This window comes from Lactuca virosa, chromosome 5 (genome assembly GCF_052849685.1).
Source record: "Lactuca virosa cultivar CGN04683 chromosome 5, Lactuca_virosa_CGN04683_v6, whole genome shotgun sequence".
NCBI classification, from domain to species: Eukaryota; Viridiplantae; Streptophyta; class Magnoliopsida; order Asterales; family Asteraceae; genus Lactuca; species Lactuca virosa.
In genome coordinates, this window is record NC_136430.1 from 64,251,234 (window position 1) to 64,323,322 (window position 72,089).

The 72,089-nt window shown below is 37.5% G+C and overlaps 3 protein-coding genes and 2 long non-coding RNA genes across 6 annotated transcripts; 3 read left to right on the forward strand and 2 right to left on the reverse strand.

Annotated features, from left to right (window-relative positions):
• The first annotated feature begins 14,904 nt into the window (after positions 1 to 14,904).
• LOC145116629 (putative arabinosyltransferase ARAD1) lies at positions 14,905 to 17,106 on the forward strand. Its single transcript, XM_079052950.1, has 3 exons — positions 14,905 to 15,212; positions 15,403 to 16,475; positions 16,555 to 17,106. Exons 2-3 carry the CDS (start codon positions 15,606 to 15,608, stop codon positions 17,074 to 17,076), a joined length of 1,392 nt encoding a protein of 463 aa, XP_078909076.1. The 5' UTR covers positions 14,905 to 15,212; positions 15,403 to 15,605; the 3' UTR covers positions 17,077 to 17,106.
• Positions 17,107 to 18,538: 1,432 nt separating this feature from the next.
• Positions 18,539 to 20,397, reverse strand: LOC145117550 (uncharacterized). 2 transcript variants are annotated; one of them, XM_079053843.1, is made up of 7 exons: positions 20,175 to 20,397; positions 19,718 to 19,919; positions 19,516 to 19,649; positions 19,292 to 19,430; positions 19,115 to 19,210; positions 18,925 to 19,014; positions 18,539 to 18,808 (listed from the first exon to the last, which is right to left on the reverse strand). In XM_079053843.1, the coding sequence occupies exons 2-7, from the start codon at positions 19,904 to 19,906 to the stop codon at positions 18,674 to 18,676; spliced, it is 783 nt and encodes a 260-aa protein (XP_078909969.1). In that variant the 5' UTR covers positions 19,907 to 19,919; positions 20,175 to 20,397; the 3' UTR covers positions 18,539 to 18,673. The 2 variants fall into 2 exon arrangements, with proteins under 2 accessions (XP_078909969.1, XP_078909968.1); XM_079053842.1 differs by having other exon boundaries at positions 19,718 to 19,906; positions 20,175 to 20,391.
• Positions 20,398 to 34,472: 14,075 nt separating this feature from the next.
• On the forward strand, positions 34,473 to 35,524 carry LOC145116339 (uncharacterized). Its single transcript, XR_013712008.1, has 2 exons — positions 34,473 to 34,920; positions 35,012 to 35,524. It is a non-coding gene; the product is annotated as an uncharacterized LOC145116339 (long non-coding RNA).
• A 6,983-nt stretch (positions 35,525 to 42,507) lies between these two features.
• On the forward strand, positions 42,508 to 46,122 carry LOC145111332 (uncharacterized). Its single transcript, XM_079047621.1, has 11 exons — positions 42,508 to 42,631; positions 44,165 to 44,258; positions 44,353 to 44,480; positions 44,559 to 44,643; positions 44,721 to 44,808; positions 44,980 to 45,164; positions 45,259 to 45,361; positions 45,465 to 45,524; positions 45,575 to 45,646; positions 45,754 to 45,807; positions 45,895 to 46,122. Exons 1-11 carry the CDS (start codon positions 42,508 to 42,510, stop codon positions 46,120 to 46,122), a joined length of 1,221 nt encoding a protein of 406 aa, XP_078903747.1.
• Positions 46,123 to 47,015: 893 nt separating this feature from the next.
• Positions 47,016 to 59,105, reverse strand: LOC145117559 (uncharacterized). Its single transcript, XR_013712708.1, has 3 exons — positions 58,760 to 59,105; positions 51,808 to 52,036; positions 47,016 to 47,173 (listed from the first exon to the last, which is right to left on the reverse strand). It is a non-coding gene; the product is annotated as an uncharacterized LOC145117559 (long non-coding RNA).
• Positions 59,106 to 72,089: the final 12,984 nt, after the last annotated feature.

The window sequence follows — 72,089 nt, forward strand, 5'->3', positions numbered from 1 at the left end:
CATAACCACCACTCAACTCTTCACAATGTTCTATGATATGGGGTACACTGAGGTTCTCACCACTCTCACAAAGTTCAAGAAATCATGCCTTCCTCCTCAGTGGAATGGTCTTTTTAACCTCCTCTTTAAGGGTTTATCGGAGAGGGTTGCAGGTTCTGATGGAGCGAGCAAGGCATTCATGACCCTTCTCTACGGTTTGTACCATGGGGTCAACATGGACTTTAGGTCTATCTTATGGTCTCAACTGGTTCAAAGTCTTAGTTCTACTTCATGCTACTCTGAAATCTCTTGCGCTAGGTTTTGGACTCTTGTTACTCAGTGGGAGATGGAGAAGTTTCACGTTCCAACAATGGCGGACTCTCTAATGTCGTCTATTGCTACTTTCCACACGACGAAGATAATTGTCTCCGATACATCGAAATTTCTATTTATTGGTTCGGTTCCGGAATCCAATATACAGGTGTGTTTCCAGTGAAAGTAAAGTGATAGATGAGTACAAGAAGCTACCCCCTACAGGACCAAGGCAGCTTACACCCGAAATGCAAAGCTCGCTAGACGCAACAGATAAACCAGCAAAAAGAGGGAAGAAGCCTAAGAGAAAAGAGGAGAAGGAAGGTCAATCCTCTAAAGTTTCAACTCCCAAGAAGCGAAAGTCTGAACAAGCAGCCCCTACTGCTCCAAAGAAACGCAGGACCAAGAAGAAGGCACACAAGCCAAAGGATCCTTCTTCAAGTGATTCTGACTACGTTCCATCTGGCCAACAGCCCGAACCAGAGTCCAGTGATGATGACGTTTCTCTACACGAGAGTTCGCTTCGAGGTAATTCGCCTCCACAACTACTACTACTACAACCGAACCTAATGTTCGTGTCAACGTATCTGATACGGGAGCACCTACGTTCGAATCTGAACCCCCAATTACTTCAAAACCTCTATCCCCACCTCCCTCACACGAATTTGACCCTGTTCTTGGAGGAGCATAAATGGAATTTGATTCTGTCTATTTTAGCCCATATCGCGTACAGAGCGATGATGATGATGACGCTCCTGTCACGAAGAGGCAGATAAAGGATCTGAATAACAAGCTTGACTAATTGCTTTCTTCTTCCTCTTCCACTTCAAGTAATGCATACTCTGAAGCTGCAATCAAGGCTCTGTTGGCAACCTTTGTCAAGGAGCATGACACTTCCATTTCTAATGTTGTCAAAGCTATTGATGCTTCCACTTCCACATGCCAGAAAGCTTCTACTGCCGTTGAAGATTCCACCAAATATTGCAAGCAAGCGACCGCAAACGTCGAAAAAAATAATTTATGATGCTCAAAATTTTCTTGATTCTCTTCAGGCTGCAGCTCAGAAGAATGCTCAAATGGTGAATGATTCTATTGATAATCTTACCAGCTAGCTTTAAGCTAAAAATAAGCACTTTGAGGAAAAACGAAAAGCCATCCAGTCTGCCAACATCGATCTTCACACATCAGTTGATGCTCGTCTTACTCAACTTGAAGCCGAACTAGCTGTGGAAAGCAAGATAATGGATGAGCTGGATCGTCGAACTTCTCAGCTTAAAACTCATAACTTAAAGCTCAAGATGGCAATCAAGGAAATTGAAGAGCTTAAGTTTGAGCGAGTAGTCGTCAAAAGCTCTGTTGGTAATGTGCATTCTATTCTTTTACATCTTTTGGACGCACATGACTCGGTCCTTACAATCTCGGTTCGACGCCACTTGGCTGAGAAATTGAGACCTGCTCTAGACATTCTAAGTAGGATTGAAGGTGTTCCGGAGACCGTTGTCCCTCCGAAACAAGGGGGAGAAGAGATTAGCCAGGATCAATCACAATAACCTCCAAAAAGCAAACCCATCACCCAACCAAAATTCATTGCTGAACCGAAGGGTAATGAAGCTTCGGGCAGTATGAAGGACAAACGAAAGAAGAAAATTGGAGATGATGATGATGATGAAATCGAAGATGTGGCTGAAACAGAAGAAAAAGCTTCCAAAACCGAAAACCTTAAAATCAAGCGAACTGATCGAGAGCTTGAGGAAAAGGTTCGTAAAGCAAAGGAAGAAGTTGAAAGGGAGAGGAAACAAAAAGAAGCGAACGATGCTTTAGAACGAAGGAAATCTATGTTCCCTCTGTGGTCAATGGAAAAGCTTCTGAAGGAGGTAATTGAATCTCCAAGCACACATTGGCTCGAACCGGTCCTTTCATTCGATCTTGAGAATTCCAAGGATTCTCAATTTGATATGCCAATCACCCGAAAGGCTTTCATCTTTCATTGTTTTAAGTCAACAGTTGCCATCCCCTCTCCTGACCCGAAGGTTGATCGAGACCTAATCGAATACTATCTTACATTCTCTTAACCGCAATACCTGACTTGGAGTAAACAAAAGATCACAACAGTCAAGGTGTTGAAACCCACTTCAGCAGGGAAGTTTATCAATGTCAAATTCAAAGTGACCCGAGGCTCAGACAGTTCGGTTCACATGATCTCCCTAGCTGATCTGCCAAATTTGAATCCTCATGATTGGATTCTCCTGAACAATATTTTGTTGACTGATCAACAAGAGTATGAGCCTATCATTGATCACATTAAGCGAATGCTGGTGTGCTATATTCTTGAAGTCGCAAAAATGGATCAGGAAATCGCCTCTGCCTTAAGAAGGAAGCCCACTATCAAGCCAATAGGAAAGGCATGCGACATCAGCGTGATGATGAAGGGAAGAATCGACCCACAGTTTCATATAGTTATGTTCATCAGGGGCGAAGGTCAAAAACGCCTATTCGCTCTTGTTGACAAACACCTGTTCTCCACTTCCTGCTTGGAGCATATTCTCGATATCATACACAGGTGCAATCAGAACAGTGAATCTGATAAGAAGATGTTTTCAGATATGCTTCGGTGGTACATTAACTTTCGTCAAACTCTCATTGCCATCATACCAAAGCTGTTCAAGACTGTGAGGAAAGTCACCGTTACTCAACCGAAGTGATCTCTCGCCTTAATTGGCGCAAAGGGGGAGATTGTTGAGTCTATGGGTTGCGCCATTGGGCTTAGTTAGTTCGGTCCATATGTATTCACGGTTTGGGCCTGTCCAACCGTGTATTTGTTTTTAGGGTTTAGTATTTATGGTGCATGCATGCATCGTATTAGATACGCTTCTTGAATTTTTCTTTGACAAGTATTGTAACCCTAGCATGCCTCTAAAGTAGAAGTTCTTCATCGAGCTCTTCTGAGGTGTTGCTGTTTTAATCATTCGACACTCGTTTGATTCATAGTGGTGTTCATCGTTTTCTATTACTTGTTATTATCTTATTGATATCTGTTTGAATCTATCGATCTTAGAGAATATTATTCTCATCAATCTCTGAGATAGTTGAGTGTGGGCGAGGCTCGTATCTCTGAGATAGCTGGATGTGGGCAAGGCCCGTATCTCATAGTTAGCTGAGTGTGGGCGGGGACCCGTATCTCCTTGAGTGTGGGTGGGGACCCGTATCTCTTAGCTGCATGTTATATGATATGTGTATGGTATGTGGTAGTTTGTGGAGACTCACTAAGCTTCGTGCTTACAGTTTTTAGTTTTAGTTTCAGGTACTTCCGGTAGCAAGGGGAAGAGCTTGGGATGAATGCAGTGCACACACCATTATGTTTTAGCCTGGGATGTTTTACTCTGATATATAGACATGAGTTTTGATATGATACTCTAAATTGATACGATGACTTATGCTTTTGGATGAAATGATTTTGGTAACTATAGTTTATTTAATAGTTAAAAATAAAATTTTTGGTCATGATTTTTAGGATGTTACACCATGAGCTGCTCACGACGTAAGGACCAGCTGTTGGAGTTTGGACCGTTGACTTTTGGGCCTTGGGGTCTATTATTGTGTTATTGGGGCAAGTTGGTTATGCCCATTATGGGAAGGGCAAAATGGGTTTTATCTTAGGGGTTTGGATTTGGGATTTGGGCCCACAGTTATGGTTTATAACCTATTTCTGATTAGGATGATTTGTTTGTGTTCAGTGTGGGATCTTCCGGTTCGGTAGTCAAGCATTTAATTATTTATCAGCGGAATTAGGTGAGTTTTCTCACTGTATCAATGGGTCGAAGGCACCAAGGTCGGCCCATTATCTGTGATATAGGATGCTAGTTATATTTGTGATATGTGTATGAAAGACCAGGATTTGGCCCCTGGAAACTGTATGAAAGACCAGGTTATGGCCCATGGCATCTGTATGAAAGACCAGGATCTGGCCCCTGGCAACTATATGGAAGACCGGGATTTGGCCCTCGGCAGAAAATTACTTATAGGACTATGGTTTGGCCCATAGTACTAACTTATTTATGTTTGGTATGTGGTACTTTGCGGAAACTCACTAAGATTTTGCTTATAGTTTATATTTGTGGTTTCAGGTACTTCCGGTACTAAAGGGAAGGGACCAACGTGATGGCACAACATCTCTGCTCACTATTTTCTGCACCCTTTTGATATTGTACTCTGATGATTTGACATAGTTATTATGTGATGGTTTTGGAACAATGTGATGATTGTAACTCTTGTTTTTAAAATGAAAAATTTTATCCTGGTTTTTGGGCTGTTACAAACAAACTAAACAAGAGTTGAAGATCTCGTCAATACCTATCCATCAATATAAATACAGTCGAGGACGGATATCGTACGAGAAAATTATAATTCTTACACAGACTTTGGCAGTCTAAACCTATTAAAAATATAACTTTAAAAATAAATTAAGAATTAGCCAATGGAGCCTAAAGAAAAGTTGTAGTACTCGTCAATAGCTACGTGTGGATACAAAGAACGTCAAAAATGGAGCATGTATGAAGAATATATGGATTTTCTAAGAAAATAAAGTTTTCGCGCGTGCCGACTAAAGGCGTGACGTGCACCGACATAGCCAGGAATCCCCAGCCAAACTTCGCCATGTTTCAGGCCAGGAACCTGCCATGTCACCCTTCTCCGACATTATGTGCGGGGCGCTACAAGTTTTGGCCTATATATACCTTCGATTTTAGCCATATCTCTTCACACTTTCCGTCCAAATCTCTCTAGACCACTTTGAAAGGATAAAGTGTTAAGGTGAAGCGTAACCTCTAGTCACCTACTTTTGTCAGGTGAGTGTATAGTTACTTTCAAGAGCGTAATTTAATAAAAATATTTATTAAATGTTAATTTTATTAATTGTATTATGTGCTATCTGTATACTATAATAGTACTACTTATCAAGAACTGTGTTAGGATCAGATTGCCCTTAGTTATAGTCTGAGATAGTATAGACTTATAAAAGGAGCATAGCTCTAAATAAGTTGAATATCTGATAGGTCTCATCCTGGGGTAGAGTGTGAGATCCGAGTGGAGTGTAGTAATCGTCCTCTTTTTGGATGACTAAAAATGGTGGGTCCATATCAGACAACTGGCAAGTATGTCTGGGTCATCGACCAGAGTAGATGACAACACTTGACTATTCTAGGCAGTCTACTGAATTACGTTGCTAGTGTGGACTTATAACCCACATACGTAGATAAAATGTGATATCATATTTATTAAATACTTTGTATATTGGTTGCCTTTATATGACTTACACTGGTCAAGGACTCCTCTAGTTGTGTAGTCAAACAGCTGCTCAGACGATTCATCAGGTAAGGTGATTCTTCTAGATTATCATCGAATTAGGATTTGTGAGAATCGATTAGGCAGGGTAGGTGGTCTTACATCAGATTATATACACCTATAATGTTTTTTGTAGGAATGTTATTATTATTTATTATCATTAAAATATTATGGGCTTGAAAACCTTATGCATCTTACTAGGTTTCCCAAACCTAACTCACTCAATTTATATGCATCACAAGTAGCGGAACTAAGACTGATGGGTTCTAGTTAGGATGTCAAGTGAAATAACAGACGAGCCTATAATAGTATATCAAAACCTTTTTATTTTACGATGTAACCTATTTTTAGATATTAATGTTGACATCCATGGTATTTTAAATAAAATGAAATAACTTATGTTATCTCAATTGTTTTACATTGGGATTTTCCACAACACAATAACTAATAGTGTAAAGAAAAAGTTTTAATTGGTTCTTAAAAAAAGGGATGTCTGTAACGCCCGTGTTTCTGGGCTATGCATTAATGACGATATAATAGTCTAGGTCAACCATTGGAACTCTTTTTAAAGTACTAAGAATGAATAGTCTTAATAAAAGTTGTAGTATATGTTACAAGGATTCCGAATATATAAAGAATGCCGAAATCTGAGTTATAACGAAGAAGTTATGACCTGTCGAAGTTTCGCGACAGAACCGGCACAACATAGCGCGACGTAAATAGTGAATTTACGATAGAGCGATATTTGGCTTTAGCGATCTAAATGAAAGTCGTAGAATACGTTAAACCGAGAGCGTGCATAAAGAGAACGCCCAAATCTGACTTCGTATGAGGAAGTTATGATTTTTCTAAGTTTCAGCTTAGCAGTATGCAGCCCAAATCTCGAAATTGAGATCGAGTGATCTTTGGCCGAAACAATCTAAACGAGAATTGAAGGTCTCGTCGATAGTAGTTCAACGGTAAAAAGACAGACGAAAACGGATGTCAGATGAAGAAGTTATGAATTTCTAACGGAATTTTCTTGTCCCGACCTACTAAAAATAATATAATAAAAATAAAGTCAAAATTAGCCAATGAAGTCAAAACGAAAGTTGTAGAGCATAATCTCACCTACGCGTGGATATAAATAACGTCAAAAACGAAGCCCGTATGCGAGAGATATGAATTTTTGAAGTTCGGGGCACGAACTTCCACCACTGTCAGAGTTCACGACGTGAACAGGGTGTTCACGACGTGAACAGGTGATTGACACCTTCCAGATCAAGTGGACTGATGACGAACGCCATGACCTGAGCAGGACCAAACTCACGACGTGAACATTTGAGGTTCACAACGTGAATCCATAAATTTGGCCCTATAAATAGAAACCGAAGGTCAGCCGAATATGGTTGCTAATTCATCACTCCCTCACTCTCTATACCCTCTCTAAGCCATTTTGAAGCACCCCCGAAGTCCCGATATCATTCCGACATCCGAAGCGAGTCTCGAAGCTCTGAAGATCCCAAGAAAAAGTGTTTTCGAGCCGAAGCTCTGCCCGCGAGAAGCCCGGTTTTTGGAGAAAACATCCCGGTTTCATCGAAGAATATTGTTTTAAGGGACGAAGCGCTGTCCAATCGTCGTCTTATCAAGTGAGTGTATAGTCACTTTCATCTTACACATAGATATGAAGTATTTTATAAAATACGTGCTATGTGTATATATATTGTTTGTTTATTAAGATAGATCAGACATACCCGATCCGGGAATATGGATTAGGTAAGGAGGTAAATTTTAGATCTGGGAGTACGGATTATGTATTTTTGAACTATGTGTTCATCTGATAAGGTATCATGTGCATAGTCCCTTTCATGGACATGATTTTAATACAAGTATTGATTAAAGTATTAAATATATATGTATGTGAAATATTTGTTATTGCCCGAAATACGTGTTAGATATATATTTGATGATATACAACGTGCGAATCAGTTATGGTTCAATATGTGTTAAGATGTGTATATATGATACTATTACTTAAAACTCTGTGTTAAGTTACACTAGTTAGCGTTGCCTAAATGGAGATAGTATCGAAAATTGATTATAAGCATTGTAGGTTTTCCTAGTGATGGGTTAAGACTTAAAAAGGGATGTTTAGTTCAATTAAGTTTGGACATTGGGTAGCCTCTTATTAAGAGTATGTGTGTGGTGAGATCGATGATCGGTGGAGTACGTCCTACGTACAGAAGTACATTTTATGTACAAAGTCCTTTTCAAAGCCCTGTGTCTTAGGTGCTGCTTGTGCTGGGGTATTATTATGTTCTCGGGTATGAGTCTTACGCATACCAGAGTACTATAATGTGCCAGAAGTACTATCATGTACAAAGTCTTCTTTTTATGACACTATTGTGTGTCAGGTTACGGGAGCGTACGGGAGTACTTTATTAGTATTTCCCTATACTTTTTATTTTTGAGAGCTTTGGAGTCTTCGTTTCTTTTATGAAGTAATCGGACGAGCTTCATGTGTCAGCGTTTTCTTTCACGAAGTAATTGAGGGAACTTCGTAGACTGCCTAATAAAGTGTGTCTGTAATAGACCACTACTAGGTATGTCTGGTGTTATATTGCCGGATAAGGTGAGTCTGGGGGTAAAATACCTCACGATATTCAGACCATTGCTAGGCAAAGTTCGATGTTGGATAGGGTGAGTCTGGGGGTAAAATACCTCACGATATTCGGACCACGGCTAGGCATTGTTATCTAGATAACTACCCCTGACATAATTTTCTTGTGGTTCTTTCTTTTACGAACGAAGGTTCGTGGTGAAACTTATTTCATTCCCAGCATTTGATGTCTTTATTGATCCTCGTTTGCTGCCAGGGAATTTCCGAAGCAGCTTCGTCAGTTTGTTGTTCATATCGATTCCTTAGGCTAGATCTCGTAAGATCATTGTATAGGGTCAGTATGTGGGGATCGACGGGATGGGATAGATTGTTTTAGAATATGATATATATGTGTTAATAATAATAGTAGTCTTGCAGGATTCAGATATACACTATTATCACATTGTTTGAACTAGGTGTTCATTAAGTATTTTCAAACGGAGTGTTTACCAAGTATTTTGATTTAAGTGTTCACTAGTTGTAATCTAAATATCCTGGCAGCTGCGCCTAAAGGATTATATTGGCAGCTGTAGATTTAGTTCCTTATAGATGTACGTTGGAAGCTATGGACTTAGTGCCTTATATATGTACGTTGGTAGCTATGGATTTAGTACCATATAGATGAACATTGGTAGCTATGGACTTAGTACCTTGGCAGCTATGGATTTAGTGCTTGTTGTATAAACCTCGGGCAGCGATGGACTTCGTGCCTATTCCTTAGGTCAATCCTTAGGAATGAAGGATAGATGATTCTTAGGGTAGATCCTTAAGATTAAAGAAGATAATGGGGATGGGTAATTGGGTTGATTTTTGATGATTAAATATCTATATTATTATGGGTTGAAAACCCTATATGCTCACCAGGCTCCCAAGCCTGACCCACTCAGTTTTTCTGTATTACAGGTAGTGGAACAAGATCATAGTTGGACGTCTAACGCCCGGGTTTCGGGGCTAAGCATTAATATATGATGTAATAGTCTAGGTAAACTATTGTAACTCTTTTTGAAGTAATAAAAATGAATTATTTGAGTATTATGTGAATTATGTGAATTTATGTGCTTTATACTTAATTAGAAAGGTATAATTAATAAAGAATAAAAATAAGCGTCAAAATTAAAGTGTGAGATAAACCCGATATCTTTACATAAAGTGGTGGTGGTCGAAACAAGGATTCTGGGGATATAAAGAACGCCCAAATCTGACTTCGTATGAGGAAGTTATGATTTTTCTAAGATTTGGCATAGCAGTGCACGGCCCGAAACTCGAATTTTAGTTTGAGCAGTTTTTGGCTTACGCAGCCTAAATGAGAGTTGAAGATCTCATTAATAGGAACTCAACGACAAAAAGACAGACGAAAACGGAGTCTGTATGTAAAAGTTATGAATTTTACGCGGACATTTAACAGTGTAATCACCTCATACTGTTAAATTTAAGATCGGTCGAGAATTAGCCGACGGAGTAAAAAGGAAAGTTGCAGATTTTATTTTTACCAATGGGTGGATATAAATGACGTAAAAAACGGAGCTCGTATGCGAAAGTTATGGACGAAGCTTAGTCTCTACTTTTCGAGCGCGGCGAATTCGATACAGTTTTGTAAATCCGAGATAGAATGAGAATTAGCCAACGGGGTCTATATGAAAGTTGTAGTACTCGTAAATACGAACGCGTGGATATAAATAACGTCGGAAACGGAGCTCGTATGCGAAAGATATGGACGAAGCTTAGCCGCTACTCTTCGTGCGCGATAAATACGATACAGTTTTCGTAAATCTGAGATAGAAGGAGAATTAGCCGACGGGGTCTAAATGAAAGTTGTAGTACTCGTAAATACCAACGCGTGGATATAAAGAACGTAGAAAACGGAGCTCGTACGCGGAAGATACGGACGAAACTTAGGGGCTACTTTATTATAAAATCCCTATAAATAAAGGGTGAACTCTTCATATTTTCTTCACACCATAAGCCTTTCTTTCTCTCTCTAACTTCTCTCTAGCCTCCCTAAACCCCTCCCAAGTCTAGGGAACCTCCCTAGCACGAGAAGGAAGCCCCTGAGCGCCCGACGGCTCCGAGAAGAAAAGCTTTCGGCTCGGAAACACTGCTCCAGCGAAGCCCGATTTTTAATAAAAACCCGATGTTTTGTCGAGGAAAATTGTTTTAAGAGTAACAAAGCGATGTCCGAGTGTAGAGTCACCACCTTTTCAGGTGAGTGCATAGTCACTTTCATCTTACACATAGATATGAAGTATTTAATATAAATTACGTGCTATGTGTGCATATTGTCTGAATACTTGATGTCTATGCTGATGAAAGATTTTTATACATGTTTTAAATGATTTAAACTGTATATGTATTTTATATCTACAAAATGTTGGGGTAAAACATGGGTAGATGTAATAGACGATGTGTGATAAAATGATGTGAGGCCTCGATGTTGTTGTTGATTCTGTCATCTAGCGGAGTATGGATGACAACCACGGACTCTTCTAGACAGTCCAGTGGAACGCTAGCAGGCTCGCAACCTGTAGGTGTTTGTGAACGATGTGTTCACCGGTGTACTCCATCCCCCTCAATGTTGCCTTTAGGACATTTATTGCTGAGGAACCCTCTTAGCAGTAGTGTCCATCCCGATGATGATCATTAGGCTAGGTCCCTTATGATAGGTGTTTAGGGACGTAAAGTGAGGATAATGGGAACAGGTAATCGGGTTATTGTTGGTTGATGAAATTAATAAACTTATTTATTGTGGGTTGAAAACCATATGTGCTCACCAGGCTCCCAAGCCTGACCCACTCAGTTTCTTGTATTACAGGTAGTGGTGCACGAGCATAGATATGATGTTTGGGATGAGAGATTACGGATATAGGCATGTAGATATGAATAAATGTAGTAAGGATTATATTGTATTGTTTATGCTTTTGATCTGTATCGAACATGACATCCCGAGGTTTTTAATGAAATACATTTCTACGGAAATGCTTTGATAAATCTTTATCATATTTTATTTTGGGAACAAATTCCGCAACACTTTTATTTAAAATGTTACTCTGATTTTTAAACAAAGCATAAACAAAATCGGTCTTTTCTGGCCGTGAAAATGGGGATGTCACAGATAACGAGGGATTTTGGATTATAGGTTAGTAGATATAAATAAATGTTGTAAGACCTTTATGGTACTGTTATGCTTTTAGTCTGTATCGGAACATGACATCCCGAGGTTTTATAATATAATGAAAAATCATTTCTTTAAGAAATGATTTGATAAACTTTTATCATATTTTGTTTTGGGAACAAATTCCGCAAGTCTTTTAATCAAAGGATTACTCTGATTATATTTTAAAAGCATAAATTAAATCGGTCTTTTCTGACCGTGAAATTGGGGATATCACAATGTCACAATAGATTTTCGCATCTTCAGACGTGAACTTTCAGTTCCATTGTTGCTTAAAATATCGATTCTTCTTTTTATCACTTTCTCCGCAGATATCCCTGCCTTACTCAACAACTCATTTTCTAACGAAGATGTAGATGATAATGACATTTTAAGGGATTTGATAAGTATATGATTTGGACTTCGAAGCAACAAATGTGATCAACTTAGAAAAGCTTATAATAGTGATTAAATTTTCAGCAAAACATGTGTAGTCCTAAACAATATTAATCTGTCAATCCTCTCTTATTGTCATCCACTGCAAATATATACTCTAAAATACTAATTATACAAGATTATTTTTTCAATAACACAAAGTTGTATGTAGTTGATACGAAGATTTTCTCCAATGGTACTTGTTAAACAAAGCAAACTTGATGCTTAAGAAAACGGATGAACAGGGGGACTAACGTGAATAGGAGATAACAAACAAGGGAAAAAAATATATGGAGAGAAAAGATTTTACTAATAAGAAAAAAGAGTTTTTGCATACAATAAAGAAAAACGTAGCTCCTAATTTATACTAAAATTATTAAATACTTAGTGGAACTTAAAATCATTCACTGAATAAACTTAAAAACTAATAAAAAAGAAACTTTCCTATTTTTCCCCCTTGAACTAAAATTTTGTGTTTGGCTCAAACCGATTTTCTCAAATGCTCGTTCAAAACAATGTCGGTTCCTCTTGGATTAGATTTGTCTATTCTTTCTCCTATTTAGGACACTCGCTGCTATAGCGACCAAACTCACCACAGTTGTAACATTTAACGTGACTTTTATCCCGGACACGTTCATTACCATCTCGAGTTCTCCCGGACCCCTGACCTCTTCCCCGGCCACATCCAAAGTCATCCCGATTTGAACGTCCATTGGCACAATGCTTACAAACATGTGATTTTTCCTCACTAGCCAACAACAACCCACCTTGAGTGTCCTCCACTTTCTCGATTCCTTTTATATTCTCCTCGTATGCCTTCAATATTCCAACCGCTTCATCGAATAACATCAAATCCAACTCGAAACATTGCTCTATTGAAGCCATGATTTGGATAAACGACTTAGGCATTGAATCAAGTAACTTTTTCACCAAATCAGCTTCTTCAAGCTCATAACCAAGACTCCTTGGTTTTGAAGCTAAACCGGATAATTTTGTCACGAAATCATCGACCGTTTCACCCTCCTTCATGCGCAAACTTTCAAGCTCTCTCTTTAACGTTGCAAGCTGAGCCGTTCTCACCCGGTCTACTCCCAAATACCATGCTTTCAGCCCATCCCACACTTTCTTTGTGTCAGTGTACCTCGCCATTTGCAACACCATGTCTTCAGGTATCTCTTGAAACAAAAAGGCAATAGCTTGTTTTGACTTCTTTTGATTCGATGTTTCACCTAACGCCTTTGGTTCGACCGTCTCTCATATGCCGTGTGCATCCATAATCGACTTGACTTTGACTGCCCATACCGGATAATTCGTTGGAGTCAAAACGGGAACTTGATATGTCATCAAACCTCCTTCTTTACCCAACGACATCCTTTTCTCCTTAACCTCGACCTCTTTAATTAAGCTTGTTCCGAGAGCACTACTCTTCCACCGGACAACAAGACAAGGTCACAACCACCTTTACCGTCTTCCGTCACCCGCAAAACGAACCGAATCAAATCCACTTGCTTTGACATCTTCTCGTCCGTTTATTTCGCGCCTCCGATTAGTCTCTCACAAGCCCGATTAAGAATGACTAATCGGAGGCGCGGAATAAACGAACGGGAAGACGTCAAAGCGGGGGGCTTTGAATTGGTTCATTTTGCAGGTGACGAAAGACGGTAAAGATGGTCGTGACCTTGTCTTGTTGTCTGATGGAAGAGTGCTCTCGGAACAAGCTTGATTAAGAGAAACTGGGGTTGCTTGTAATCAACCTCGAATCATACCCCTTCAGCGAAACCGTTCTGATACCAAGTGTTAAACAAAGCAACCTTAATGCTTAAGAAAACGGATGAACAGGGGAAACTAACGTGAATAGGAGATAACAAACAAGGTACAAAAACTATATGGAGAGAAAAGCTTTTATTAATAAGAAAAAAGAGTTTGTGCATACAATAAAGAAAAACGTAACTCCTATATTTATACTAAAATTATTAGATACCTAATGGAACTCAAAATCATTCACGAAATAAACTTAAAAACTAATAAAAAAGAAACTTTCCTATTTTGCCCCTTGAACTAAAATTCATTGTTTGACTCAAACCGATTATCCCAACAATACTATTAGGGGTGACAAATTTGACACAAAGCGACAAAAATACACAACACGAAACGAAATTGAGATGAAATCGATTTTCAAATTCACTTTTATGTCGTGTATAAGAAACACTATGTTATGATGTCTCATGTTAATGTTCAAAATTCGATACGATAATAGCAAAAAACATCGTGTTCATGTTCAAAAAATATTTATATTTAGTAGTATTCTATATTGTTTTACGTTATTTTTTGCTGTGTTTTAATTAACTTTGTTACAAAAACTTATGTATGACATTATGCAAATGGTTTTTTTTGTTATTTTTGTAGTATCGTGTTTGTTGTGTTTTTATCAATGTTCTAAAAAGCTCGTCACGGCTCCGCTATGGCGCGTCATGGCTCCAAGGTTTATACTTGCCGTTAAGCTTTGACAAAATGGCGTCTTAAGTCACATACGTATATAAAAATGAATAATAGTAAAAAATACATATAAAATTATTAATTATATACAAAATTGTCGCCTTAAGTCACGATTTACAAACAATATGGCTCGCCACGACTCAAAAAAACTTGAGGTTTAACATTGCCGTCAAATCACGCCTTACGTTATTTAGAACCTTGGTTTTTATGTCGCATTTGTGTCAACGAAAAAAAATATATTTTTTCAGTCTGGAATATATAAGGTGTCAGAATGTCAGCCAGCCACCAACAACTCCAAAACGGACTATCTATTATTATTTTTTTTTTTTTTTTTTTTTTTTTTTTTTTTTTTTTTTTACATCAAGGACTTTCTAGTTTCTAGTTTCTACTGCTCGCGACCGAATGCAGTATTCCAATATGATGGATCGTTTTACAAATATAAGAAAATTGATCATTTTTATTAATATAGTTATTTATATGTGTCAGTTTAGTTTTCCTAATAAAATTCCATTAAATTTTTGTTAATTCCGTTTAAAAGTTCAAGACAAATGTGATTATTTATTTATTTTTCGTTTTTTAGTTAAGCTTTTACATTTGACATGTTTAACGTTTTATCATCGTTTTTTATGCATACATCGCACATTGAAATCACATTCCATGAGCGTCTTCTTCCTCGGTACAGAATACAGTCATCCCGTTTTGAAAACGTAGCTCGCACTTTCAGTAACAGAGATCAACACCCTTCAGAATTTCACTAGTTCGCGTTAGATAAAGAAGGAAAAACCCACGAAATTTCACGCTCTTTCGTTTCACCCAATTGAATCGATTTTATCCATATTTCGGGTCGATCGATTCCACTTTCAGGTAATACTTTTACTTGCACATTCATTTTCTCTTTGTCGATATTGATTCTAAATGATACCCTATCTTCAAACATGGATTTTGACAGTCGAATCTCTGGCTATCTCTATTGCATGAAACATTTATGTTTTATTAAGATTGTTTATACGAAATGTGAAGCTATTTTTAAAATTAGGGTTCCTTTGATTTTCAGGTTGTTTGTGTTCTTGAACGGCGACACCATCAACGACGGAGAACTTTTAACGATTTCTACTTGTCGATATTTGAATCGAGAATTTGAGCTTTAAAATTTTGTTCAATGCTCAATAAATATCATGCGAAACAACTAAACCTTTTTAGGGTTCCATCATTCGGTTTAGTTAATGGGCGTTTGTTCGTAAGCAATCGGCTGCTGCAATGCCTGAAAAGGATGTGTTCAAATCAAGGTTCCTCAAATCCCTATTCTTCATCACACTTTTCTTCCTGATCCTATCATTATCCCTCCTCTTTAGATTCAGCAACACATCTTGGATCAATACACCATCTTACAACCTAATTCTTCTCGACAACACTGAAAACACTGACCCAATTCAACTTAAATCAATCCCTTTTCCACCTTCACCAGATTCATGTAACCCAAATCAAGCACTACTAAAAGTTTTTATGTATGATTTACCTCCCGAATTCCACTTTGGACTACTAGGTTGGAAAGGAAAATCAAACCAAATTTGGCCTAATGTGAGTAATTTTATTGAAATCCCATCATACCCAGGTGGATTAAACTTGCAACATAGTGTAGAATATTGGCTAACACTTGATCTTTTATCATCATCATCAACAACTCCAAACATACATAGACCTTGCACTGCAATTCTTGTACAAAATTCAACCCTAGCAGATATAATTTTCGTCCCATTTTTTTCATCTTTGAGTTACAATCGACATGCAAGGATTTATGGAAAAGGGAAAAAAGACATGAACATGATTTTGCAAGAGAAATTGGTGAAATTTTTAAAAGGTAGAGACGAATGGAAACGATTTGGAGGGAAAGATCATCTTGTTATGGCTCATCATCCTAATAGTATGCTTTTAGCTAGAAAACACTTGAGTTCTTCAATGGTGGTGCTTTCTGATTTTGGAAGATATCCTGTTCAGATTGCTAATATTGATAAAGATTTAATTGCTCCTTATAAACATGTTGTTAGGAGCATCAATGCTAGCAATTCACTTGACTTTGAAGAGCGAACTACTTTAGTTTATTTTCGTGGAGCAATTTATAGAAAAGATGTAAGCTTTTTGTCCCTTTAATTATATAATCTCAAGTTTTTTCCAATCTTTTTTTTTTTTAATGTGATTATGAATATAGGGTGGAGTGATTCGTCAAGAACTATACTACATAATGAAAGATGAAAAAGATGTTTATTTCTCTTTTGGAAGTGCACAACAAGGTGGGATACGTACATCATCTGTAGGAATGGCAACTTCTAAATTTTGTCTGAATATTGCTGGGGACACACCTTCATCAAATCGTTTATTTGATGCAATTGCTACTCATTGTGTCCCTGTTATAATCAGTGATGAAATTGAATTACCATATGAAGATGTTCTTGACTACTCAAAATTCTCCATTTTTGTTCATTCTTCGGATGCTTGTAAAAAAGGTTACCTTTTGAAGCTTCTTAGGGGTATCAAGAAACAAAAATGGAGACAAATGTGGGAAAGATTGAAGCAAATTGCACCACATTTTGAATATCAGTATCCTTCAAGACATGGTGATGCTGTGGATATGATTTGGCAATCGGTTTCTCGAAAAGTATCATTTGTAAATAATCAAACTTATAGAAAAAACAGATACCGAATGTCACAAGAATTCTTGAAATCACGTTAATAGTATAATCGTAATATATGTGCTTTATAATGTTTGCTTCTATTGCTAGTATAAGCTTTTGTTTTAATTTGAAACTACAAACTATCGATCATACAAAAAACTATATAAATTAAATAGAGTCTACTACACACTTGTATTTAGCTTGGTTTTAGAATGAACAAGAGAGGGAGAAAGGAGCTTAAACAAAACTATGGAAATCAAACAAACCTATCGAACAACTTTGTCAACTTTGATCAAACTTTTTCATCTTGTGTTATGAATTGGGTCTGAACCTCTTCGAATTCTTCTTTTGTTTGATTGATTTGGATCAAACATCATTGCGGGTGTTGGTGCTATATTCAACTTTGTATCCATTTGTTCTTCAACTTTAAGAACACGCGAATTTCTTGAAAATAATCTTTCTTCTCCCCATTTTAGAGCAAGGTCGATGCTTTTAAGTGGAGTGATGCTTTCTGATTGTGTAGATAGAAACATGATACAAACAAGGATTATCATCACCTTGTAAGTGGTAATGGTAATCCCCATGGCTGGATAGAGAGAGAGAAAGAAAGAGAGAGAAAGAGAGAGAGAGATGGTGGTGTTGTGTTTGTTATGGAATGGAATATGACTGTTACATATAAGGTAGGGTTTGATCTTTTATGAGATTTGGATGTAAATAAAGATGGAAAAAGCAAAGAAGTAGATTCATTTCAATCATATGCATATCAAGGGGATGTTCTTTAGGAGTTTCTGACAGGTTTGAATGAAAAAGCAACTTGGGACATCAATCTTGGAATCTTTATAGAATTTGTTCCCTATTTTTACGTCATCGTCACTTCTTTGTAAAGTAAATGAAGGGTTAAGTAGACAAGTTATGTGTTCTCCATTATAGAATCCAATTTCAACTAACCTCGTTAGCAAGTAAGAATCCATAAGTGATGTGTTAGGTTCGGAATTGGTTGATGGGGACTAGTATGAAAATTATGAAATATAGTAAGTTTTTCTTTTGTTTGTTGTTAACAATTTAAATGGTTTATTTGGAATTTTTCAAAAAAAAAATGTGAAAATGTATCTTGGCTGCAAAAGCTATTGGAGATTGCTACAGATGCAAGAAAGCTAGATAAAGGAAAAGATGAGGGAATAGAAACATCTTCAAAAAAACAACAAGAGTTTGCTTTATGCTCTCTTAAACTTAACTTTAGAATTCCAAGCTCTTATATCCATGCATTCACAAACCAGTCTTTGTTTCTTGTGTCTTAATATCTTGCTTTATGCTTTTCTTTCTTTCCCTATAATATAACCATTTGTTTTTGCAAATTCATATATATATATATATATATATATATATATATATATATATATATATATATATATATATATATATATTTCTCTTATGGGTCCCCCATTTATTTTTATTTTTATTTTTATTTTGTGATTCTCATTTAATCAAATACAAGATTAAATAAATGGTCACACGTCACCACAACCAGAATTTACACACATATATATATATATATATATCTCAAATTTCATTTTTTGATACAAATAACATCAAGAACACTTCAGTCATGTTTCTCCATAGATATATACTATTGAAGTGGCTAGTGGGTGGGGCCTACTATGGGTAATTGGGCACTGGTATGACAGGTGTCGGTGACATGGCAGGTCCTGGTGCAATGGTGACTTGCAACCCTCTATGTTGCCCTGAATGAATCATGAATGCCACGTCAGCTGCTGCCAGTGCTTCCCTTTCCTGCTTATCGAAAATAATAATATGAAAACTGGCTTCTTCTTTTTTAACAAATCTTGAAGCTTTTAATTTGTAGTGTGGGACATAATTTTATTAAAAAAAATAGTCTTTTTTTTTACCTGGGATTGCCTACGGTGCTGCAATATACTGATTGCCCAAATCATTATGTAGCAAGGAAGAAGAAACCCAGCTGCCCGAAGCACAAACAGCTGCCCGAAATCATATAAGAATCATCAAGATGTGCTACAAATAATACTAAGATACTAATTTATCAGAGCATATACAAAAGTTTAAATAAATTCGACTTACAGCAAAAAAGGCAGAAGGATCATCAACATCATCATCATCATCACTACCACCATATCCGATTGTGAGAGCATGCCTCAACAGCAAAAGACCCATCAACTGTGACAAAATTGCCATAATAAAAATCTAATAATATATTTGAATTTTGATTAAAGAGATGGTAAATTGGTAATGGCTTACTATGATAGCAGATGAGCGACAAAAAGAAGCTGCACTGGTACTGTTTTCTTCATATTCATCATAATTATTCTCAGCTGCCATAGGCAAAACTCGAGGATCATTCAAGTCTACAGGTGAACCAGCAATAGTCCAACTTCCGCTGTATAAGAATTAAATCAATATAGAGCTTCTTCTGATCAGTGATAACAAACTAAGAATCAAGGATGGGATAAGATATAACATGCCTGATATCAATAACGGTGTCTTGTGATTGAGGTGTAGGAGCAGAATAACCAGATTTGTAAGGCTGATGACAGATTTCACAGATGATATCTCGTTTTTCATTGCACCATCGCTGAACACATTTTCTATGCGCAAACTGTGAAATATGATGATTTTAGCATAATATCGACAAATGTGTCTTTAATAAATAAAGAAGAAACTTGCCTTGAGGCTGCCGCTGCAAGCGCAAGGAACTTCTAGGTTTTTGATGCTATCTTCCTCCTGGCAGATGCGGCATTCAGTTGACGGAATCAATGGCTCTTTCTCACCGGATGCCTCGTATTCCGTTGTATCAGTCGGCAGATTAGCAGCATCACTGAGCTGATCAACACGCGAAATTAGGTGGTCTTCCATCTGCAAAACCACACTTTCATCAATATCGTTAATTCAAGTTCTAATTACGAAATTTTGGGGAAACCCCAAACTAGTTTGCTGCGTACACGAATCAGAAAAACCGGCTATGTTGCAGAAAATCAGTCCACAAGATACATAACTTACATACGTAAACATCATAGAAACTGAATCAAAGCAATTACGAACGATAGTCCAAAACCCTAGTACAATAGGGGAGCTCAAAACACAGAAATAATACGAAATTGAACTAGAATCGAGGGTTGAATACCTTAAAAGAAGTGATCGAGTAGGTGGAATTAGTGTTGGACAGATGAAATCGTAAGTTTGATATTGTAACTCTGGTCTGGTTTCAAAATCTAGGGTGTGAGCATATTGATTTGGGGATATGGATATTTTGGATAAAATACAAGAAAATGGATATGCAATTATGGGATATTTCGCATTGTTTGACGCGGTTCAGACGTTGACGAATCTTGTGCATTTTTCACCAAAAAAGAAAGTTTCAAATACGTTATCGATTTACCAAGAAAGTGTTCTTCGTACATCGGTAAATTATATACGTATAAACAGCTACTACTGTTTTTGAAGGGAAGATTAAAGTCTTATTTTTAAAAGGAAAAATGAATAAAAGAGTAACAACTTGTTACTTCTATTCACATTCGTTTTTTTTTTACATCATTAACATTAAACCCTTATTTTATGTTTAAATTATACCATTACCATCGTTTTTCTAAAGCTAGAGGAAGTTGTAACACTCCTAACACCTTGCCACATAAGATGTTTTGATGTCACATAGGCTGAAAGAAGTAGTAGCATCCAAGTTGTAAAAAGTAGGGTTGTGCATTGGTTGGTTTGGGTCGGTTTTGGACCCAAACCCAACCCAACCCATAAATGTTCGGTTTCTGGTTTTCAGTACCCAGTAGGATCGGTTTCTGGTTGGTTCGGTTTCTTGGGTTCTGAGGTCGGTTTTTTGGGTTCAACCCATACACTCACGGGTTCTGGGTTTAAACCCATGAGTTTTGGGTTTTAACCCATTTTCCAGAAATGATGCAAGAAGTAAAATACTTCAAAAACACCATATTGAAGTTAAATACTTCAAAAAACATGAGTCTTACAACCAAATAGTCCATTACAAGTTACAACCAAAGCCCGAAATAGTCTATTATAACCAAAAAACAATCAAGTATGAGTCGGTTTCTCGGGTTGGGTGGGTCGGTTTCTTGGGGCTGTTTGTCGGTTTTAAGTATGGGTCGGTTTCTCGGGTTGGATGGGTCGGTTTTTGGGTAAAAACCAAAACCAAAACCGAACCCGACTTTTCGATTTTTAAAAAATTCAAACTCTAACCGTTGGTTTTGCTGCGGTTTCGGTTTTTTCGGTTTCAGTTTCGTCGGTTTCTCGGTTTGTTGGTTTGGGTTTGCTCACCCCTAGTAAAAAGGTAGGGATTGGTAGTGTGTGATTTTAAATAAGTTTTATTTTGAAAATAAAATAAAATAGAGCAACAACTAATAGTTTTTGTGGTTAAAAGATGAGCGGTCAATCAAAGCAAAGTTTCTTCTCTCTCTCCTCTCGCTATGCATGTAACGAGCTGTTCTTAGCACCTTCCTTAGCACATGCTAGGGGGTGGTGTTTGACAAGCTTAGCACTCCTTAGCAAGTGAGCTTAACACCTCCACTCCTTATAGTCTAATAGTTAACATCCAATTAGCATATATGTAGAATCTATATGACATATGAGATTGAAAAAATAATTTAAGAGGGTAACCAAATGTCACTTTTGTTCACATTTAATCTCATCTTTTGTACACCATTTACAATTAAACTTTTATTTTGTGCTCAAAATAATCTTATCACTGACAATAACTTGTATTTCTAGTTTCATCTTTTCAAATCGTAGAATACAATCGTTACAGCCAAACCCTCATTAAATATGATAACTCCGAAATGTGATAACAATCAGTTTTTTTATAATCGAGAAGTGGTGTCGTGTTTTAGCTGATACAACACGACATGATAATTTTTTATATAATATGAACACGACACGCCACGATGCCGCAACAGATCGTGCCGCCACTACCTTCCTCTTCATCTTTCTCCCTATGGTCAATACGATGTTGCCACATAACGCGCCGCAACCACCATTCTCCTCATATTTTTCCTTCCTTAGCCCTGATAGTATACTGGGCTTGTGTTTCTTTCTCTCTATCTTGAACTATGACCATCATCGGGCTCTTTATTTGTAAGAGTCAAACAAGTTGTCGACGCCGCCCTGTATCACCGATGCACACCCTTCATAGCCGAACACACCATCAATAACCAACGCTTATTCCACAACCATCGGTTGTAGCACCTGGTTCTTGGTACGTATTCTTTTATTAATTCTTTAAATATTTTGCATTTTTTTGGCCTTGGACTCGGCGAGTTGAAGGACCAACTCGCCGAGTAGAAGCGGGACGGAACGCGAGATTTAAGCGATGGACTCGACGAGTCGGGTCCCGGACTCGGCGAGTAGACGCTGTCTGGACAAAAACCCTAATCCAAGGGTTTGCACCCTATTTAAACGACCTTATGCAGCCTTCATCGCCCCTTTATGCTCCCAAACACCTCTCATTGAAACCCTAGCCGTTATTGAAGCAATCTAAAGCATTTGGAGTGACTTTGGTGTTTTTGTGATCCAAGGAGGGAAGGAAAAGCTTGAAGGATCAAGATGAGGCTAAAGGGATCCGAGTTTGTGCACCATTTTCAGCTTATTGAAGGTAAAAAGTCTGTACCTTGGTTGTTCTTTTGATAGATCCCATTTTGTGGAGTTCTAGGGCTTTTCTAATCCATTTTGGTCACCAACCATGATTGCAAGCATGGTTTGGGGTTGATGTTTCGGATCTAGGTCCTTAGAGGGGTTACAAGGCAGAAAGGAGTGGCTTTTTGCACTCAAAGAAGGCCCCATGCATTGTAAGAGCTTGTTTTAGGACCTTTTGAGCTCAAAGTCTCATGCAAGCACGTAAAGGTTGTAACTTTACGTGCTAGATCGATTGTAGAAGCATAGATCTATCTTTTGATCAAAGGTTGTACATCAGAAATCGAAGATTTAGTGAGAGGATGTGACTAACTCGACGAGTCCATTCTTGGACTCGGCGAGTCCTAGGGTTCTGTGCCATATCTGTTGAGGGTCAAAAGGGCCCAGTTGAGTGTGGAAAGGTTTTAGGGAGTCCCGGGGAGTGACCCAATGTTCTGGACTAAGCTATGGTTCTGGAATTCATGGGACTCGGCGAGTGCATGAACAGACTCGGCGAGTCCAAGGCAATCTTCTTAAGATTGAAGATGAACTCGACGAGTTGTTCATACAACTCGGCGAGTCAAGGACAGGACCTGTTCATCAGTTGAAGATGAACTCGACGAGTTGTTTATACAACTCGGCGAGTCGGATGAAGATTCAGTAGATGTTCAATTAGAAGGAAAACTCGTCGAGTCATCGCCTAACTCGACGAGTAAAGACGAGTATAAGGTCAAATAGAAGGATAGGGACTCGGCGAGTTGGCGAACCAACTCGGCGAGTCAGGTCAACTGGAAGTTGACTTTGACTTTGACTTTGATTCGGTCAGGGGTAAAATGGTCATTTTACCCTAAAAGCAGTTGGCAGTGTATGACTAAGTGTTTTGTGGGAATTATAGCCGGAGGATTTCCGGAGCAGCAGCAGTAGCAGTCAGAGGATTTCCCGCACAGATCAGCAGCTACTACGAGGTGAGTTACCTTCCAGTAGCGGTGGGTCTACGGCCACAATGCCGGCCCACCAGTAGGGATCATATGATAGATGTTTGTCTTTGTGATATTCATATGTGTTATTACTACCTGATATGTTATATGCTAGCGTGATATGATATGTGATAGTAATAGCGTTCGGTTGTTAGGACCGAAGGATAGGTTAGGCACCCCAGATATGCCTAACAGTATGCTATGATATGTTTAGCTGCTAGCATGATATGTTACATGAGATAGAGGTAGTAGGAGGGGGAATAGTCCCTGAGATTCGGTTGTTAGGACCGAAGGGTAGGTTGGACACCCCAGATTTGTCTGACAGTAGATTATGCTATGATATATGCGGTAGTAGTGGTAGGGGTGAAATAGTCCCCGAGGTTCAGTTGTTAGGATCGAAGGGTAGTCAGCACCCCAGAATGGCTTGACACGGGTAGGTCACCACCCCAGAATGGCTTGACACGGGTAGGTCGGCACCCCAGAATGGTCGTACCGGGTAGGTCAGGCACCCCAGAAATGTCTGGCAGTATGTACGCTATATGATTGTATGGTATGTGGACGATGGGGGAAACTCACTAAGCTTCGTGCTTATAGTTTACAGTTTGTTTCAGGTACCTCTTCAGCGAAGGGGAAGGACCTGGCGCGGTAGCGGCACATCATACACACACGCATTGGTTTTTCCGCATTATGAGATGTTCTGGGATTGTACTCTGGCATTATTATTATTGTTATGATTTGGTTTTCAGACACGAGATATATTTTTATGAAATGATATGATCGGATGATGTTTTATTACAAATGTTTTACAAATCAATTAATCAAAAAGGAAATTTTTGGACGTGAAAATTTGGGATGTTACAAGTTGGTATCAGAGCCCTGGTTTGAGGGATTCGGACGCACCTTCGGGAGTGTCTGGACTCAAATCGAGGGACTAAAGGGATTTTTACAAAAGAAAATGATTTTCTAAAAGTTAAGATAAAGAGTTTGGAAAAGAACGAAGTGTGTGATGTGCGCGACCGGCCGAGCTCAAGTAAGTATTCCCCAAAGTACCCATACAAGTTTATGATATGATTACCAGTCTCAGTTTCAGTAGAACTGCATGCTAACTTAGGGCTAAGGATCTAGGAAGGATGCCTTATGTGCCTATTATATGTGTACCAGCTTATTGAGAACTGCATGCTATTACAGATTAGTCGGTATGATAGCCAGAGTAGTATATACTTGATTATGTGTACTCAATGCCCGAATGCTGCTTGCTTTGTGCTTTTAGAAGTTCTAGTTGTCTTTCACTAACTAGTAAACGAATATGTTAAGTTACATATTGCAAGGACTAAATAATTTCAGAAGGTTGGGTCTAGCTCTATTTCGCAGCTCTTGTTTGAGTCCAACCGTTGTAGGGTAGGACCTCTCATTCGAAGAATTATCTAGTCTGAGTAATATGTAATAGTATTCGCGAGCTAGTTAGGGGAAGAAAGCCGGGACTTCTTATGCAGCTGATGGCGGAGAGTGGGTTGGTGATTACCTAGGGCAAGCCTAGGATGAGATTAGCATGAGATCAGCAGTAGTAGTAGAAGGGACTTGGTGGAGTCGAGGCGATTCTTGAGGAAAGTACGGATAGATGTGGAAGGTAGTATGGGCCCGTACTACTGAAAGCAGAGGATCCGTACTTGAATCAAGGAAGGCTAAGGCAAGACCAGGGAACTTGTAGTAGATGTGATCCCTTTAGAGGTGTCAGTATCACTAATGGTTGCCTGTATGTATTGCAGAATGGTGGTACTATGTCCGAGGCCAGCGGTTGGCAGTTCAGGAGAGGGATCGGGTCCGGGATCAGGTTCCGAGCCAGTAGATGAGAGACTACGCGAGTTCATCGCGTCAGAGATCACCAGAGGCATCCTTGAGTCGACCCCCATCATTTTCGGGTCGATCAAGGAAGGGATAGTTGAGCTGATGGAGGACCGTCTCAGGGCGTTCAGGAGTGACATGGCATCTGGCTAGTCAGGATCCCGCACGCTGTCCTTTAAGGACTTCAGGGGCAGTGGTGCGCCAGATTTCCATGGGGCGAAGGACCCCATTGCTGCCAGACGATGGATTACAGACATTGAGTCTGCACAGTTGACTAGCTTCTGCCCTGAGGGGTCGAAGGTGAGGTATGCAGCAACCCTAAATTTTTGGGCCTGAGCCCTATTTAAAGGCATTTATGGCCTTCATTTGTGGCCACACATACCCTGGAGAAACCCTAATCGAACCAGAGAGCATAGAGAGAGAGAGAGAGAGAGCTAATTTCATCACTTTTGTGCATTCTTGCAAGGGAGGGGAAGGGGGATTCAAGCTAGGCTAACTTGAGGGACTCGGATCTGCTATCATTTCTTCAAAGGTTGTTGTTTGAGGTATGATTTTAGGATCATTCTCGTTTGTTTAGTAGATCTCATGAATCTAGGGTTTCTTTGCCCCTCTTTAGTTGAAATATGGAGTTGTGGAGTCCCTTTTTGTGGCTTAGACATTAGATATGGACCTTAAGAGGTCCAGAGAGTCCCAACAACCTAGCTTTATGCAGTCACATGAGAGTATTGAGCCTAAGACACCATTATAAGGGTTATTTTAGCAAATAGAGCTAGATAGGTGATGCATGGACATAAAGATTAAAGCTTTACGTGACTTTTGAGTGCTAGGAGGCCAGATCTATAAGTTAGAGAAGCAGATCTGACCTCAGAAGGCTAAATGAGTATTGTCATGGAGGAAACTCGCCGAGTTCATGAGAGGACTCGATGAGTCGGATCGGGTTGCCCCGCGATTCGTGACCAGTGGTAACCCGTCGACTGAAAGGTTAACTCGACGAGTCGAGTGAGGCCTTAGGAGGATTCAGAGGACATGCATGGACTCGCCGAGTCACCCGAGTGCACTCGACGAGTCTGGTCAAAGTTGGACCGTTGACTTGAGTTGACTTTCGTTGACTTTTAGGGATTGGTCAACATGTGGACATTTGGACCATTGGAGGGGTAAATTGGTCTTTTCCCCTTCTGCGAGATTATAGAAAGGGATTAGTCCAGCTTCTTAAGGGCTAATATTAATTAGGAATAATTATTATGTGTTAGGCAGGAGCTAGACCCGGGAGTAGAGATCACGATCCCGATTACGAGATTTTCATTTACTAGTTTACGAGGTGAGTCTTCTCACTATACTTACCTAGTGTGGTAAACCTTATGTGTGACCAGAGGGCCTTATGTGTATGAACTGTGTAATGAGATATCCTGCTATTTACTTGTGTTAAGTTTATGAGTATTATATTGTGATGTTGAGTTGAGGGACCGGAGGGTCCATATGAGCTGTGGGACCAGAGGGTCCCATTGAGACACATCGACCAGAGGGTCTTATTGAGTTATAGCCTCGAGTGGCTAATGTGTTGTGTGTGGTATTTTGGGGAACTCACTAAGCTTTTATGCTTACCGTGTTATGTGTTATGTGTTTCAGGTAGTTCCGAGGATCGCGGCAAGGCACCGGCATGATTGTACACACCGGCAGAAGATTGTTTTTATGATTCTGGGATTGTGTTTCCTTTTGTTGACATTTGAGAAATAAGTGTTTTGAGAATTATGATACAAGTTTTATTGTGTTAAAAATGAAAATTTTGGTTGAAAAAATACGTTGTTACAAGTTGGTATCAGAGCCTTGGTTTGAGGGATTCGGATACACCCTCGGGTGTGTTTGGACTCAAACTGAGGATTTGAGAAGGATTTTCAAAAAGGGATAATTTCATTCTAAAATGAGCAAGAGTCTAAGAGAAGTCGAGCCGGAGCAGTGTGTATAATCAGCTAGAGCCGAGCGGTGATTTCCCAAAATACCCTTATTTTGAGTTATGAGATATTTTATGTGATATGATGCATAATAGAGAGTAGGCTAGGTGATTCATATATTAGGACTAGGGTGGCCTGATTTGTGATGCCTTAGCCTAAGGATTTCTGTTATTAGTGTTTAGCTGGAGTATGAGTACCTAGCAGGAACTAGCCAATGAGAAAACTTCTGTGAGAGTAGATTGTGAGGCATAGAGTACTTGTAAATTGGGATCCGGGGAGGAGGACTTGGGATGAACACTGATGCGGTGTGGAAGGTAGTATTGGGCCCGTACTACTGGAAGCACCGGATCAGTAAGCGGCCCAAGTAAGAATCCTTGGGATGCTAAGGAACAAGTAGGGTCGGGTGATCGAGTGTGAGTATGCTCGAGCGAGTCTCTGATATTATTGTGTTGTGTTTCAAAGACATCATGGTGGGGACACGCCACAACCCTGGGAGCAGTGGGAGTAGCGATGAGGAGATACGGAGGATGATCCACGAGGAGGTAGCTGCAGCTATCCGAGCAGAGATTCCGGAGATGTTTGGGTCTATCAAGACCACCTTGATTCAGACATTTGACAAGCGTTATGCTGCTATCACTGAGGCTGCTGCTGATGCGGCCACTGCAGCCGTCGCTGCTGCTTGGCCTCAGGGAGGTGACTCGTAGCTGTTCCGAGAGTTCAGCAACACGAAGCCACCCGAGTTTGATGGGACGCAGGATCCGATTGCGGCTATGAGGTGGATCTCCGATATCGAGGGGTGTTTTTACACGTGCTCCTGTCCCGACCATTTGAGAGTTCGGTTTGCGCTGAACCAGCTTCGCTTGGGAGCGAAGGACTGGTGGAAGTTCGCGACAGCTGGCTTTACCACTGCAGATCATGTCGTAGTGACATGGGAGAGGTTTGTTCAGATGTTTCGAGACGAGTATGTTCCCCCGGTGGAGAGGGAACGTTTGGCACAAGAGTTTCTGTCTCTCAGGCAGAAGACAAAGTCAGTGACTGAGATCTCGAGGATGTTCCATGAGAGGGCGATGTTTTGCCCTGAACACGTGTCCACTGAGCAGGCACGTGTGAGCCGATATCTAAGCATACTGAGGAGGGATATACGAGAGTTCATGGCGAACTCGTCATACCGTACATTGGGCGAGCTTCAGGCCAATGCCAGGAGGAGGGAGATTGAGCTTGAGTTACAGACCATGGAGGATGAGGAGGAGTCCCGGGGGAGGGACCGGAGGCCGGTGCAGTCGCAGCCGGCGACGAAGCGGGCTAAGCCCGCTGATTCCAGAGTTGGGGGCCAGAAGAGCCGTACTTGTGGCAAGTGCGGCAAGAGTCATGAGGGTTCTTGCCGAGCGGGGATCTGCTACAAATGTGGCAAGGAGGGGCACATGGCAAAGGATTTCCCCAAGGGATTCTCGGTTTGCTTTCATTGCAACCAGACCGGCCACCGGAAGGCCGAGTGCCCCCAACTAGTGTAGGGACCAGCGTAGGGATCTGCACCTACCTCTGTGCGTGCTTCTGAGAGCCGTCCAGTGAAGGCCGAGACGCCGAGGGCTCGCGGGAGAGCCTTTCAGTTGACAGCGGAGGAGGTCCGCGCAGCGCCCGATGTCGTGGCTGGTATGTATTCTTTTATTTACTTATGCTGAGTTTGAGATATTATGCTTATATTGTGACGTGTTTAGGTACTTTCCTTGTGAATTCTGTACCTGCTTTGGTGTTATTTGACTCGGGTGCGAGTCGATCTTTCGTGTCATTAGCTTTTAGTCAGCACCTCAGTATCCGACGAGAGGCGTTGAGTCGACCTCTGCGAGTTTCTATAGCTGACGAGCGAGTGGTTTTTGCTGCTGAGGAGATTCGAGGATGTATACTCGAGATTTTCGGTGTTGAGTTCCCGATAGATTTGGTACCTATTGCAATGGGGGATGTCTGTGTCATCGTGGGCATGGACTGGTTGAGCCGATTCGGAGCTATTATCGACTGCGAGCGTCAGTTGGTGACCATACGAAACCCTAGTGAGGGAGTACTTACAGTATATGGCGAGGGTACCCGATCTGGGTCAGCATTTTGCTCGGCTGCCAGAGCAAGGCAGAGCCTACATCAGGGCTGTAAAGGGTTTGTAGCCTATGTGATGGATACACGAGCTGTCGCTGAGAGTCCGAGCTCGGTCAGTGAGGTTCCTATTATGCGAGAGTTTCCAGATGTTTTCCCCGAGGAGTTACCGGGTGTGCCTCCTGAGAGACAGGTGGAGTTTCGCATCGATATGGTTCCGGGTGCGGCGCCTATTGCGAAGGCACCTTATCGCCTTGCGCCACCAGAGATGCAGGAGTTATCCTCGCAGCTTCAGGAGCTGTTGGGGAAGGGATTCATTCGACCGAGTAGCTCGCCGTGGGGAGCGCCGATCCTTTTTGTCAAGAAAAAGGATGGTTCGCATCGGATGTGCATTGATTACCGGGAGTTGAACAAATTGACGGTCAAGAACCGTTACCCACTTTCGAGGATCGATGATTTGTTCGATCAGTTGCAGGGAACTTCTTGGTTCTCCAAGATAGACTTGAGGTCGGGATATCACCAGATGAGGGTGCGGGATGAGGACATCCAGAAGACGGAGTTTAGGACTCGTTATGGGCATTACGAGTTCGTGGTGATGCCTTTCGGGCTCACCAATGCACCAGCATCGTTTATGGATCTCATGAACCGAGTATGCAGGCCGATGTTGGATCAATCGGTGATCGTGTTCATCGAAGATATTCTGGTGTATTCGAGGTCCAGGGAGCAACATGAGGAGCATTTGAGGGAGATTCTCGGGGTATTGAGATCGGAGAGGCTTTATGCCAAGTTCTCCAAGTGTGATTTCTGGTTACGAGAGGTCTAGTTTTTGGGACATCTCGTTAATCAGAAAGGGATATCGGTCGATCTGACCAAGATTGAGGCTGTTATGAGTTGGGAGGTGCCGAGATCCCCCACTGAGATCAGGAGTTTTCTAGGGTTGGCCGGCTACTATCGGAGATTTATCAGGGATTTCTCCAAGATTGTCGTTCCCCTCACCAGATTGACCCGGAAGGGCGTTGCTTTTTCTTGGGGTCCCGAGCAGCAGACCTCGTTTGAGACCCTTCGCCAGAGATTATGCGAAGCCCCGATGTTAGCTCTTCCGGAGGGAATGGAGGATTTTGTGGTGTACTGTGACGCGTCCATACCAGGGTTGGGTGCGGTGCTTATGCAGAGAGGGCACGTGATAGCATACGCATCGAGGCAGCTGAAGCCTCATGAGACGAGGTATCCCACCCACGATTTGGAGTTGGGGGCAGTAGTGTTCGCCCTCAAGATATGGCGTCATTATTTGTATGGGGTTCGGTGTACCATATACACGGACCACAAGAGTTTGAAGTATCTGATGGATCAGCCCAACCTGAACATGCGACAGAGGAGATGGTTGGATGTGGTAAAGGACTATGACTGTGAGATCCTGTACCACCCAGGCAAGGCTAACATGGTAGCCGATACTCTAAGTCGTAGGGCGTAGAGTGCCCCGATTCGAGATATATGTATGAGGATGACGGTGATGACTCTGGTGTTGGATACCATTCGAGAGGCCCAGGCAGAGGCTGTGAGACCGGAGAATCGCAAGAGGGAGCGGGTGATTGGACAGGTATCCAAGTTTGTGACGGATAGCCGAGGACTTATGACCTTTCGTGGTCGGATTTGGGTGTCGTATACGGGCGGGGCATGTAGCATTCTGATGGAGGAGGCGCATAGATCGAGATTCTCGATCCATCCCGGGGCCACTAAGATGTATTTGGACCTGAAGAGAGATTATTGGTGGCCCTGTATGAAGAGGTATGTTGCATGGGTAGTAGAGAGGTGATTGACCTGTCGTCGGGTTAAGGCCGAGCACCAACGTCTGCATGGAAAATTACAGCCACTGGAGGTTCCCCAGTGGAAGTGGGAACAAATTTCTATGGATTTTATCACCAAATTGCCGAGGACCGCGAGAGGTGTTGATGCAATTTAGGTGATTGTGGATCGGCTAACGAAGAGCGCTCACTTCCCTGCTATCAGTGAGAGCTCTTCTGCAGAGAGGCTGGCAGAGATATATGTGAGGGAGGTGGTGTTGCGGCATGGAGTGCCGATCTCGATTGTGTCAGACCGAGATGTACGTTTCACTTCCAGGTTCTGGAAGAAGTTCCATGAGGAATTGGGTACGAGATTGCACTTCAGTACTGCTTACCACCCACAGACGGATGGACAGAGTGAGTGGACGATACAGACACTCGAGGACATGCTTCGAGCATGTGTTATGGACTTCGGTGGAAGTTGGGATACATACCTACCTTTGGCTGCGTTTTCCTACAACAACAGCCACCATTCGAGTATTGGTATGCCTCCCTTTGAGCTTTTATATGGGAGGAGGTTTCAGACTCCCATCTGTTGGGGAGAGGTAGGGCAGCGAGTGATGGGTAGCACTGAGATAGTGCTTAAGACGACTGAGCAGATACAGCAGGTCAGACAGAGGTTGCTGACAGCCCAGAGCCGCCAGAAGAGCTATGCAGATAGACGGCGGTCCGAGCTCGAGTTCCAGGTTGGAGACCTTGTTCTCCTGAAGGTATCTCCTTGGAAGGGAGTGATTCGATTCAGGAAAAGGGGTAAGTTGGGGCCCCGATACATTGGTCCTTTCAGGGTGACCGCGAGAGTGGGCAAGGTAGCATACCGTTTGGAGCTACCTGAGGAGTTGAGTCAGATCCATAACACCTTCCATGTATCCCAGTTGAGGAAGTGTGTGGTCGATGAGACGGCAGTGGTATCACTAGAGGATATTCAGGTGGATGCGAGCCTGAATTAAATTGAGAAGCCGATCGTGATCTTGGATCAGAAGATCAAGTTTCTGAGGAACAAAGAGGTGCCCCTGGTTCAGGTCCAGTGGCAACATCGGAGAGGGTCCGAGCTGACTTGGGAGCCAAAGTCAGAGATGCGGGAGCAGCATCCAGAGTTGTTTGCTGAGTAAGACTTCGAGGGCGAAGTCTGATTCTAGTGGGGGAGAGTTGTAACATCCGGATTCCAGGTATCATAATTTAAGTATTTCTTTTAAGTTAAGAAGAGGGACTCGACGAGTTGACGCCTAAACTCGTCGAGTATGATCGCGATTGATGACTCGGATTAATGAATGGACTCGACGAGTCGGTGAGGCGACTCGACGAGTCCGCGCTGTTGGCAGAAACCCTAAATTTTTGGGCCTGAGCCCTATTTAAAGGCCTTTATGGCCTTCATTTGCGGCCACACATACCCTGGAGAAACCCTAATCGAACCAGAGAGCATAGAGAGAGAGAGAGAGCTAATTTCATCACTTTTGTGCATTCTTGCAAGGGAGGAGAAGGGGGATTCAATCTAGGCTGACTTGAGGGACTCGGATCTGCTATCATTTCTTCAAAGGTTGCTGTTTAAGGTATGATTTCAAGATCATTCTCGTTTGTTTAGTAGATCTCATGAATCTAGGGTTTCTTTGCCCCTCTTTAGTTGAAATATGGAGCTGTGGAGTCCCTTTTTGTGGCTTAGACATTAGATCTGGACCTTGAGAGGTCCAGAGAGTCCCAACAACCTAGCTTTATGTAGTCACATAAGAGTATTAAGCCTAAGACACCATTATAAGGGTTATTTTAGCAAATAGAGTTAGATATGTGATGCATGGACATAAAGATTGAAGCTTTACATGACTTTTGAGTGCTAGGAGGCCAGATCTATAAGTTAGAGAAGCAGATCTGGCCTCAGAAGGCCAAATGAGTATTGTCATGGAGGAAACTCGTCGAGTTCATGAGAGGACTCGACGAGTTGGATCGGGTTGCCCCGCGATTCGTGACCAGTGGTAACCCGTCGAGTGAAAGGTTAACTCGACGAGTCGAGTGAGGCCTTAGGAGGATTCAGAGGACATGCATGGACTCGCCGAGTCACCCGAGTGCACTCGACGAGTCTGGTCAAAGTTGGACCGTTGACTTGAGTTGACTTTCGCTGACTTTTAGGGATTGGTCAACATGTGGACATTTGGACCATTGGAGGGGTAAATTGGTCTTTTCCCCTTCTGCGAGATTATAGGAAGGGATTAGTCCAGCTTCTTGAGGGCTAATATTAATTAGGAATAATTATTATGTGTTAGGCAGGAGCTAGACCCGAGAGTAGAGATCACGATCCCGATTACGAGATTTTCATTCACTAGTTTACGAGGTGAGTCTTCTCACTATACTTACCTAGTGTGGTAAACCTTATGTGTGACCAGAGGGTCTTATGTGTATGAACTGTGTAATGAGATATCCTGCTATTTACTTGTGTTATGTTTTATGAGTATTATATTGTGATGCTGAGTTGAGGGACCGGAGGGTCCATATGAGCTGTGGGACCAGAGGGTCCCACTGAGACACATCGACTAGAGGGTCTTATTGAGTTATAGCCTCGAGTGGCTAATGTGTTGTGTGTGGTATTTTGGGGAACTCACTAAGCTTTTATGCTTACCGTGTTATGTGTTATGTGTTTCAGGTAGTTCCGAGGATCGCGGCAAGGCACCGACATGATTGTACACACCGGCAGAAGATTGTTTTTATGATTTTGGGATTGTGTTTCCTTTTGTTGACATTTGAGAAATAAGTGTTTTGAGAATTATGATACAAGTTTTATTGTGTTAAAAATGAAAATTTTGGTTGAAAAATTACGTTGTTACAGATAGGGTGGAGTTGAAGGTATAAGTGGTGGTGGATGCCTCTTCAAGAAGAGGATTGTGGTAGAAATAGGTAATGAGTTTTAGGATTAAGGTTAAATTGTGTATTTATTTTAATTAATAAAAATTGTTGCTAAAACTATATTAAAATTTAATTAATAAAATCATTCAATCAAAGTTGTAATAGTGATTTTAGACCAATTTAAAAAAGAAAAAATCAAAACACAAGAATTAACAATGATAAAAAAAAAATGGATAATGAAGAGTATAACGTACTTTAGCTTTTGGTCACTAAATTATTTTGTTTGCTTTATTAACCCTTGAAATAGTGAGTTTTGTTGGTTTCGGCCCGTCCAAACATAAGTTTTCCGGCCAAGTATAATTTTCCGGTAAAACTCGACTTTCCGGCGAGACCTTTACTGGAAATGTTAAAAACCCAAAATTAGATGAGCACAAGAATCAGATGAACTTGAAATCAAACTCGAAAAACCTAGGGTTTCGTCTTCATCGAAATCTGGAGGAAATCCATTGAAAAAAAATAATTTTCTTATCTGACGAGTATATCTAAAGATTTGGGCAAGTCAGGTGTTTCTGCAATAGCCATCGTTGCGACCTTCTTCACAGGAACAATCAAACAAGTGTTTCAGCTGTAGCTGCCACAAATTTACAGTTTACAGAGACGATGAAACAAGTGTTTTAGTCGCGAAACATACGTCTCCATCGCAACGTCATACGTTCAACACAAAGGTAGCTTTTGCGTTCTTCTCTTTCTTCAACTTTACTTTTTGTTTTTGAAGTTTATTTGTTCGACTGTCATACAAAATCGACACCTTAATAGCCAAATTAGACGCCAATGGGAACAGATCCATCGAATTTGAAGAACTATTGAATGCCATTTTTCCTGATTCCGATGAAGAGATTTTCATCGACCAAGACTAACTCATGAAAGCCTTTCGATTGTTCGATAAAGATGGCAATGGGTCCATTACTCCTATCAAACTTGCAAGCCAGATGGCGAAATTGGGCCAACCATTGACTTATCGGGAACTTAATGACCTGATGAATGATATTGACACCGACGACGATGGTAGCATCAGTTTTCATGAATTTAAATACAACGGTGTTTGGGATGCCGGCGTCTGAATTCTTTGAAATAATAACTCTTTAAAGATGGTGATGGCCTTTTTTGTGATCATCCATATGGAGTTCCAAATCATATATGATTGTTCTTGAGCATTAACGATGAATATGTATGAATTTACAGTTTCTAAATCCATTTGACATAAAACGAATCAGTTGTAAGGAATTTAGTTTATTTTTAGGAAATTGCGAGTCAATCCATTCGACATAAGTCAGTTTTCCCTTGTTCGTCTTACAAATGGAATCGGATCTACGTTTCTCTTATAAGGCTTGAATCCTTTGAAAAAAATATTGGGATAATCATACTTTATTGATTGTGCTTGTGACGAATCAATTTAATCAAGATGCAAAGAAGGTTTAAATATGTGCTCATCTAATTTTGAGTTTTTAACGTTTTCAATAAAAAAGAGGTCTCGCCAGAAAATCGAGTTTGACCGGAGAATCATACTTGGTCGGAAAACTGACAAAATCCATTATTACCGGTCATACTGGTATATTGTATACATTTCTAAAAATTCAATGGTTAATTATAAAGCAAGAAAAATAATTTAATAACTAAATATAACCAAAAGTTAAAATGCTTTATCATCTCAAGTCGTTATCCCAAAATAAAATCATAAGAATCTAACTGCAAACACGTACAAACTATCATGAAGTGTTGCCACCAGGTCTGTTTTGACAAACTATAATTTTGTCTAAAAAATGGACCAAAACTCTAAAATATATATTGGACCAAATTCACTTTACTGTAGAATATATCTCAAATTTGACCCAAACCAAAAAAACAAAACTGTATATAAACGTAAGTCAAAAGCACTACAGCCCTGCAATCTGGGTCAGGTTTGGGTTAAACGTCTGACCCAACTCAATAATTTGGTTTCAGTTATATATAGTTAAAATAAAAAGGCCTATACGAGAAAAAAACGTACATTACGTCGATTATGGCCTAGATTCCAGAAAACACATAACCATTTTTATAACAAGGCGTTGCTAGAAGAAGGAAAACAGCCAGTAAATAATAGCGACTTCATCTCTTCTTGTTCTGCAAAATCACCACCATAACCACCTTCTATGGCTTCATGACCGCCATAATCAACACAAGTGCTAGAACACGAAGATGGCGACTGCCTGTAAGTAGTACTTGATGTCGAAGAATTATTCCCAATTGTCTTCCTCTTCTTGTAATTCGCTTTAAAGCAAGCTTGTCTTAATCTTTTCGTGTTGTCTTCAAGTTGTAAATCCGGGATTTCTTCCATTTTCTTTCTTTCGTTCTCCAGTCGCATGATAGCTTCTTGTAGCTTCTCTTCGACTGCATTCCCTGATGATTTCTCCAATTCCTGCTTCACGAATCCAATTGGTGAACAAGATTAGTGACAAGGATCGATGACTACTAACACCCTTTAATTGGATTAAACATTTGTAGATAATAATCTTGCAATCTTTGAATAAACTGGAGTCTAATTACCTGAACATTATTGATTAGAGTTTGAAGGCTCATAAGTTTGCGATGAGGCCAACGACGAATGCCCAATTCCCTACACCGTTTCTTCAAAAGCGTTAATCCGACATTAAGTTCTTTTGCAGCTTGTGTTATCGGCATGTAAAAGAACTGTGAAATCGTCTCCCTGCTTAACGCCATTCTGGACGGATAATTAAAATCACAACCACCATTGCCATTATCACCTTTGTGATCAAGCTTTTTCTGCGGTTTCTCATACCCAGAAATTACCATCTTTGTCTCCTCTTTATCGTCAATGTTCATGGCCGCCATGATCGCTGGTTGAGTTTGAGTTTGATGAGAAAACCCTAATGTGTTCGTTATGTGCATTTCTTGATTTGGAAAACCTAATGAGTTCATCAACGGTATTTCTTGATTTGGAAAACTTAACGAGTTCATCGTGGACATTTCTTGATCTGGAAACCCTAAAACATCATCTCTTCCAACCAAGAAACCATTTTCATAGAGCGTAGGATCTACACATGTAAAACATATAAGATCACGAAAGAACGAAAACCCTAGTCTGGATTACATGCATGATCAAACTAGAAACTTGAATCACCTGGTAGGATTTCCATGGAAGAACAGATTGGATTCTTTGAAATGATATCCATCAAATAAGTAGGATCAAGATCATAATTACTGCATCCTGATTCTGGATACCTACATCAATCCAATTTTAACATGAATTGAAACCTATGTTCTTCATTTCTGATCCCATTACGAAATGTTCATGAAAACATGATTAAAAACAAAAAATTAATTAAGTCTTGATTACGTACCTAAAATCAAGAGGAGGCAATTGGTGTTGAAAGGAGAAAACTTCGTCTTCTTTGGGAATGATTTCATGGTTTGACCACTCTATTATTTCCAAAGGATTTTTACTTCCCATGACTAGATTTGACTTATACATGAGATGCTAGAACACACTTGGAGGATTACGGGGTTTTGATATTATTTGTTTCTGAATGGATATATAGGAAGTGGAGAAGCCTAAGGTGATTGTACATTTGTAATTAAGTAATTAGTGGTTCGTTAATGTTAATTTGGTGTTAAATGCTTATTCCTTGACGTTAATGTGAAAGTAGTTAATCATGTAATTATTGTTGTGAAGATCATGCGCCGTTCTATATTAAAAGTTTGGAGATGAGTTTCCGTGTCATAAGAAAAAAAAAAAAAAAACTCATTTTTCTCTAGAAGTCCATTTTGTGACAGAATAAGTCGTCGCATAAGTGTACAGTAGAAACTCAAAGACTGATTCAACCACTTTTTATTTAACCATTTGTAGATAACTTATACATGATTCGAACTTGAGAATTGTAATATATATAAGTTGTAGGTCTTACAGATTAAATCAACCACTTTTTATACATCTTATTATAGTTGAGCTTAATAGTGAGGGTCTGATGGGTGAAAGAGTAATTTTGTATGTGAGGGAAATTAGTGGTGGTGGTGGTGGGCATTAATTACATCATCATGATCAAGAATTTAATTACTAGCAAATACTATAAGTTACATTTTTTATCGCTTTGGGGCTTAAAGATTGATTTGATACCACGAGCCCTGCATAGTTTCTTTCTGTGCAGTGGTTAATAAAAGTGCTGCTGTTTCCAAAAAAAAAAAATTGATACCACGAATTAAATTTTTTTTTTTTTTTATATAAATCTGTTAGCTCTCGAATCTCGATATTTCATAAGTTCACTAGATTAATTGGAACTTTGCATTATTGTCTTAGTATAGTTAGAATTTAGAAATTTGAGAAATGCGATGATAAAAAGCAAAAAATGGGTGGCATTGTGGGCTTCATATATAACAAGTCAAAGTGGGCTGTGTAACAAAAACATTTTGTATAGGACAAAATGGGTAACGTTCTCTTACTAAGATTTTTTTTCTTTTTATTAAAAAATATATTTTGATGACTTTTTTACTTGTTTACTTTTTAATTATATTTTTAGATTTTTAACATTAACCAGTTATTAAAAAACATGATTATAAATTGATTTGTTTGTTTATGAAAAGATTGTTTGATTTCAACAATAAAGGATGATTAAAACTTCTTAAATTTGAAATACAATCCCGTTTGTAGTCATAGTTTTTTAATTATAATAATTATTGTTTGATGTTGCTATTTTAAACTTTACATTTTTTTAAGATTGAATTGGTAAATTATAATCAAACCTCCCAGTGGCGGAGACAATAGGGGGGCATCCCCCCCTCCAAAGTTCAAATCTCATATTCAATAAGAAGGTTAGTTTAATTCTAATTATATATCGTATTTAGTTGTTTATTTTTTTGTAATCTGTTTTTAATAATTTTATTAGAATTGGTAATTTAATTTCTTACAGCTATAGGATAAATCATGAGAAAAAAAAATCATGGATTTTTTTTCAATGAAAAAAATGTTCATGAACCACAATTATATTGATAAAATTAAGAATAATGTTCATAATACATGCCTAGATAGTTAAGGAGTCAATCATAGGCTAAATCATAAGCCCCCGTTAGTCTAAAATTCTGGTTCCGCCCCCTGAAGCCTCCACGTGTAGATCATATGGTGTTAGGGTGCCAAATTGACACTTTGGATTAATTTAATTTCATGGTGATTAACGGTTCTATCTACTAATGTTCAATATAATCCAATTTAGTCATCTAATTCAATCTTATCAAAGGGTGTGGCACTCGTCGTCCTTGTCACTAATCTTGTGAACTAAATGGATTTGGAAGCATGATTAGGGAATTCATCTGGGAATAGAACCGAAAGAGAAGCTACAAGAAGTGATCGTGCTATTGGAGAAAGAAAGGAAGAAGATGGAAGAAATCATGGATTTACATACATGGAATTATTTAAACATACATGCTTCAAAGTCAAAGCGAAGTAAAAGAAGTGGAATACAATTGGGATGCAACCATCAACGAATTCAAGTACAATATATATATATATATATATATATATATATATATATATATATATATATATATATATATATATATATATATATAGCTAGGTTCATGTGTTTAAATTAATTATTGTGTTATTGTATGCTTAAATGTCGACCAATCAAAATTAAATAAAAAATTAAATAATTAAATAAATAAATAAGGGTAATTTAGTAATTTGTTTAGTAACTTCCAAAAATAATCCCTATAATCATGGTATTGACTTTTAACGTAATCTCTCCTCTCCTGTTTAAATGTCGTTCCCCTCTTTATCTAAAAACCAAATCTTGGCGGCCGATCTGCAAAATTGGAATAGACAAAATCGATCGTTCTACAAAAATCGATTCCCATCGCCATAAAATCGAGCATAGGAACAGAAGAGAGAATGAAACTCGCTAGAACGTTCATCGGAGATGGCCTCGCCGGCGGAAGAGCAGCAAAATCGGGTTATATCCGGCACCACCATCAATCGCGGTGGGGACTTCTCTTCTCGTATTTGGGTTATATCTAGCCAGCTCCACCACCTACATCCGACACGACCATCGATCTTCACGTCTACTGTCACTCTTCCCATTTCTATGAAATACAAACAATCAACATCAAATCCAGCAAGATCAGCTTTCGCATCTTAAATGGATTCACAGCTCAAAGACTTATCTTCAAAACCCTAATCTCCCACTTCTCAACCCAATCTCGAAGGCGCTTCCGATAATGACGATCTCCCCCTCAAAAGTGGCTCTCTATTGGTCTGGAAGGATTCTTTCTAGGATTATGCTTTTCGCATTCAAATTTTATTGGATTCAGGAGACTTGCATGAATCCACAAATCAATGGAAGTATCAACAATGAGGCAGCTTAATTTCTGGTGTATATAATAGTATGCAGTAAAACATGTGCTTCCAGTTTGCTATCTTTGTTAATTGCTTCTTAAGGTAATTTAGGGATATGCAAATTGAGTCATAGAAGTCCCTCTCAAAAGTGGCTCCTCGAGTTCATGATTTCAATCTTTCGTTGCTGTATTAGGAACATCATTAGCAAGGGCACTTTATGTGTCGAGATTCTTTATTGTGTGTGCTTACTGACAGTATCCAACAATTATAGTTTAAACATGATATGATTATTACTTTTGTAAAACCAGTAGTATTTGTAGTTCAAACCAGCATTTGGTTAACTTGATTACTTTCAATGGTCAGGTGGACTTGAATGAGCAATCTAAGGAGAAATTACTTTCACTAGTGGCAGAGAGGGTATTCTATTCAAACAACAATGTTAATGTAATCTTCTTCTTCTTATTCTTTTCTTTTTTATCACATTATTAGCCTTTAACATCCCATCAACCACATAATTGATTCTTTTTAATTGAGGTACAGAATAAAGATGCAGGGTATGTTGAAAATCAACAGCAAAATATAGCTGATGCCATTGATTTACTTCCCCGATTAACAACTAACATTGATTCTATTGGAATGGAATCACGAATTCCAATTCTGTTGGAATGAAATTACGAATTCCAATTCTGTTGGAATCACAGAAGTTGATGCTTGAAGAACGGACCACAAAATTGAAAGTGATTCTAAGCAACATTATTCTTTTAGAATGTATTAGTGTCATTGTGAGATTTTGATGTTTTATTTCCCGTTTTGAAAGTTTTTTTTAGTTTTATTCTTTAACAATAAATGTAATTCTTAACAGTTGTTACCCGTATTCTATAAGAAATAATGTATTTTTTGTTTTTATTCTTCAATTGATTGTTCAAGAATTTGTTATTGTACAAGAAGTTTTTAAAGTCATGATCAAGAAAATAGGTTCAAGAATATTTTTATTATTTATGGTTCAAGAATATTTTTATTTTTGATTATACTCATAAACATATTCTGTCAGAATGCCCGAATTAAAAGAATTATAATTCATAAAATCGGATTTTTAAATTAATAGAATCTATGATCCCTTAAAAATGCAATTTTCCTTTATTAAATCTATATTAATTGACTAAAGTACCCTTGTAATTAATTAAGATGATATTTTTCAATTATATTTAATTCAATAGTATATATTAATCACTTTCTTAAAATAAGTAAATTTGATTGGCCCACATTTATGCATACAATAACACAATAATTACTTTAAACAAAATAACATAAGCCTATATATATATATATATATATATATATATATATATATATATATATATATATATATATATATATATATATATATAGGGTCCGGTTCCTATTAGGACTCATTTTAAAGTGAGGACACCTTAAATAATCTAAAAAAAATACAAATCATAAAATCGAGCATAGATCTATGTCCGGAAGAAAAAAAATTGGATTTTTTTTTGCATCATTAAAATTGATCCATGATTCAATTTTAATTTTTTATTTTGCATCGTTATGATCCATCATTCACTTTTAATGATCCAATTTTTTTTTCTCCCGGACATAGATCTATGCTTGACTTTATGATTTGTATTTTTTTAGATTTTTTTTCAATTTTTTAAGGTGTCCTCATGAGTCCTCACCCGATCCTGTTTATATATATATATATATATATATATATATATATATACACACACACACACACACACATATTTGTATTTAGTTAGCCCGCTTATGTGTTAGGCCCTTTGGTCCAATTCGTCCATGCCATTGAAATTGTATATATTGGTTGTACACTCTCATTCCTAAAATCCTCTTTTTACTTCCAACGTCATTCTCACCAACCGGGTGCCACTTATCTATGTTGCTGCCTCCTTCCACCATGACGGATGCATCACTTCATGTTCAACCCATCAAAGTCTTTGGAATCGAAAACATCAAGGCTCATATTCCGCTTCTTCTTGATCTTGACCAGCTTAGTTATGGTGTGATGAAAGATATTCTCTGTTATTTTGCAATGAAAATATAACACAATATAATCAGAGTCGGTATGTAAAGACGCATATCTATATATTTTACATTTTTATACAACGACATTCCAATAACAAAATGGGGGAAGGGGGAGGAGTTTGTTTGTATAAAGGAAATTTGCAAATAAATAATATATACTAAGAAAGATGCGGTTCTGAATCTCTCTGCCAATAAAACACTCTCCTAAATGCCACATGTTCATTTATTAACACTATATCATGCCAGGTGTCATTCCTCCATGATTCTCCAATCTTTTTTTCCCGCCCATTTAATCACAGCATCCATTCACATTCAAATTCCTACATATAAGCATAAAAAATCGGTTGAGTTAATATACATAAACATAGGAAGAAAATATGCAGAAATTAAATATGCAGAATTCGTTATCTTATCTTATTTATATCCTAAAATATATCCTAAATATCCTAAGCATCCAAAATTAGCTAAATTTGAATCCATTCAAATTATTTCTCTGCATATAATCAATCAATATCAATATCAATATCAATATCAATATCAATATAAAACTAAATTTGATACTGATTCCTGATTTATAGGCTAAACTTTATACGTTTATATCATCAAATATCAGCAATATCATCATCTTAATATTAAAACCCTTTCCACAGAATTAGACAGCCTTTCACTTTCATTCACAGAATACCAAAATCATCAGGTTTGTGTATCATCATCAGTTAACAGTTTTCATTCCGTTTTTTTATTTTATTTTTTTCTTCTTCTCCTTCTTATACAATACGTTTCTTACATGTATGAATAGAACCCATCAGTTGACTTTTTATACTTTGTCGATTTTCTATTTCAAAAACAAAAGAAAAAAGGATGAACAATTTGAAGCATCATCAATTAACAGTTTTCGTTCTGTTTTTTTATTTTATTTCTTTCTTCTTCTCCTTCTTTTTCAATCCGATTCTTACATGTATGAATAGAACCCATCAGTTGACTTTTTATACTTTGTCAATATTCTATATCAAAAACAAAAGAAAAAAGGATGAACAAATTTAAGCATCATCAGTTAACAATTTTCATTCTGTTTTTTTATTTTATTTCTTTCTTCTTCTCCTTTTCATACAATCCGATTCTTACAATATTTATATTACAGGGACCATTTTATGCTATATTTTTTCGCCAAAACTTTACTTTTTCCAGTTAACAACCATTACAACAATGAACTTGCCATGTAATAGCATTCTACAAGTTTATTTTTTTCATTTATAGCATCATAAGTTTCAATTATGTGAATTTTATAACATAGATTTTTGTTTTTTCATTCTTTTACTCAAAGGGCGATGTAATATTATTTATTGTCTTATTATCATATTGTATCATCATACTTTTCTCTTCTAACAGTTTTATAACATAAATTTTATCATTGGCCCATCCTCAAGATACATATGTTGGTTAGTACATATCATTATATGTTTAAATATAATATTATGTTTTCCAATTCCCAACATAACTTTCATTTGCCTTTTTTTTTTGTTTTATAGATGTTATGGGTTTAGTTGTCGCAGTTGCTGAGATACAACAAGATCATCCAGATAAATCAAAACACAAGCTCAACATCAACATCCAACATGCAAAGTTGATTTTCTTATATTTTTACGTTTTTTAATTTTTAAATTTTAAATTATATTATGTTAATATATCAGTTTTTGATAAATAATTTACTTTTCAGAGGCTTGCAACTTCATGTCTATTTGTGGGGCGATTATGCATACAAGATGCAAGAGTATATACATAACAATCCACATAATCGTCGTATCGTTGTTATTCTTCAATTTGGTCAGATTAATGTTTTTAGAGGTATATTGATTATGTTATTAATGTTATTAATATTTATGTTATCATCATTAAATTAATCTTTATATATTTTCTTTATAGTTCGTCCAAGTGTAAACACATACTTTACCTCTTCCAAGTTGTTCGTTAACTCTGAGATAGATGAAATTATTCATTTCAACAAAAGGTAATTTATGTTTTATTGTGTTTATTGTACAATTATACTTTACGCGACTAATATATTTTTTTTTGTATACATGACAGTTTGGATGGAGATGATGGTCCAGATTCATCTACAAATACATTTTTCATTATTCCATCCAATCAACTTTCTGAATATGATGATTTAATGGTAAATATAAGTTGAATGCTATCGATGAGGTTTGGGAACCCATTGAGGTATTTGATGTCTTATTGTTTGTTTCAATTTAATTTGTTGGTTTAAATTTTTTGACTGTGTGTTTGTGCTTTTTTATGTCTGTGTTATGTATGTTAATTTAAAGTACTTACATTTAATTTTTAGAAATGTAATTTCGTTATAGTGGGCACTATAAAGGGAATTTTACAGAATAAAAAATCGTATTATCAAGCATGTACCAACTGTTTTGGGAAAGAAGTTCCATCAGATGAAAGTGATGCTCATGAAACCAATTCTTATGTATGTCATAATGAAAATTGCACAAAAGCTACCACTTCGGTTGTTCCAAGGTTGTTACTTTACAACTGAATCATAATTAACTATCTAATAATCCATGTTTATCACAAATTTAATATTGTTTTCGATTTTAATTTTTTTTTATAGGTTTATGATTCCTATACGTGTGCAAGATAATACTAGAACTCTAACCTTAACCATGTTTGAGAGAGATGGAAAGTATCTATTGAAGCAATCAACAAAAGAGTTGGTTAAAAAACGATCGAGGTTTCGTCCTTATTTAATGATAATTAAATAAATATTCTTATATGCAATTACTTTAAACAAATTTTTTTTATTATTTTTAATTGCAGCGTGGAGACAGTCTTGATTTGTATCCGGGGGAAATAAATGCATTGAAAGGTTTGAAATTGGTCTTTAAAATTTCTGTTACAAAATTCATTGTGTCAAAAAAAACAACCAGTATGGTATTGCTAGAATCAGTGATGATGTGAGTATAATAGAACAACTTCAAAATAAGTTGAACGATTCGCAGGTTATTATATTACTTATTTTTGGTTATTTTTTATTTATATATTCTTTTACTTTTTAGTAAATTATTTTATTGTTATTTTTTGTAATATACAACCTTCTAACTCACAGTCATTAGATTTTGGTTCAGCCGATTTGCAATTTCAAGAGATCAAAAATTTAAAGGTTAAATACATATTAAAATTTTCACAGATTCTCTAATAAACTACTCCATTTTTGAAATAATTATATTATATGATTATATTTTTTTAGGATGCAATTTCTGGAATGGACGATAACATAACATCTTCCACTCTCGACAAAAACGAGACAACACACCCGATGAAGAGTTTGACCACAACACCGATCTTAAAGCGAAATCTGGAAGAAGTTTTTGATTTAGAGTCGAATGATCACTTATCATCATCAAAAACTCCAAAAATATCTCTAGATGGTCCAGGAAAACAGTTGTTAAAGGTAAAGTTGGAGAAAAATGACTGAGTTATCTTTTGGTGGGGAATTGAATAGGTATTCCATTTTGCATTTACATGAACAATTACTTCTTTTAATTTTTCATCCTGGTTTTTTCACATTGTGATTTTTCATTGTTCAAACATTTGTTTCCTATGATTGTTTTAAAAATGGTTGTTTCATGCTACATTCATAAAATTATCCCTAAAAATAATGCTTATTGATAACATAACTCTTGGATTCACATATGATGAGAATTACTATAAAATAAATAAATATATATGTGTATGATCGTTTATAATTTGATTCTGTCTTTTATCCATGGTGTAAAGATTTTCCCACTTCTTATATTCATCACTAAAGTTTAGTGATGAGAGGAAGTAATGAGCAAGAATTGATTAGTCAATCAGAGAGTCAGCTATAGCTCCTACATTTATAAATACCAATAAACATGTTTCTCCAACTATAATATTTATTAACAGATGTCATGTTTGGTTTTTTATGACATAAATTTGGCATTTCTTTATTAACAATCATTTCTATTGATACAATGACTATTTTTTTCAATGAAATGACAGAAGAATCACTTATCAACAAAACATGTGTAATAAATTGAATTTTCATTTTAAAAAATATATACTGGAAAAAAATAATGTAAAAACTCTAAAAACTGATATAAAAATTAATTTTTGAATATTTAAAGTCATTGGTCCCTCTTTAAAAGGGAAAACGAATGAATATAACTGGTTTTTGTTTTATATAGAAAATAAACGACCATAAAAATAGTCACTGTTTAATGAATGTTTTTAAGATATGTTCAATTCCCAAAGTGCATTGTAAAAACTGGACTCTATTTATCATATGTACATGGAAAACAGGTGTGGAATGGAATAAAAATTGTAAAATAAAAGCTTTAAGGGGTATTCTAATGGGAGAATATTGCAACACTATGTGAAACTTGATCCAGTACGATTACCGCGTATTTTTTATTAACACTCTATCCCGTCAGGTATCATTCCTCCGTGAATCTCCAATCTTCTTTTCCGCTCATATAATCACAACATCCATTCACATTCAATTCCTACATATCAACATAAATCGATTGACTTAATATGCAGAAAAATAGGAAGAAAATATGCAGAAATTAAATATGCAGAATTCGTTATCTTATCTTACTTATATCGATTCCTGATTTATAGGCTAAATTTTATACGTTTATATCATCAAATATCATCATCAATGCAAGTAATGATTAACTGGATAATAACTATGGGGTTCACATTAACAATATTTAACCAGGGATAGTAGCTTCGATTTAAAATATTATGCATGAGTTACCTGAGAGGGCACATTTGGATCTGATCATCAAAAGTTTGTTTGTATGTTATCATGATATAAACTGTTAATGAGCTGCAGTTATAGTAGAATCTTTAAGTTATGAATTTATTATGATGTAGAAAAAAGATGAACAAGTCACAATAAAAAAAAATTGATGGAGAGATGGACGAACTGAAGATTTGTGGTGTCAAGGAGTTCAAATGTGTGGTTGATAAATATTACTTTCAAAATGTAGAATGTACAATAAAATGTAAATGCTTGACTGATAGTAAATTCAGGTTAATATTTGGACGTTTGCTTATAATGAAACAAGGCTTCAAGTATAGAATTCTTTTAACTTGAATTCTTGAAAAAATTCCCAAAATACCCCTCTCCTTTAACTTTATTAGTAAAGAAACCACTAATTCATTAAACATGCAATGCATTATGCATATACACCTAATACTCAATTCTTCTAACCTGAATTCTTGAAAAAAATTCCCAAAATACCCCCTCTTTAAAGGCTTAAACTTTATTAGTAAATAACTCATCTTGTGCTAATGATAAAAAAAGTGGTCAATTTGTCAAATATCATCAATTTGTCAAATATCACATATATTGTGGAATTTTTTTAATTACCCCTTAAAACACACTTTTATGTGTGTAACAAAATAACAGAATAACCTGCATCACTAATTCTGCCTATTTGATGTAAGGAGTTTGCAAAATCCGATTCTATAATTCTTGCTTGTAAAAAGTTTAGAAACTACAAATAAACTCATTTAGAAAATGGAATTACACTAGCGGGAAGTATGAAATCCGAAAATGGAATTACACTAGCGGGATCTTAAATTTTTCAGAGAGATATTCGGGATTTATTTTTTTACATACATAAAGAGGTCTTATGACCTCAGGATTGAATAAGGAGAAATTATTCCATCCGATTTCAAGCAGATTGCATCTTCATCAAAAAAAAGCCCTAATTTTTTACCAGTAGAATACACATATTAAGAAGTGTTTCATCGGTTCGATATTAGCCCAAACTTCCCCGCTTTCATTCTGTAACTGCAACAAATCGATCCTCTTTCGACAATTTTTCTTCTGATTCTGCACAAGGGCCTCCATCGTTTGAAGGTATGTTCCTTCTCAGTTTCTCTTTTCCATCGTTGTCCCAAAAGACATCTATGTTGTTCTATTACAAAGTGATTAAAAATTTAATTTAAACATTCGTTTTCTGATTAAATTAACTAAAGTAGACTTATATGATAAATCCATGTATTTTATTGGTTTTCTAAGAGAAATAATTTCAATCTCAATTTAGAAAAATGCACATACATATTATCCAACTATGATATGCAACGTAAATTGATTTAAAAAAAACTAATATTTAAAGATTGGTAAATAGTATGTATTACTTTCGATATTGATTATTTATTAAGATTTAGATTATCAGTAGTTATTACGATTGAGTAATCTAACCCTTTTTTTGTGGTTGTTTTTTTAAATTATAACTTTTTTTTTTTAAAATGACCACTTGGTCCGGAATGACCATTTTTGACCAGATTTAATATTCGATAAACGGATAAATAATTTCAAACCGTTAATATGGTTATCATATAAATATCCTTTAAGCCGTTCCGGCTCCAATTCATTTGCTATTTCATTATTACTCAATTCGTGTATTCAATTTTATACATATTACATGAGCTACCAATCGTCTGTAACCGTAACAGTTACTTTTAAATTATTAAATTCATTTTTAACAGTATTCTATTATTGTCATTACATACCAAACAAAGACATGAATGCAACAGACGCTAGAGAGAGAAGAAAAAACAGAAAATTATATTTGGATAACAGAAAATCCAAAAAACAATATACCACATCATTGTCTCATCGTACACCTATTGCACATGTTATTCATTGTACCCAATACGGTAATTTTCTTAATTTACTTTCCATTGATTATATATTTTATTAATTTATTTTAAATATGTTATTTATTTTATTTTAAATATAAAATTAAATTAAAATAAAAATATATTTAACTTTATATCATAAAATATGTGTATAAGTTGTTTTCTACTATTTTACAGATTCAAATAACACTACAAAATCTACAAACGCTAAAGAAAGGAGAAAAATTAGAAAATTATATTTCGATAATAGAAAATCCAAAATATTACCTACCACATCAACCCATCAAAATTCATCTATTACACATGCTTCTTACATGTCGAATAAAAGTATTTATATTCGTTTTTCTTACAATTTATCTTTTAATATAAAAATTATATAAAAATTTGAAGACTCTTTAATTTATTATTTTTTAATAATTAATATTATTTCTATTATTACTAACTATTTTTTTTTCATTATATAACAGACAGTCGTGGTCAAATATTAATATCTAGAGATAACTATACAAATGTTAACTTAGACAAGGAAAATATAAACTCAGTCAAATCATTTGTATACAGTTATTAATCCTCCTTCAACAAATATAAATGTTACAACACCATTTTCAACAATTTCAAATGGTATGTATTTCTATATACACAAATATAAAAATATATGCTTCACATTTATATAACTCATATCAATTTCTAACTTTCTAATTTGTATTTTAATTTTGTCAGGCAATTATATTATCAATAATAAAGTTCAAACACCACTATCTACTAACAAAGATAATTACATGTTTGGTACTGCCACGGTATCCACTAATCGTTCGACAATAATTCAGAATTTTCCTTCAACAAATATAAATGTTAGAACTCCATTTTCTAACATTTCAAATGGTACGTATTTCTAAATACACCAATTTAAAAATATATTTTTCAATTTTTATATAAATCATACCAATTGCTAACCTTGTAATTTGTATTTTTTTTCCAGACAATTATATATTCAATAACTGAGTGTGAGACCCATGTATTACATGTGTTCATTTAAAAGAAAATGTAAATATAAAAGTTAAAATATTTGAAAAGCTTGACCTTATAAGAAAAGTAAAAAAAATTATATTAAATTACAGAAATTAAAGTATTTTTTTTATCTTTTCAATTTAAACAAATAACTTAGATAAATAAATGAAGGAAATTAATGAACATTTAATTTAGTAATTTTGAAATTAGAAGGAAAGTCCATTAATGAAATTGATATGCATTTATTATTAGATTTAAATCATATGTGGAATTTAATAAAATAGAAAAAAACCATAAAATGACATGTGGAATAAAAATTAATTTAAAATAATCATAAAATTACATGTGGCAAAATGAATAAGAATATGACATGTGGTAAAAAGATCTTTATTTATTAGGGTAGATAACCTTCAAACACCACTATCTATTAACAAAGATAATTCAGTGTTTGGTAATGCCACGACATAGTGTTTGGTAATGCCACGACATCCAACAATCGTTCGACAATAATCCAAAATTCTTCATCAATCAAGTTATCGAGAGGAAAACATCAATTAAAAAGGAAGACTCCATCTATATCCGCTATACCTGTGTTTGACTTGACATTAGATGAAGAAAAAATAGATGATCATATTATTGAAGATATTTTCTGCGGTATATCCAAAGGTGATCATAATTCTAAAAGTTTTAATATTATTAATTTTTTTCTATTTTTTTTTATTTTTTTTATTTTTTTGCATACAACAGATTACTTTGATCATGGAGACTAGATTGTTATATGTCAGATTTGTCATGCAAAATTATGGAAAGATGAATCGGTTAGAGGGCAAAAAAAAGGCAATACGTCTTATTCCCTATGTTGTGCTTACGGCAAAGTTGAGCTACCACCCTTAAAAGAAGCACCGTCATCCTACAGAAATCTTTATAGATCGGTATATTCAAAAAGCAAACACTTCATGAAGAACATTTGACGTTACAATTCAATGTTTTCATTTACATCGATGGGAGGCAAAGTTGATTCATCCATCAACAGAGGCAACGCACCGTACATATTCAGACTTAGTGGTCAAAATTATCATAGTATGGGAAGTCTTTTACCTATACCTAGTTCAAGACCGAAATTTTGTCAGTTATACATATATGATACGGAGAACGAGATTTCAAATAGATCGACAAGTTTTGGGTATATTTTTACAATTAATTTTAATAACTCACTTCAATTCATTAATTTTTTTACTAATATTAAATAATTGTTTATAATATTTCAGTGGACCAACGAGCGATTCTACATCAACTTCAAGATCATATGATCTCCAGATTATAGAATTTTTGAAGGTTATGTTAGATTCGAACAATGCGTTGGTCAAGTCTTATAGGATGGTAAGAGATACTCTTCATCAAACTCCTTATGCTAATTTGAAGTTAAGATTAATTGGAAAAAGAGAACAAGATGGAAGGACGTGTAACTTACCAACTTCTTCTGAGGTTGCAGCTTTAGTTGTCGGTGACATTTGTGATTCAATTGAAAAAATAGATATCGTTGTTCAAACTTCATCAGGATTATTACAGCGTATCAGTGGATTACATCCTTCTTACCTTGCTCTTCACTATCCATTACTATTTTCATATGGCGATGATGGTTATAGAGTTGATATCCTTCATAGAGGTATTACATCTTCAAGTAATAGCAAGCGCCCGACCTGTACAATGAGAGATTTTTTCGCTTATATAATTCAAGACAGGGATCAATCGTTCTCACTGATTCTTAATGCAAAAAGGTTGTTCCAACAATTTTTGGTTGATGGATATACCATGATTGAAAGCGAGAGACTATTTTTCATACGTAACCAACAAATTTTTTTTAGATGTGAGTCTTATGAGAATTTGCGTAATCACCAAGCACTTAGGAGTACAGATATTTCGAACGTCGGACAACGTGTCATCTTACCTTCTTCATTTACCGGTGGTGCACGCTATATGATGCAAAACTATTTGGATGCCATGTCGCTCTGTAAATGGTTTGGATATCCTAATTTTTTCATAACCTTTACTTGTAATCCAAAATGGCCGGAAGTTCAAAGGTTTCTTAAGGACACCCCACTTCATCCAGAAGATAGACTGGATATATTATGTAGGTTATTTAAGATCAAGTTGGATGCATTTATTAAAGATTTAAGGGAAAATGAAATTTTGGGCAAAGTTCAAGCAGGTATTTAAATTTATAGTTTAACGTATAAATTTAAATATAATAATTTATATTTTTCCTAAAGATATTTAAAATATGTTTGTTATTATTTATTATATATGTCGTGTATATATATATATATATATATATATATATATATATATATATATATATATATATATATATATATATATATATATATATATATATATATATATATATATAGAGAGAGAGAGAGAGAGAGAGAGAGAGAGAGAGAGAGAGAGAGAGAGAGAGAGAGAGAGAGAGAGAGAGAGAGAGAGAGAATGGTTATTTGGAAAAAAAAAAACCCTAAAAAACCCGAAAAATCATAAAAATACATAAAAAAAATATTTAGAGATCACAAAACTTTTCTTTGAATTTTTTTTTGAAAAAATCGCAGCTTTCTATACAAATTCGCTGAAAAAATTTTGAAATTTTTTTTTATTAAAAAAAAATTGATTTTTTATTTTTTTTTCAGCAAATTTTAAGAAAAAAGCTGCGGTTTTTTATAAAAAAAATTCAAAAAAAAGTTTTGTGATCTCTAAGTATTTTTTTATGCATTTTTATGATTTTTAGGGTTTTTTAGGGTTTTTTGTTTTCCATAGAACATAAACATATATATATATATATATATATATATATATATATATATATATATATATATATATATATATATAAATTTTAGTTGCTAACTTGTATCTTATTTGTATATTTTGCATGCGGTGATTTATACAATTGAATTTCAAAAAAGAGGTTTGCCTCATAGTCATATATGTCTGTTTATGCATGGTGACTGCAAGCTTCCTACATTTGAAGATATCGATCCCATTATTTCTGCTGAGATTCCAAAAATCGATGATGATCCAGAATTGTATTCACCTGTCAAGGAGTTCATGATTCACGGTCCATGTGGAGTTGAAAATTTGAATTGCCCATGCATGGTCGACATAAAGTGTTCTAAAAACTTTCCAAAGCAATTTTGTAATCATACTTCAGTTGATTCAAATGGTTTTCCCTTGTATAGGAGAAGAAATGATGGACATTTTGTTGAAAAATCTGGTGTTCAGTTAGATAACAGAAATGTTGTTCCATACAACAAATATATGTTGAAAAGATATCAGGCACACATTAATGTTGAATGGTGCAATCAAGGATCTTCCATAAAGTATTTGTTTAAATATATAAACAAGGGTCCTGATAGAGCTACTGTTTCTATGGTGCAAAACAATAATGATTCCGATAACAACGATGCAGTGGATGAAATTAAAGAATAGTATGATTGTAGATATATTTCTGCATGTGAAGCATCATGGCAGATTTTTAAATACGATGTTCATTATAGATATCCTGCTGTGATTAGACTACCTTTTCAACTTCCCGATCAACAAATTATATATGAGGCAGACGATGACATTGAAGATGTTCTTGACCGAACTTCAATTGCTTCTTCAATGTTCACATCTTGGATGAAGTGTAATGAAATCAATAAAGATGCACAGAAACTGACATATGTTGAATTTCCTACAAAGTTTGTTTGGCATCGTAAAGATCTGATTTGGAAGCCAAGTAAAGTTGGATATGTGATTGGTAGAATTCACTCTGTTTCACCTAAACTCGGAGAAACATATTTCTTAAGAATTCTTTTAAATAAAGTGGAAGGTCCTAAATCATTCGAAGAAATTCGCACAGTCAATGGTGAACTATGTTCTTCTTTTAAAGATGCATGTTATAATCTTGGCCTTTTAGATGATGACAAAGAATTCATCGATGCAATTAAGGAAGCAAGTCTTTCTGGATCTAGTTTTTATCTACGGTTCTTATTTGCTACGATGCTATTGTCCAACAGTTTGTGTAAACCAGAGATAGTTTGGCAAAACACTTGGGAATACCTGTCAGATGGAATTCTTTACAATCAACAATAGAGATTAAATTCTCCAGGTAATATAACTTTATCTCATTATTATTAAAATAGTATCATATATAATTTCATTATAAATTCAATTATATTTTACGTCCCAATAAATTTGTTTTTTTATACGTTCTAATTAATACATTATTTTCCGTATAGGTTTATCACTAAACGAAGATCAACTTAAAAACTTGATTTGTTTGAGATAGAACAAATTTTACTCCGTAACAATTTCAGTCTTAAAAAATATGGAAAGATGCCTTACCCAGATGTTGATTTTGTTTCATCTTCAAACAATCGTCTTATTACTGAGGAGCTAGATTATGACATACCAAATTTAAAGAACGAGTTTGATCGGTTGTTTATTGCATTAACAAACGAGTAACAAGATATTTTTCTTGATAAAAGATTACTGAAAAAATATGGATTGTAACGCCCGCAGATCCAGGCTAGTCAATTTAGAGACAATAAGTGTCGAAAACTACTTTTTGATAAAAGATTACTGAAAGTTGTAGCATATGTCACAAGGGTTCCGTACATATAAAGAACGCCGAAATCAGAGTTATAACGAAGAAGTTATGGCCCGTCGAAGTTTCGCGACAAAACTGGCACGACACTACGTGACGTAAATAGTGAATTTACGATAGAGCGATTTTTAGCCTTAACAATCTAAACGAAAGTAGTAGAATACGTTAAACCGAAAGTGTACACAAAAAGAACGCCCAAATCTGACTTCGTATGAGGAAGTTATGATTTTTCTAAGTTTCGTGTCAGCAGTACACAACCCGAAGTTCGAATATTAGATTGGTCGATTTTTGGCCGACACAACCTAAACGAGAATCGAAGATCTCGTTAATAGTAGCGCAACGGTAAAAAGACAGACGAAAACGGAAGTCGGATGAAGAAGTTATGAATTTTTAACGGACTATTCCTGTCCCGACCTGTAAAAAATATAACTTTAAAAATAAAGTCAAAATTAGCCGACGGAGTCTAAACGAAAGTTGTAGAGTACAGTCCCGCCTACGCGTGGATATAAAGAACATCGAAAACAGAGCTCGTATGCGAAAGTTACGAATTTTAGAAGTTGAGTATGCAATTTGCAAAGCTGTTGCGAAGTTGCTGACATGGCCGAATCTCAGCCATCGCTTGTTGGCCACGCCTCGCTTCGGATGGGTGACACCTGGCCTCGCATACGCCCCGCATAATCCGAGGACACCCAGCGTCAGAGTACGCTCCGCGTCCAAGCTTCGTATGCCCGACGAACTCCCTTTCCTCGGTTCACATTGAGCCACGTCGCCCCAGCCTATGTCCGACGCGTGTTGTACGATGCGAGCACTACGCTCAGCGTAGGTCCAAGGTACGCCCAATGTACCGAGGCCTCGCAGGCTATAAAAGTAGGCCGAGGGTAGCCTCATTTCTCACTCATTTCTCACTTCTTTCTCTCACTACTTTCTCTCTCTAACCCCTTAACCCCCCCCCCCCCCCTAAAGCCTAGGAAAACCCCCTCGCACCCGAAGGAAGCCCCGAGGCTCCCAAAGGCTCCGAGAAAAGAGCTTTTCGGCTCGGTACGCTGCTCCAACGAAGCCCAATTTTTAATAAAAACCCGCTGTAAGTGAGATACGCCTACCGTACTTTAAATATAGCTTATATTTAGATATAATATCGTTATTATGAACCTATAAATAAGATTTATCAGTGATTCAAAGTCGTTATATTGATTAATCTACTTACGAGAATGATGTCTAGGCTGTGATTTAGTGAGGTGTTTAAAATGGGATTTCCAAACAGTATACTTCGTATACCAAATGGACCCTACCTCCGATATGATCCTACATGGTTGTTCCTTACTTGATAGATCATGAAGTAGACTCTGAGTTAATGACAAATCTAGACTAATGATTAGTCACGGTAAATATTAGACTAAAATCTAGTGGTAATATTACTAGGTTTCGTCGAAGGAAATTATATTGTTAAGAAGCGAAGCGTTGTTCGAGTTTGGAATCATCACTTTAACAAGGGAGTGCATAGTTACTTTCATCTTGCACATAAATATGAAGTATTTTATATAAATTACGTGCTATGTGTGCATATTATCTGAATACTTGCTGTCTATGTTGGATGAATGATTTTATACATGATTTAAACTATATATGTATTTTATATCTACGAATATGTTGGGTAAAACATGGGTAGATGAATGAGGAGGGATGAAAGAGTAAACATTGGCGACTATGGACTTAGCGCCTGAACCCTGAAAACTATGGACTTAGTGTCTGTTGTATAAACCCTGGCGACTATGCAGACTTAGTGCCTAAACTGTGGTGTCACACCCCAGCCAAGGCGGAACACGCCGGGAGCGGGACTAAGTTCATGGATCACATATAAACTGAATATATAGCACAAGTACAACGATAAACAAAATAGCATTTGTATTCCATCATTAAGTTTGAATATAGGGTTCTTATAGATAAAAATTGTACAATAGTTGCCTTAAACAAATAAGCAAATAACAGAAACAAGCTAGCTAGGTCGTCTGCAATCCACGACTAATCTTCTGCCTGAAATCCCATCTGATGATCCCCTAAGAATACATGTAAGTTTGAGGGTCAACACAAAGGTTGGTGAGTGTCACAGGTTTTCTGCTTAACCACAGTATAATACTTTTAAAAAGTCTAAAAAGTATTTCCTTTGTGAGAAAACTGTGTTTGAAAGAATGTTTGATAAAGATAGAAATATAAACCATGATTACTAGATAGCAAAAGTCTAGTCCAGTTTATAGTAAGGAATTTGTATAGATATACATATAAACTATGGTTTCTAGGTAATAAACATCTAGTTAAGTTTATAGTAACGGAATGGTACGGATAACATATGAACAAACATACGGATAAGGTTATCTGTCAAGGTTGTATTTACCAACCACATATACAGATAAATAGACATACGGATATACAGATAAATTTATCTGCCAAGGTTGTACTTAACAACCGCAAATACGGATAAACAGATAGTTGACAAGTATATTTGATAAGCGTACACACTGAAGAGTACGATACTTGTTTAAACAGTTGGTAAAACTTGAAGTACAAGCACATAAACGAGCCTAAGATACGAGCTCTATAACTCGTATAAATATATAAACTTATATATTTCTGTGTATGTATGAGGTATAATTAGACTACCAAGTTGATAACCTGCTATACAGTCATAGCACATTTTTTTTTCGGAACGTATATGTTATTTTTATTAGTTGTATTATCTTAACAACATAACATATAAAGCTATTGAGGTTTAAAACGATTTTGTTTACTTAACATGTAAGCGTTTAAACAATTATTTCTAAAACTGGTAAAGTATTTACACAAAACAATGATATTTTTTTTTGTATTTTGTATGATAAATATAACTTAGTACACGTACTACCATATACAGACGAGGGCCAGACATGAAACACCGAGAGCGGGACCATTTTGACATTATAGCACTTCTGAAATCCAACAACCCATGCGGCCCTTCAAACCAGATTCTCCGTACCGTAAATAGTAGCGTAATAAATAATATTTTTGTGTGATTTATATTGCATAAAAACGGTGGTGTTGTTTGATTAAACAAAATATTTAGAAAATAGATATATACTAGATATACAAGTACTACATGTATTCCCCCCGAAAATATGTAAAAGTGGGGCCGTAACACTCACCTTAACATGCGATAGACGATTAGTGTTCTGGAATGGATGCGAGAAGGTCGAGTAGTATTTCCGTGAATACGAATCTCCGAGATAATTTAGTTTCCTAAGGAAATTATAATATAATTGATATTTGGAGGGTAGTTTGGTAATTAACCAAGGTATAGGGTCTATTATGTAAATTACATAACTTAGTTGGACTAAGTTATAATAATTTCCAAATGAGGGACCAATATGGAACATATACATCCTAGTTTAGGTGTTCAGGACTAAATTATAAATAAAATTTCCAAATGAGGGACCATTTGTGAATAAATAAATGAAGGTTTAAATAAATTAGGATAACAAATGTTAAGAATTTAGAAATGGGGTATGGGGAATTAATTTTGTAATGAAGTTTGAATAATGGAGACTTGGTTTGTAAGGAATTTTCGTGAGGGGGGTAGGTTTTGAATACTTTAAATTGCAGTTTGAATCACCTCCTGTTCTTTGACGTTACATGCGACGAACCAAAAAAACAACAAAAGAAAGGTCTCCGACAGATTATATATGTATATTTTTGTTACGATTGACGATTATGGGACAAACAATAATCACGGAGGTGGTGGGGATGAACTTACAACGTAGCAGTAGGTGGTGGTCGATGGTGGTGGCACTCAGCGGCAGTGGAAGTTCGGTGGTGGCAGTAGGGTGGTTCCGGGGGATGTTTTGCCTCCGGTTCTTCCTCCTTTTGAGCTGGAAACGATGGGGGAAGGGGCTGAGGTGTTGTAGATGGTCAAAGGAGTTATAAGGGAGATGTTTGGGTGGGTAAGGTGGTGAAGTGGTGGTTGTATGTGGTGTTTGTGTGTGTGTACCGAGAGTGATAAAGAGAGTGTAAGTGAGAGAGATTTACAGAGAGATGTAGAGAGAAGGAGATGGCTGAAGATTTGTGAGTTTAATGGCTTGCTATCAGCTCTTATTTATAGCATAAGAGGCACTCACAAGCCCTTAAGGCCATGCCTTGTATCTTGAAGATGCCTTGTACCTTGAAGATGAAGTGTGCAAGTAAGGTGGTGAAGATATGGGTTTAGTCACGTGGGTTTGATCAAATGGGGAAGCAAGAGGGGAAATGAGCTGGCCATTTCCTTGTATGCAAGTTATGTGGGGCCTACAAAGTAGTTTAATCTTTTAACTTGCCCAAAACACTCATAAATTGATGAATCGAGATCCCAACATCGTATTGCGTTTTCGAGAATTTCTTATGAAAGAGGGTAATTCAAGGATTCCATAAACCCGAACGGATTAATTTTTGGAGTTACGGAACTCCGGGAATTTGCGTTTAAAGTTTTGCGTCAAAAAGGATCGCGGTGTCCGTTTTCACAACTTTTGTAAATATTTTCGTAAAAATTATTTCGAGTGTGAAATTAAATAATAGACTATAACCTGAGTCCAAAAACGCTCTTGGAAATCCCGTCGGCAAAGCGTAAGTACCTCAACGGATCGATTCGGTTTTGCGCGATTAAAGAAAACTAGTGTTTTATTGTCTGTTTTCTTAAAACTGTCGTAACTTTTGCATACGAACTCCGTTTTGGACGTTCTTTATATTTTCGGAAATATGGGAACATGTACTATAATATTATAATAATTGCTTCGCTTAAAATGACTTTTTACGAATTTTCAGTTTTTCAGTCGTATTCCTAAGGCTACAGTTTGTGCGGTTTGATTCGTTATGCATTTGAAAGCATGATATCACTAGGTATCATATAATAGTTAAAATGAACTTATTTGTTTTACTTAAGATAAACTAAAACTCATTAACTCGGATCAACAAGAGGTTCACAGATAGATTGGCGGTTATCATAATAGCCCTAAATTTCGGGTTGTCACATTACCTCCCCGTTAGAGGAAATTTTGTCCCGAAATTTAGTTGGTACTGGTAGTACAAGGGGTTTGATAAATAGTAATGTATTCTTGTGGTCCTTGATCCATGCCTGGTCCTTCTATAATTGCCTTGTCTATACAAGTCGTATATAAGCAAGATCGAATAGACAGTCGAATAAGTGATTCTACCCTAAGTCCACAACCAAACAAGGAACAGGAAGTAAAGCGGAATCACAAATCCTAAGTCCTCATAATCTTAATTACATACAAACCTAACGTATACACTTAGTAATCATAGATTTCCTGCAAGGTTCCTTAGTTTCTATATGAATGACATGATTAATCAGGGTGAGAAGGCAACTAGCGAGTACTTTTGCCATATTAATAAATAGTAATGTATTTTCGTGGTACGTAATCCCTTCCTGGTCCTTCTATATTCGCTTGGTGAATACAAGTCGCATATAATCTAGATCGAATAGACAGTCGAATAAGTGATTCTACTCTAAGCCCACAACCAAACAAGGAACATGAAGTAAAGCGGAATCACAAATCCTAAGTCTGTAGAATCTTAATTATATATAACCCTAACATATACACTTAGCAAGCATAGATTACCAGCAAGGGTCCGTAGTTTCTATATGAATGACATGATTAATACAAAGTGAGAAGGCAATTAACGGCTACTTTTGTCATAGCTACTGCGTAGGTTTCATTAAGTTTGCGAAATTTTATATTCTGTCGAGTTTTGAAACCTATGGGTGATAAAGATTTAATCGGCACTAGCATCAATTAGTACCGAAGCCTAAATATTGTTGGTGTGAAACGTACCAATAACCGCAGGTGGTTCCGGGAGAGCCTCTCCTGCAGTGATCATAAGTACCCTTCCATTGCCACCATGATTGTTTAGTTGTGGGCAGTCCTTCCTAAAATGCCCTGGCTGATTGCACTCGTAACAGTTACGGCTTCCTTCTGTCGTAGTGGTTGGGGTTCTTCTACAGTACCTCGAGATGTGACCTCTCATGTTACACTTGTTGCATATCACCTCCCTGCAATTTCCAACATGGTGGAAATTGCACTTTATACAATGAGGTAAAGTCTTAGAGTAGGACTTAGCAGGGGTGGGAGTATTGGTAACTGCGGCGTAGACAGCCAGCGGTTCTGGTTCAGCCTTGTGATGCTTGGTGTCTTCCTTTGTTTCCCCATGAAACTTCCTTTTGGTTCCTCCAGTGTGCTTCTTCTCTGCTGGCGGGGTCATCGTACCCTGCTGGACACACTGTTCAGTCAACTGATAGGCTAATTGCTTAGCACTATCGAAAGTGGAGGGTTTGGATGTCGTAACCAGACCTTGAACAGGTGAAGCTAGTCCCCAGATGTACCTTTCGATCTTCCTGTCTTCCGGGGTCACCATTCCCGGGCAAAGGTTTGCAAGATCATTAAATCGGGAGGTGTAGGCAGCTACTTATGATCCTTTCATGACAAGTTTCCAAAGCTCCTGCTCTAGAGCCTGTATCTCCTGTCGGGGACAGTACTCCTTGGTCATTATCTGCTTCAGGGATTCCCAGCCCATGGCATAAGCTTCAGCGATTCCCATGGACTTCGCATGGTTATTCCACAGTTGAGGAGGAGTCCATCAACGTGCAGGTAGCGTACTTAACCCAACAGTCATCGGGGCAAGCACTGATGTGAAAGACTGCTTCAGTCTTTTCTATCCAGCGGGATAGACTAACAGCTCCTTCAGTGCCGTAGAATGATCGAGGTTTGAAGCTCATGAAATCCTTATAGGAGCAGTGTCTGGTGTTGTTTTGGGGAGTTGCGGGAGTACCATTTCCACTATTCCCAGTGTTTCCATTTCGGGTTGCCTTGTATGTTGCCAAGGCCATAGCAATTCCTTGTGCGAGCATGTTCTGCATCATAGTGGAATCCATCTAGAATGTTTAGTTCTGTAACATCCCGAGTCCAGGTATACTTCGAGAACCTTGATCTTTTAAGCTATTGTCTAGTTTGGTCCTTATTATGGAAAAAGTGAAAACCGGGTACGCGGGGCGTACCTGAGGTGTACGCTTAGCGTACTCGTCAGCGTGCATGTGACGCAAAGAGCACCTAGTATGCTGGGCGTACCCGTGAGTACGCTGGGCGTACTAGGCCCAGAATGCAACCCTAACTTGGGGTTAGTCCCCTATATAAGGAATATGATGGCCTCATTTCTGGCCACCATTCCCAAAGAGAAAACCCTAAGAGTGCCCTAACCTCCATTCTAGAGCTTGTGTGTGTGTGTTTGAGCCTTGAGAGAGTGTTTGTGTGGTTTTGAAAAGAAGAGAAGGTCTTGAAGAAAGAAAGTTGGAGTCCAAGCTTCTAGATCTGAGCAAATCTGAGTGGGAAGCTTCTTATTGAGGTATAAAGCTTCAGACTTTGCCTTTCCTTTCTTATGAGCATGTTATTTGAGCATTTTAGGGTTTTGTCCCATAAAGGTGGAGTCTTGATGAGATGTTGAACTCCAGAGCCTAGGACCAACCCCTTTTGAGTGTATGAGTAGTGTTATGCCATAAAAATCCAATCTTGGTTGGTGAAATCACTCCATGCATGAGTTATGAGATCCTTGAGACAAAAGAGTGTGTATTTTGGAGAATGGGGACTAATCAGCCATGCAAAGGCTTAAAGTTGATGACTTTATGGACTAAGAGACATTAGAGAGTCCAGATCTGAGATATGAGCTTATGTCTTAACTGATTAAGACCAAAAATGGGAGAAGAGTGAAACTGGGGCGTACGCTGGGCGTAACCCCAATACGCGCAGCGTATGGGTCGAGCACCCCCGATTCTGTATAGCAGCCGAGTACGCCCATTGTAGGGAGGTGGAAGGCGCAGCGTACTCTCTGCTGTAGACTTTTGTTGACTTTTAGGGTTTGGTCAAGATTGAGGACTTTTAAGCCTTGGAGGGGTATAATGGGGGAAGGCGGCAGTGGAAGTTCGGTGGTGGCAGTAGGGTGGTTCCGGGGGATGTTTTGCCTCCGGTTCTTCCTCCTTTTGAGCTGGAAACGATGGGGGAAGGGGCTGAGGTGCTGTAGATGGTCAAAGGAGTTATAAGGGAGATGTTTGGGTGGGTAAGGTGGTGAAGTGGTGGTTGTATGTGGTGTTTGTGTGTGTGTACCGAGAGTGATAAAGAGAGTGTAAGCGAGAGAGATTTACAGAGAGATGTAGAGAGAAGGAGATGGCTGAAGATTTGTGAGTTTAATGGCTTGCTATCAGCTCTTCTTTATAGCATAAAAGGCACTCACAAGCTGTTAATGTCATGCCTTGTACCTTTGTGAGTTTAATGGCTTGCTATCAGCTCTTCTTTATAGCATAAAAGGCACTCACAAGCTGTTAATGTCATGCCTTGTACCTGGAAGATGAAGTGTGCAAGTAAGGAAGAAGAAGGTAAGGTGGTGAAGATATGGGTTTAGTCATGTGTGTTTGATCAAATGGGGAAGCAAGAGGGGACATGAGCTGGCCATTTCCTTGTATGCAAGTTATGTGGGGCCTACAAAGTAGTTTAATCCTTGAACTTGCCCAAAACACTCATAAATTGATGAATCGAGATCCCGACATCGGATTGTTTTTTCGAGAATTTCTTATGAAAGAGGGTAATTCAAGGATTCCAGAAACCCGAACGGATTAATTTTTGGATTTACGGAACTCCGAGAATTTGCGTTTAAAGTTTTGCGTCAAAACGGATCGCGGTGTCCGTTTTCGCAACTTTTGTAAATATTTTCGTAAAAATTATTTCGAGTGTGAAATTAAATAACAGACTATAACCTGAGTCCAAAAACGCTCTCGAAAATCCCGTCGGCAAAGCGTAAGTACCTCAACGGATCGATTCGGTTTTGCGCGATTATAGAAAACCAGTGTTTTACTGTCACACCCCCGAACCAGACGGCGGAACGTTCGAGGGCTCGTGTGACTTAAATTGAAATATCATCACAATGAATATACATGAAACTAAACACATACATCACCAACATTACATAGTACAACTGTCATTGTTCACATCCAATACATTGTACAAATATTACATATTCATAACAGGAATTGTTTGAGAGTCACAAAAACATAATATCTAGCACACTTGATGATTTTTCTTCAGCTTATCTGTTACCTGAGAATACAAATTATTTTGAAAACGGTCAACATATATAATGTTGGTGAGTTCATAAGCATGTTTGATATAAAAACAAAATAGTTTGTATTGTTTGTAAAACCCAGAAAATCTGATATTTTCTGTAACAAAAACTGTTTACGAAAAAGGTGTGATGATCCATAAGTGTACGTGTAAATGATTTTAAAACATGTAAAAGTGAAATGCCTTTCATAATTGTTCCTTGTATCATAGTTGTTGTAAGTAGGAGTGAAAAATGTCGTTCCCCGGAAAACCCGATGTTTACCGATTTAAATAGTATGATAGTTTTGTATTATTGTATAATTACTTTGCACCGTCATAGCGTATGAATATGATTTCCCATGATTACTTAGATGGTAATGAATCTCTATGTGAGTCGTTATAACCATGCATAATAATGACTAATTCGCCTGTCTTGGCATTTTATCGAATGCCGGTTTTGAATTAAGATTTTGTTACCCTAGACTGGCCGAGTCTAATTGTAGCGAACAACTCAGGTGTGGGGGAGTCACCCCCGTATAGATCTATACACTAACTCTCGCTCTTCCTCCAGTAGACTCTAATTATAACTACTGACTACGACCGAAACTTATTGTTGCCACCCGTTATTTCTCACTAAATCCAAATGAAATTGAATAACATTGTTTTACAACCCGATTTATGTTTACGTGAATATAAGGTAAGCCTAACAGACATGAAAGAGGACAACGGAGGCCCACTAACTTTGTATGTTATTACAGGCTGTCGAGTATGCTACGGACACGTTATAGCCCATTGAGCATATGATGATTGTTTAGGACCATATTAGCAATGCAAATGGGCCACTAAGGCCCAATAGCATGTCGAAACTAATAAAGACCCATCGGGCATGTAATTGTGTCACCAAGGCCCAATATACATGTTTTGTTTATATCGGGCCCAATAATCGATATTGGACCCAATCCTTGAATGGTTTATCTGTTTCGTCGTTAAATTGTAGTATAGGATTTACAGTACACTTAGTATTTACTTTTTGATGTTGAATTACTCAGTGTTGTTTATAACGATATTTTTAGTTTTTATCAAAATATCATTTTTAAACCTTCTTGTTGTAAAATTTTATATCTTTAATCAAATTCTTTTAGAATTTACATTTTTGGCTCAAAATGTTTATTTGATCATTTCAATCTCTTTTTCATATAAAATTTACATTTTCAGCTCTTAATGGTACAAAATGACACTTTTAGTCCTTTTTGATGAAAAATGACATTTTAGTCCATTAGATTATTTAACTTGGCATTTTCAGCCCAAATAAGATCTTAATTTATAATTTCAGCCCAAAATACCACTTTTGACGTTTTCAGCCCTTATTTGCTAAAAATTTACATTTTTGGCCCAAAATCTAAAAACTTTGTATTATTAGTCCAATTTAGCAAAAAAAAATCATTTTCAGCCCTTGAACTTAATTCATTCACGTATTTGACTTTGTACATTGATAACTTTACAATTTTAGTCCCAAACTTCCATATTTTCTCAAATTTGGGCCCAAAAACCGTTGGGGCCCAAATATAAGCCCAATAAGCAAAAAGTTATGTTTTTGGTCCTTTGAGAAGTTTTATTTCCATAAAAATCATATTTTGTATAGATATATACCATATTATCCATGTAAAATCGAAAATGTCATCTTTTAACCAATTCTTTGTTATTTTTGCAAAAATGACACATATGACAATCTTGGCCTTGTTTTTCACCGTTTAAACATAAAGTTTCTTAGATATTTGAAATATGTTGTTTATTTTGTTATTGTTCATGTATCCTTCACACCTTAGCCATAGATTTCGAGATATAGCAAGTAATATCATATCTTTGCAACACAAACCAAAGAAAGCACATATAACAAGCATACACACATATATCAACACATAATACTTGTATTCTCCCCCAAAAACAAGTAAAAACCGAAAACAAGGGGGTATGAACTCACCTTGCTTAGTTGTCTTCAGTTTTGAAGTAGAAATGGAAGAAGATGGTGTTGTTTTTGGCCCTAACAAGCTCCTTGGGTGGATTTCGAACTTAGATGGGCTCTAGTGAATTAGATCATGAAATAAAGCTATGTAAGAAGGAGTTTTTGTATTAAGATGGAAGTAGATGCTTGTGTTTGATACCAACTTACCAAAGGTTGAAGAAAACTTGATGAAGATCCTTAAAAACTCAAGCAAAATTCGAGATCTCTTGATGGAAGATGGAGGATGATCTTGAAGGTGGTTTGGAGAAGATTTGAAAATATGTGTGTGTGTGTTGTGATCTTCGGCCGAGGATAAGAAGAAGAGAGGAGAGAAGCTTAAAATGATGGGTGCATGGAAACATGAGAGTTTATGGATGTATGTTGTGTATTTGACATGTAAGACTAATGGTTATTAGTGAGGTGGCACCTCACTAATCACTCTAATCACAATTCTTTTCCTCTTTTTTTTATTTGATGTTGGGCCGAGTTGGGCTTAATAAAAGAAACATGGATTAATTTGGCCCACCTTTAGCCTTGGTTCGAAATCATGAGGTTCATAGAGGAGGTTTTCGGCCCATTGGGCTTCTTTGGATGGTTCACGACCCATTTAGCATGAGAGAATGGGTTTTATGGCCCATTAAAGCTAATTAGGTTAGTCATGGCCCAATAAGGCTTATTGGCGTAGTTTATTCCATTTTAGGCCCAATATAGCCCAACATGTTAAATCTCATGAAGGTGGGTTGAATTAGAGCCCAATTAAGAGTTCTAAGCCCAAACTAGTCAAATTGGAGACTTATTGGTCCATTAGGCCCAATAAGAAAATCCTAGTCCATAATGGACTTAAACCGGGATTTTTAGGGTTTCCAATCTTTTGTTGACTATTTGAAGTGTTTGTATAGAGTGTTTGATGGAATTTTGGTGTCATTGAATGAACATCATGCATGTTTTCAAATTTTTGGTTACAAATGTTATCATCATTATTGTTACAAAAGCATAGAATTCCTAGTTATGACATCATCCCCCAGTTAGAGGGAATTTCGTCCCAAAATTCTCTTTGAAGCTAGGTTTGAGAATGCGAGAATAAGTGAGGGTACTTTTGCTTCATCTGGTCTTTGCGTTCCCATGTGAATTCCGGTCCACGCTTTGCGTTCCATCGAACCTTCACAATCGGAATGCGACTTTGCTTAGTACGCTTCACTTCCCTGTCCATGATTTCAACTGGTTCCTCGATGAACAGGAGATTCTCGTTGATTTCGATTTCTTCCAATGGGATGATGAGAGTTTCATCGGATAAGCACTTTTTCAAATTGGAAACATGGAACACGGGGTGTACACTGCTAAGCTCAACAGGTAGCTGCAGCCTATAGGCCATTGGACCGATTCGGGCAAGAATCTCGAATGTCCCAATGTATCGTGGGCTTAGTTTTCCCCGTTTCCCGAAACGAATAACCCCTTTCCAGGGAGAGACCTTTCACAACACCCGATCTCCGACTTGAAATTCTAAGGGCTTTCGTCGTTTATCAGCATAGCTCTTCTATCGGTCTCGTGATGCTTGAAGTCGAGCTCTGATTTGAACTATCTTTTATGTTGTTTCGTGTATGATTTCTGGCCCTATTAAAGCGTTGTTTGGTGTCTGTCCTCTTGCTAGCTGAGTGTCACCGACTTCAGCCCAACACAACGGTGATCTACATTTACGCCCATATAATGCTTCAAAAGGAGCAACTTTGATGCTTGTGTGATAACTGTTATTGTACGAAAATTCAGTTAAAGGTAAGTGGGTATCCCACGACCTTCCAAAGTCTATCACACATTCTCGAAGCATATCTTCAAGCGTTTGAATGGTTCGCTCACTTTGACCATCTGTTTGTGGGTGGTAAGCAGTGCTCATGTCGAGTTGTGTTCCCATAGCCTTCTGAAGTGATTGCCAAAAGCGTGAAGTGAATCTACTATCTTGATCTGAGATGATAGATATTGGCACTCTATGGAGTCTCACAATTTCCTTGATGTAGATTCTAGCAATCGTTCCATCTTGTATGACTCCTTTATTGGCAGGAAATGGGCGGATTTTGTCAACTTATCGACTATTACCCATATGGCATCCAATCCATCAGTTGTCTTGGGTAATTTGGTCACAAAGTCCATGGTAATCCTTTCCCATTTCCACTCGGGTATTACCGGCTGTTGTAATGGTCCCGAGGGCTTTTGATATTCTACCTTCACTTTAGCGCAAGTGAGGCACTTGCTAACGTAAGTGGTAATTTCTGCCTTCATGTTAGGCCACCAATAATGTTGTTTGATATCCAGGTACATTTTATCTGAACCCGGATGGATGGAGTATCGTGTCTTATGAGCTTCATTCATGACTACCTCTCTGAATCCCCCAAGTTGAGGGACCCAAATTCGGTTCATGAAATAATATGTTCCATCCTCCTTGACTTCGAAGTTCTTTTCTATTCCACGTAATGCTTCGCTTGTTCTGTTTTCTGTCTTCATGGCATCAAACTGGGCTTCTTTGATTTGCGAGAATAAATGGGATTGAATGGTTATCGAAAGAGTTTTTGTAACGTCCCAAATTTTGAGTCCAAAAATTTCATTTTAATTAATTGATTATAGAAACATTCATAAGAAAACTACGTAAAAATATATCATTTCGTAAATCGATATATCATGTCTGAAAACCCAAATCACAAAGTAGTAACATGTCAGAGTACAATCCCAGAATATCTCAAGTGCGGAAACCCATGCGTGTGTGTATGATGTGCCGCTATCGTGCCACCTCCTTCCCCTTTGCTGAAGAGGTACCTGAAACCAAAACTGTAAACTGTAAGCACGAAGCTTAGTGAGTTCCCCCAATCGTACCACATACCATACAATCATATAGTATACATACTGCCGGGAAATTCTGGGGTGCCCGACCTACCCGGTACGTCCATTCTGGGGTTACGAACTTTACGTGCATGCATGAGACTTTGAGCCTAAAAGGCCCTAAAAGAGAATCTTAAGTTGCATGGGGGCTTCCATGGGTGCAAAAGCAGCCCTTTTCTGCCTTGTAACTCCTTCATGGACCTAGATCTGAAGCCTCAACCCCCAACCATGCTTGCAATCATGGTTGGTCACCAAGAATGGCTTATAAAAGCCCTAAATCTCCCCAAAAAGGGATCTAGCAAATGAACAAGCAAGGTATCGACTTTATACCTTCTGGGAACTACAAATGATCCACAAACTTGAACTCCCTTGGTCTTCTCTTGATCCCTCTAGGCCCTTCCTTCTTCCTTGTGATCAAAATCACCAAAAATCACCACAAATTCCTTTAGATCTTCACACACACAGTTAGGGTTTGCTATGGGGGGTTTCTGGAAGCAATAGGGACGAAGGGTGGCTGAATGAGATGCTTAAATAGGGTGCAAATGATTAGATTAGGGTTTTGTCCATTCAGAGTCTACTTGTCGAGTTTGGAGGACGACTCGACGAGTCCGTCATTTAAATCCCGTATCCAATTCGCTTCTACTCGACGAGTTGGGCCTTCAACTCGCCGAGTCCCAGGCCAAAAATGCACAATAGTTAAATAAAATACATACCAGGAACCAGGTGCTACAAATCTCCCCCACTTATTTTAGACTTCGTCCTCGAAGTCTGCTGCTCGTTCCTGGAACAACTCTGGGTAATGCTCCATCATCTCATCCACCGGCTCCCAAGTCCATTCTGAGCCCTTCCGGTGCTGCCATTGCACCTTCACCAACTCGATCCTCTTATTCCTCAGATCCTTCGACTTCCGGTCAAGGATCGCCACAGGCCGCTCAATGTAATTTAGGTTGTCATCGACCTGAATATCCTCTAAGGGCACCACTACTGAGTCGTCCACCAGGCACTTCCGCAGCTGGGAGACGTGGAAAGTGCTGTGGATCTGACTGAGTTCGGCTGGCAGATCCAGCCTGTACGCCACCTTGCCCACCCGGGCTAAAACCCTGAACGATCCAATATACCTGGGGGCCAACTTGCCCCGTTTCCTGAATCGAATGACGCCCTTACATGGCGACACCTTCAAGAGAACCATTCCCCGACCTGGAACTCCAGGTCTGATCGGCGCTTGTCGGCATAACTTTTCTGCCGACTCTGAGCTGTCTGAAGCCTGATCCGGACCTGTTGGATCTTCTCTGTCGTCTTGAGCACCACTTCGGTGCTCCCCATGACCCTCTGGCCAACCTCACCCCAACATATTGGGGTCCTGCACTTCCTCCCGTATAACATCTCGAAGGGAGGACGGTCAATACTTGTAACGCCCGTAGATCCGGGCTAGTCAATTTAGAGATAATAGGGGTCGAAAACGACTTTTTGACAAAATATTATTTAGAATAAATAATCTTAACCAAGTTGTAGAACACGTCTCAAGGGTTCCGTACATATAAAGAACGTTGAAATCCGAGTTATAACGAAAAAGTTATGGTCCGTTAAAGTTTTACGGCAAAACCGGCACGACACCGGGAGACGTAAATAGTGAATTTACGATGGAGGACTTTTTAGCCTTAGAAATCTATACAAAAGTCGTAGTATACGTTAAACCGAGAACATACGAAAAAAGAACGCCCAAATCTGACTTCGTATGAGGAAGTTATGAATTTTCTAAGATTTGGCATAGCAGTGCACGACCCGAAACTCGAATTTTAGTTCGAGCGGTTTTTGGCCTACGCGACCTAAATGAGAATTGAAGATCTCATTAATAGGAACTCAACGTTAAAAAGACAGACGAAAACAGAGTCCGTATGTAGAAGTTATGAATTTTACGCGGACATTTAACAGTATAATCTCCTCGTACTGTTAAATTTAAGATAGGTCGAGAATTAGCCGACGGAGTCAAAACGAAAACTGTAGATCCTAGTTTTACCTACGCGTGGATATAAAGAACGTCAAAAACGGAGCTCGTATGTGAAAGTTACAGATTTTAGAAGTCGGAAGTGTGCTGTGCGAAAATGGGTGATGTGGCACAATCTTGGCCATTGCTTTCTCCCCAAGTCTTGCCACTAGATGGTGACATGTGGCACCAAGTTCAACCATTTTTCACCCTATAAATAGAACCTCTCCCACCCTCATTTTCTTCACACCTTTCCCATTCTTTCTTCTCTTTACTCTCTCTCTCTCTAGAACCTCTCTCTATCCCCGAAACCCCCCGAAAAGCCTAGGGAACCTCCCTAGCACGAGGCGGAAGCCCCGGAGTGCTCGACGGCTCCGAGAAGAAGAGCTTTTCGGCTCGGAAACGTTGCTTCAAGCAAAGCCCGGTTTTCTATAAAACCCGCTGTAAGTGAGCTACGCCTACGCTATTTTTAATATAGCTTTTATTTAATTATAGTAACGTTATTAGGAACTTATAATAAGTACTTGGGCTATTATTATGGGTTATATAAGTATTGTTTAACGCTTATATAATAGTAATAATAGCTAGACTCTTAATTAGTCTCGGCGAATAATAGACTAAACTCTAGTGGTAATAATACTAGGTTTCGTCGAAGGAAATTATTTTTAAGAAGCGAAGCGCTGTTTGAGTTCGGAATCACCACCTTTTCAAGTGAGTGCATAGTTACTTTCATCTTACACATAGATATGAAGTATTTTATATAAATTACGTGCTACGTGTGCATATTATCTGTATACTTGCTATCTATGCTGGATGAACGATTTTATACATGTTTTAAATGATTTAAACTGTATATGTATTTTATATCTACAAAATGTGTTGGGTAAAACATGGGTAGATGTAATAGTTACTGTGTGACAAAATAAAATAATGAGAGGCCTCGTTATAGATGTTATTGATGATCCAGTCATCTAGCGGAGTATAGATGACGACCACGGACTATTCTAGACAGTCCAGTGGAACGCTAGCAGGCTCGCAACCTGTAGGTGTTTATTTGAACTGTGTGCTCACCAACAGTACTCCATCCCCCACATGGTTGCCT

What these genes read in the sequence shown, in the direction of transcription:
- LOC145116629 (XM_079052950.1), top strand. Translation starts at nt 15,606, where the DNA reads ATGCCTGAAAAGGATGTGTTCAAATCAAGGTTCCTCAAATCCCTATTC. An exon ending in GAGCAATTTATAGAAAAGAT is followed by an intron (nt 16,476 to 16,554) that starts GTAAGCTTTTTG and finishes TTATGAATATAG; the next exon opens with GGTGGAGTGATTCGTCAAGA.
- LOC145117550 (XM_079053843.1), bottom strand. Translation starts at nt 19,906, where the DNA reads ATGGAAGACCACCTAATTTCGCGTGTTGATCAGCTCAGTGATGCTGCT. An exon ending in ATCCTTCTGCCTTTTTTGCT is followed by an intron (nt 19,015 to 19,114) that starts GTAAGTCGAATT and finishes GATTTCGGGCAG; the next exon opens with CTGTTTGTGCTTCGGGCAGC. An exon ending in AGCACCGTAGGCAATCCCAG is followed by an intron (nt 18,809 to 18,924) that starts GTAAAAAAAAAG and finishes TTCGATAAGCAG; the next exon opens with GAAAGGGAAGCACTGGCAGC.
- LOC145111332 (XM_079047621.1), top strand. Translation starts at nt 42,508, where the DNA reads ATGACGGATGCATCACTTCATGTTCAACCCATCAAAGTCTTTGGAATC. An exon ending in ATTATTCATTTCAACAAAAG is followed by an intron (nt 44,644 to 44,720) that starts GTAATTTATGTT and finishes TATACATGACAG; the next exon opens with TTTGGATGGAGATGATGGTC. An exon ending in CTGAATATGATGATTTAATG is followed by an intron (nt 44,809 to 44,979) that starts GTAAATATAAGT and finishes TTTAATTTTTAG; the next exon opens with AAATGTAATTTCGTTATAGT.